Source organism: Pan troglodytes, chromosome 23 (assembly GCF_028858775.2).
Source record: "Pan troglodytes isolate AG18354 chromosome 23, NHGRI_mPanTro3-v2.0_pri, whole genome shotgun sequence".
Lineage (NCBI taxonomy): Eukaryota > Metazoa > Chordata > Mammalia > Primates > Hominidae > Pan > Pan troglodytes.
The window spans coordinates 11,225,530-11,297,618 of NC_086016.1; positions in this window are offsets into that span (position 1 = coordinate 11,225,530).

Consider the following 72,089-nt stretch of genomic DNA (forward strand, 5'->3'; position numbering starts at 1 on the left):
TTGAGCAGTTTTGAATCTCTCTTTTGGTAGAATCTCTAATTGGATATTTGGAGCGATTTGAGGCCTATTGTGGAAAAGGAAATATCTTCACATAAAAACTACACAGAAGAATTCTGAGAAACTTCTTTGTGATGCGTGCTTTCAACTCACATAGTTGAACCTATCTATTGATTGAAACTCTTTTTGTAGATTTAGCAAGTGGATATTTGGAGCTCTTTGCAACCTATGGTGGAAAAGGAAATGTCTTCAAATAAATAATGCACAGAAGCATTCAAAGAAACTTCTTTGTGGTGAGTGCATTCATCACAGAGAGTTGAATCTTTCCTTTGATTGAGCAGTTTTGAAACACTCTTTTTGCAGGATCTGCAGGCAGACATTTTAGAGCTTTGAGGCCAAATGTGGAAAAGGAAACATCTTCACATAAAAACTGCCCAGAAGCATTCTGAGAAACTTCTTTGTGAGGTATGCATTCAACTCTCAGTGTTGAACGTATCTTTTGATTCAGCAGTTTTGAATATCTGTTTTGTAGGATCCGCTACTGGATATTTGGAGCCCTTTGCAGCCAATGGTGGAAAACGACATATCATCAAATAGAAACTACATAGAAGCATTCTGAGAAACGTCTTTGTGTTGTTTGCATTCATCTCACAGTGTTGAACACTTCCTTTCATGGAGCAGTTTTGAAACAGTATTTTTCCAGAATCTGCAAGTGGATATTTGGAGAGCTATGAGACATGTTGTGGAAAAGGAAATATCTTCAAATAAAAACTACACAGAAGTATTCAGATAAACTTCTTTATGATGAGTGCATTCATCACAGACTTGAAACTTTCTTTTGATTGAGCAGTTTTGAAACTCTCCTTTTGTAGAAGATGGAAGTGGATATTTCGAGGTCTTTGAGGCTTATTTTGGAAACAGAAATATCCTCACATAAAAACTACACAGAAGCATTCTGACAAAATTCTCTGTTATGTGTTCATTCAACTCACAGTGTTGTGCGAATTTTTTGATTGAGCAGTTTTCAATCTCTCCGTTTGTAGAATCTGGAAGTGGATATTTGGAGCTCTTTGCACCCTGTGTTGGAAAAGGAAATATCTTCAAATAAAAACTACACATAAGCATTCTGAAAAACTTCTTGGTGTTAAGTGCATTCATCACACAGAGTTGAAAGTTTCTTTTGATTGAGCAGTTTTGAAACACTCTTTTCGTAGAATCTGGAAGTGGATATTTGGAGGGCTTTGAGGCCTATTTTGGAAAAGGAAATATCTTAACATAAAAACTGCACAGAATTATTCGGAGAAACTCCTTTGTTATGTGTGCATTCAACACACAGAGTTGGGCCTATCTTTTGATTGAGCAGTTTTGAATCTCTCTTTTTGCAGAATCTGCAAGTGGATATTTGTATCGCTTTGAGGCCTACTGTGGAAAAGCAAATATTTTCAAATAAAAATTACACAGAAGCATTCTGAGAAACTTTGTTGTGAGGTGTGCATTCAACTCACAGATTCAAACCCATCTTTTGATTGAGCAGTTTTGAATCTCTCTTTTTGCAGAATCTGTAAGTGGATATTTGGAGTGCTTTGCGGCCTATTGTGGAAAAGGAAATATCTTCACATTAGAACTACACAGAGGCATTCTGAGAAACTTCTTTGTGATGTCTGCATTCAACTGACAGATTTGAACCTATCTTTTGATTGAGCAGTTTTGAATCTCCCTTTTTGTAGCATCTGCAGGTGGAATTTTGGAGTCCTTTGCAGCCTACATTGGAAAAGGAAATATCTTCAAATAAAAACTACACAGAATCATTCTGGGAAACATCTTTGTGATGAGTGCATTCATCACAAAGGGTTGAATCTTTCTATTACTGAGTAATTTGGAAACACTCTTTTTGTAGAATCTGGAAGTGGAAATTTGACGGGCCTTGTGGTCTATTTTGGAAAAGAAAATATCTTCAGATAAAAACTACACAGAAGCTTTCTGGGAAACTTCGTTGTTATGTGTGCATTCAAGTCACGGATTTTAACCATTCTTTTGATAGAGCAGTTTTGAAACTCTCTTTTTGTAGAATCTGCAAGTGGATATTTGGAGGTCTTTGTGGCCTATGTTAGAAAACGAAATACCCTCACATAAAATCTATACAGAAGCTATCTGAGAAATTTGTTTGTGATGCATGCATTCTTCTCACAAAGTTGAACCTTTCTTTTGATTGAGCACTTTCAAAACACTCTTTTTGTAGAATCTGCAAGTGGATATTTGGAGAGCTTTGTGGCCTATGGTAGAAAAGGAAATATCTTCACATAATTTATAGACAGAAGCAAACTGAGAAACTTCTTTGTGATGTGTGTATTCGTCTCACAGAGTTAAAACTTTCTTTTGATTGAGCAATTTTGAAACTCTCTCTTTGTGACAGTCCACCTGCAGTCTCCACAAAAAGATTGTTTCCAAACTTGTCATTCAAAAGAATGCTTAACTCTGTGAGATGAACGCACACATCACAAAGAAGTTTCTCAGAATTCTTCTGTCTAGTTTTTAGGTGAAGATGTTTCCTTTTCCACTATGGGCTTCAAAGCGCTCCAAATGTCCACTTGCAGATTATACAAAAGGAGAGTTAAAAAACTGATTAAACAAATGAGAGGTTTAACTCTGTGAGATGAATGCACACTTCACAAAGAAGTTTCTCAGATTGCTTCTGTCTACATTCTATGTGAAGATATTTCCTTTTCTAAAATAGGCAGCAAAGCGTTCCAAATGCCCACATGCAGATTCTACAAAAATAATGTTTCCAAACTGCTGAATCAAAAGAAAGGATCAACTCGGTGAGATGAACGCATGCATCAAAGCGAAGTTTCCCAGAATTCTTCTGTCTAGTTTTTATGTGAATATAGTTCCTTTTCCACCAAAGGCTTCAAAGCACTCCAAATGTGCACTTGCAGATTCTACAAAAAGAGAGTTTCCAAACTGCTCAATCAAAAGAAAGGTTTAACTCTGTGAGACGAATGCACACATTACAAAGTAGTTTCTCAGATTGCTTCGGTCTAGATTCTTTGTGAAGATATTTTCTCTGATAACATAGGCCGCAAAGCACACAAAATGTCCATTTGCAGATTCTACAAAAAGAGTATTTCCAAACTGCTCAATCAAAAGGAAGTTTCAACTCTGTGAGATGAATGCACACATCACAAAGAAGTTTCTCAGAATTCTTCTGTCTAGTCTTTGTGTGAAGATATTTCCTTTTCCACAATGGTCCTCAAAGCCCTCCAAATGTCCACTTGCAGATTCTATGAAAGGAGAGTTTCGAAACTCCTCAATCAAAAGAAGGTTTAACTCTTTGAGGTGAATGAACACTTCACTAAGAAGTTTCTCAGATTGCTTCTGTCTAGGTTTTATGTGAAGATATTTCCTTTTCTAATGTAGGCCAGAAGGTGCTCCAAATGTCCACTTGCAGAATCTTCAAAAAGAGTGTTTACAAACTGCTAAATCAAAGGAAAGATTCAACTGTGTGAGATGAACGCCAGCATCACAAAGAAGTTTCTCAGAAATCTTTTCTCTAGTTTTTATGTGAAGATATTTCCTTTTCCACCATAGGCCTAAAAACGATCGCACACATCACAAAGAAGTTTCTCAGGATTCTTCTACCTAGTTTTTATTTGAAGATATTTCCTTTTCCACCATGGGTGTCCAAGCTCTCCAAATGTCCATTTGCAGATTCTACAAAAAGAGAATTTCAAAACTCCCAATCAAAAGAAATGTTTAAATTTTTGAGGTGAATGCACACATCAGAAAGAAGTTTCTCAGAAATCTACTGTCTAGTTTTTATGTGAAGGTATTTCCTTTTCCATCATAGGCCTCAAGGCACTCCAAACGTCCACTTGCTGATTCTTCAAAAAGAGAGTTTCAAAATTGCTCAATAAAAAGACAATTTTAACTCTGTGAGATGAATGCACACATCACAAAGTAGTTTCTCAGATTACTTCTGTCTTAATTTAATGTGAAGATATTTCTTTTTATTCAATAAACTTCAAAGCTCTCCAAAAGTCCGCTAGCAGCTTTGACAAAAAGACTGTTTCCATACTGCTCAAGAAAATAAAGGTTCAACTTTGTGGGATGAACACACACATCACAAAGAAGTTTCTCAGAATTCTTCTGCCTATTTTTTATGTGAAGATATTTCCTTTTCCACCAAAGGCCTCCAAGTACTCCAAATGGCCACTTGCAGATTCTACAAAAAGAGAGTTTCAAAACTGCTCAATCAAAAGAAAGGTTTAACTCTGTGGGACGAATGCACACATCTCAAAAAAGTTTCTGAGATTGCTTCTGTCTAGATTTTATGTGAAGATTTTTCCTTTTATACCATAGGCTGCAAAGCACTCCAAATGTCCAATTGCAGATTCTACAAAAAGAGTGTTTCCAAACTGCTCAATCAAAAGAAAGGTTGAACTTTGTGAGATGAATGGACACATCACCAACAAGTTTCTCAGAATTCTTCTGCCTATTTTTTTATTTTAAGATATTTCCTTTTCCACCATGGGCCTCAAAGCCCTCCAAATATCCACTTACAGATTCTACAAAAACAGTGTCTCCATACTGCTAAATAAAAAGAAAGTTTCAACTCCGTGAGAGGAATGCACACATCACAAAGCTGTTTCTCAGAATTCTTCTGTCTTGTTTTTATGTGAAGATATTTCCTTTTCAACCATACACCACAAAGTACTCCAAATGTCTGCTTGCAGCTTCTACAAAAAGAGAGTTTCCAAAATGCACAATAAAAAAAGGTTTAATTATGTAAGTTGAATGCACATATCTCAAAGAAGTTTATCAGATTGCTTCTGTCTAGATTTTTTGTGAAGATTTTCTTTTTTACTACCATAGGCTGCAAAGCGCTCCAAATGTCCAATAGCAGATTCTGCAAAAAGAGTGTTTCCAAACTGCTCAGTCAAAGGAAAGGTTCTACTCTGCGAGATGAATGCACACATCACCAAGAAGTTTCTCAGTATTCTTCTGCCTAGTTTTTATGTTAAGATATTTCCTTTTCCACCATGGTCCTCAAAACGCTCCAAATGTAAACTTGCAGACTCTACAAAAAGAGAGCTTTGAATCTCCTCAATCAAAGGAAAGTTTTAACTCTTTGAGGTTAATGCACACATCACAAAGGAGTTTCTCAGATTGCTTCTGTCTAGATTTTATGTGAGGATCTTACCTTTTCTGACATGGGCCACAAAGCTCTCCAAATGTCCACTTGCAGAATCTACTAAAAGATTGTTTCCAAACTGCTGAATCAAAAGAAAGGATCAACTCGGTGAGATATACCTACACATAAGAGGGAAGTTTCTCAGAATTCTCCTATCTAGTTTTTATGTGAAGATATTTTGTTTTCCACCATAGTCCTCAAAGCGCTTCAAATGTCCACTTGCATATTCTACAGAAGGAGAGCCTGAAAACTCCTCAATGGAAAGAAATATTTAACACTGTGAGATGAATGCACACATCACAAAGTAGTTTCTCAGATTGCTTCTGTCTAGATTTTATGTGAAGGTATTTCCTTTTCTAACCCAGACCAAAAGGTGAACAAAATGTCCACTTGCAGATTCTACAGAAAGAGTGTTTCCAAACTTCTCTATCAAAAGAAAGGTTCAACTCTGTGAGATAAACGCACACATCACAAAGAAGTTTCTCAGAATTCTTCTGTCTAGTATTTATCTGAAGATATTTCCTTTTCTACAATAGACCTCAAAGTGCTCCAAATGTCCACTTGCAGATCCTACAGAAAGAGAATTTCAAAACTGCTTAATCAAAAGAAAGGTTTAACTCTGTGAGATGAATACACACATCACAAAGAAGTTTCCCAGATTGCTTTTGTCAGATTTTATGTGAAGATATTTCCTTTTCTGCCATAGGCCAAAATCACTCCAAATATGCCCTTGAAGATTCTAAAAAAACATTGTTTCCATTCTGCTCAATCAAAAGAAAGGTTCAACTTTTTGAGATAAATACACACATCACAAAGAGGTTTCTCAGAATTCTTCTCTCTAGTTTTTATGTGAAGATATTTCCTTTTCCACCATAGGCCTCCAAGTACTCCAAATGTCCACTTGCAGATTCTACAAAAAGAGAGTTTCAAAACTGTTCAATCAAAAGAAAGGTTTAACTCTGTGGGATGAATGCACACATCTCAAAGAAGTTTCTCAGAATGCTTCTGTCTAGATTTTACGTGAAGATTTTTCCTTTTCTACCATAGGCCACAAAGCGCCCAAATTTTCACTTGCAGAATCTACTAAAAGAGTGTTTCCAAAATGCTGAATCAAAAGAAAGATTCAACTCGTGATATGTACCTACACATAACAGGGAATTTTCTCAGAATTCTTTTATCTAGTTTTTATGTGAAGATATTTCCTTTTCCACCATAGTCCTCAAAGCGCTTCAAATGTCCACTTGCATATTCTACAGAAAGAGAGCCTGAAAACTCCTCAACGAAAAGAAATACTTAACACTGTGAGATGAATGCACACATCACAAAGTAGATTCTCAGATTGCTTCTGTCTAGATTTTATGTGAAGGTATTTCCTTTTCTAACATAGGCCACAAGGTGATCCAAATGTCCACTTGCAGATTCTACAAAAAGAGTGTTTCCAAACTGCTCTATCAAAATAAAGGTTCAACTCTGTGAGATGAACACACACATCACAAAGAAGTTTCTCAGAATTCTTCTGACTAGTATTTATGTGAAGATATTTCCTTTTCCATCATAGACCTCAAAGCGCTCCAAATGTCCACTTGCAGATCCTACAGAAAGAGAATTTCAAAACTGCTCAATCAAAAGAAAAGCTTAACTCTGTGAGATGAATGCACACATCACAAAGAAGTTTCCCAGATTGCTTTTGTCTATATTTTATGTGAAGATATTTTCTTTTCTGCCATAGGCTGCAAAGTGCTCCAAATATGAACTTGCAGATTCTACAAAAACATTGTTTCCATACTGCTCAATCAAAAGAAAGGTTCAACTCCGTGAGATGCATGCACACATCACAAAGAGGTTTCTCAGAATTCTTCTCTCTAGTTTTTACGTGAAGATATTTCCTTTTTCACCATAGGCCTCCAAGTACTCCAAACTTCCACTTGCAGATTCTACAAAAAGAGAGTTTCAAAACTGCTCAATCAAAAGAAAGGTTTAACTCTGTGGGATGAATGCACACATCTCAAAGAAGTTTCTCACATTGCTACTGTCTAGGTTTTACGTGAAGATTTTTCCTTTTCTACCATAGGCTGCAAAGCACTCCAAACTTCCAGTTGCAGATTCTACAAAAAGAGTGCTTCCAAACTGCTCAGTTGAAGGAAAGGTTCAACTTTGTGAGATGAACGCACACATCACAAAGCAGTTTCTCAGAATTCTTCTGCCTATTTTTTATTTTAAGATATTTCCTTTTCCACCATGGCCTCAAAGCACTCCAAATGTCCACTTGCGGAGTCTACAAAAATAGTGTCCGCATACTGCTCAATCAAAAGAAAGTTTCAACTCCGTGAGAAGAATGCACACAACACAAAGCGGTTTCTCAGAATTCTTCTGTCTTGTTTTTATGTGAAGACATTTCCTTTTCCACCATACACCTCAAAGAACTCCAAATGTCTGCTTGCGGCTCCTTCAAAAAGAGAGTTTCCAAACTGCTCAATCAAAAAAAAGGTTTAACTCTGTGAGTTGAATGCACACATCTCAAAGAAGTTTCTCAGATTGTTTCTGCCTAGATTTTATGTGAAGATATATATTTTTTTACTACCATAGGCAGCAAAGCACTCCACATATCCAATTGCAGATTCTACGAAAAGAGTGTTTCCAAACTGCTCAGTCAAAGGAAAGTCCTACTCTGTGAGATGAATGCAAACATCACCAAGAAGTTTCTCAGAATTCTTCTGCCTAGTTTTTATGTTATTTCCTTTTCCACCATGGTCCTCAAATCGTTCCAAATGTCCACTTGCAGACTCTACAAAAAGAGAGCTTTGAATCTCCTCAATCAAAGGGAAGTTTTAACTCTCTGAGGTTAACGCACACATCACAAAGGAGTTTCTCAGATTGCTTCTGTCTAGATGTTATGTGAAGATCTTACCTTTTCTGACATAGGCCGCAAAGTGCTCTAAATGTCCACTTGCAGAATCTGATAAAAGAATGTTTCAAAAATGCTGAATCAAAAGAAATGTTCAACTCGGTGAGATGTACCTACAATTAACAGGGAAGTTTCTCAGAATTCTTCTATATAGTATTTATGTGAAGATATTTCCTTTTCCACCATAGTCCTCAAAGCACTTCAAATGTCCACTTGCATATTCTACAGAAAGAGAGCCTGAAAACTACTCAATGAAAAGAAATATTTAACATTGTGAGATAAGTGCACACATCACAAAGTAGTTTCTCAGATTGCTTCTGTCTAGATTTTATGTGAAGGTATTTCCTTTTCTAACATAGGCCACAAGGTGCTCCAAATGTCCACTTGCAGATTCTACAAAAAGAGTGTTTCCAAACTGCTCTATCAAAAGTAAGGTTCAACTCTGTGACATGAACGCACACATCACAAAGAAGTTTCTCAGAATTCTTCTGTCTAGTATTTATGTGATGATATTTCCTTTTCCACTATAGACCTCAAAGCACTCCAAATATTCACTTGCAGATTCTACAGAAAGAGAATTTCAAAACTGCTCAATCAAAAGAAAGGTTTAACTCTGTGTGATGAATGCACACATCTCAAAGAAGTTTCTCAGAATGCTTCTATACAGATTTTATGTGAAGATATATCCTGTTCTATATAGGCCGCAAAGTGCTCCAAACGTCCACTTGCAGAATCTAGAAAAAGAGTGTTTCCAAACTGCTGAATCAAAAGAAAGTTTCACTCTGATGGAAGTTTCTTTTACTGTGCAGAAGCTCTTTAGTTTAATTAGATCCCATTTGTCAATTTTGGCTTTCATTGCCATTGCTTTTCGTGTTTCAGACATGAAGTTCTTGCCCATGCCTATGTCCTGAATGGTAATGCCTAGGTTTTCTTCTAGGGTTTTTATGGTTTTAGGTCCAAAGTTTAAGTCTTTAACCCATCTTGAATTAATTTTTGTATAAGGTGTAAGGAAGGAATCCAGTTTCAGCTTTCTACATATGGCTAGCCTGTTTTCCCAGCACCATTTATTAAATAGGGAATTCTTTCCCCATTGCTTGTTTTACTCAGGTTTGTCAAAGATCAGATAGTTGTAGATATGCGGCATTATTTCTGAGGGCTCTGTTCTCTTCCATTCATATATATCTCTGTTTTGCTACCAAAACCATGCTCTTTGGGTTACTGTAGCCTTGTAGTACAGTTTGAAGTCAGCTGGCAAGATGCCTCCTGCTTTGCTCTTTTGGCCTAGGATTGACTTGTGATGTGGGCTCTTTTTTGGTTCCATATGAACTTTAAAGTAGTTTTTTTCCAATTCTGTGAAGAAAGTCATCGGTAGTTGATGGGGATGGCATTGAATCTATAAATTACTTTCAGCAGTATGGCCATTTTCACGATATTGATTCTTCCTACCCATGAGGATGGAATGTTCTTCCATTTGTTTGTATCCTCTTTTATTTCATTGAGCAATGGTTTGTAGTTCTCTTTGAAGAGGTCCTTCACATCCCTTGTAAGTTGGATTCCTAGGTATTTTATTCTCTTTGAAGCAATTGTGAATGGGAGTTCACTCATGATTTGGCTCTCTGTTTTTCTGTTATTGGTGTGTAAGAATGCTTGTGATTTTTGTACATTGAGTTTGTATCCTGAGACTTTGCTGAAGTTGCTTATCAACTTAAGGAGATTTTGGGCTGAGACTATGGGGTTTTCTAGATAAACAATCATGTCGTCTGCAAACAGGGACAATTTGACTTCCTCTTTTCCTAAATGAATACACTTTATTTCCTTCTCCTGCCTAATAGCCCTGGCCAGAACTTCCAACACTATGTTGAATAGGAGTGGTGAGAGAGGGCATCCCTGTCTTGTGCCAGTTTTCAAAGGGAATGCTTCCAGTGTTTGCCCATTTAGTATGATATTCGCTGTGGGTTTGTCATAGATAGCTCTTATTATTTTGAGATACGTCCCATCAATACCTAATTTATTGAGAGTTTTTAGCATGAAGGGTTGTTGAATGTTGTCAAAGGCTTTTTCTGCATCTGTTGAGATAATCATGTGGTTTTTGTCTTTGGTTTTGTTTATATATTGGATTACATTTATTGATTTGCAACCCACAAAATAGGAGAAAATTTTTGCAACCTACTCATCTGACAAAGGGCTAATATCCAGAATCTACAATGAACTCAAATTTACAAGAAGAAAACAAACAACACCATCAAAAACATGGTGAAGTACCTGAACAGACACTTCTCAAAAGAATACATTTATGCAGCCAAAAAACACATGAAAAAATGCTCACCATCACTGGCCATCAGAGAAATGCAAATCAAAACCACAATGAGATATCATCTCACACCTGTTAGAATGGCAATCATTAAAAAGTCAGGAAACAACAGGTGCTGCAGTGGATGTGGAGAAATAGGAACACTTTTACACTGTTGGTAGGACTGTAAACATGTTCATCCATTGTGGAAGTCCATGTGGCGATTCCTCAGGGACCTAGAACTAGAATTAACATTTGACCCAGACATCCCATTACTGGGTATATACCCAAAGGACTGTAAATCATGCTGCTATAAAGACACATGCACACGTATGTTTATTGCAGCACTATTCACAATAGCAAAGACTTGGAACCAACCCAGATGTCCAACAATGATAGACTGGATTAAGAAAATGTGGCACATATACACCATGGAATACTATGCAGCCATAAAAAATGATGAGTTTATGTCCTTTGTAGGGACATGATGAAATTGGAAATCATCATTCTCAGTAAACTATCGCAAGAACAAAAAAGCAAACACCGCATATTCTCACTCATAGGTGGGAATTGAACAATGAGATCACATGGACACAGGAAGGGGAAGATCACACTCTGGGGACTGTGGTGGGGTCGGGGGAGGGGGGATAAATAGCATTGGGAGATATACCTAATGCTAGATGACGAGTTAGTGGGTGCAGCGCACCAGCATGTCACATGTATGCATATGTAACTAATTTGAATATTGTGCACAGGTACCCTAAAACATAAAGTATACTAATAAAAAAAAAGAAAGGTTCAACTCTGTGAGATGAATGCACACAACAAAAAGAAGTTACTCAGATTTCTTCTGTCTAGATTTTATGTGAAGATATTTCCTTTTCTACCATAGGCCCCAAAGCTTTCAAAATGTGCACTTGCAGATTCTACAAAAAGAGTGTTTCCAAGCTGCTCAATCAAAAGAAAGCTTCAACTTTGTGAGATGAACGCCCACATCACAAAGAAGTTTCTAAGAATTCTACCATCTAGTTTTTATGTGGAGATATTTCCTTTCCCACTATAGGCCTCAAATCGCTCCAAATGTCCAATTGCAGATTCTACAAACAGAGTTTCAAAACACCTCAATCAAAAGAAATGTTTAACTCTCTGAGATAAATGCACACATCAGAAAAAGTTTCTCGGATTGCCTCTGTCTAGATTTTATGTGAAGATATTTCCTTTTCTGCCATAGGCCGCAAATCGCTCCAAGTGTCTACGTGCAGTTTCCAAACTGTTCAATCAAAAGAAAAGTTCAACTCTGTGAGATGAAAGCACATATCACAAAGAAGTTTCCCAGATTGCTTCTGTCTGGATTGTATGTGAAGGTATTTCCTTTTCTACCATAGGCCACAAAGTGTTCCAAATGTCCAACTGCAGATACTACAAAAAGAGTGTTTCCAATCTGCTCATTCAAAAGAAAGGTTTAACTCTGTGAGATAAATGCACACATCACAAAGAAGTTTCTGAGATTTTTTCTGTCTAGATTTTATGTGAAGATATTTCCTTTTCTACCATAGGCCACAAATCGGTCCAAATGTCCACTTGCAGATTGTACAAAAAGAGGATTTCCAAACTGCTCCATCTAAAGAAAGTTTCAAATCTGTGAGATAAATGCACACACCACAAAGAAGTTTCTCAGAGTTCTTCTGTTTAGTTTTTATGTGAAGATATTTCATTTTCCACCATAGTCCTCAAGGCACTAGAAATGTCCAGTTGCAGATTCTACAAAAAGAGTACTTCAAAACTAGTTCATGAAAATAAAGTTTCAACTCTGGGAGATGAAGGCACACATTACAAAGAAGTTTCCCAGTATGTTTCTATGTAGTTTTTATGTGAAGATATTTCCTTTTCCAACATAGGCCTCAAAGCGCTCCAAATGCCCACTTGCAGATTCTACAAAAAGAGGGTTTCAAAACTGCTCAACCAACACAAAGTTTTAACACTGTGAGATGAAAGCACACACCACAAAGTTTTTCAGATTGCTTGTGTCTAGATTTTATGGGAAGATATTTCCTTTTCTACCATAGCCTGCTAAGCGCTCCAAATATCCACTTCCAGATTCTACAAAGAGTGTTTCCAAACTGCATAATCAAAAGAAAGGTTCAGCTCTGTGATATAAACGTACACATCACAAAGCAGTTTCTCACCATTCTTCTGTCTAGTTTTTATGTGAAGATACTTCCTACTCCACCATAGGCCTCAAAGCGCTCCAAATGTCCACTTGCAGATCCTACAGAAAGAGAGTTTCAAAAAGGCTCAATCAAAAGAAAGGTTTAACTCTGTGAGATGAATGCACACATCAAAAAGAAGTTTCTCAAATTGCTTCGGTCTAGTTTTTATGTGAAGATATTTCCTTTTTTAACATAGGCCAAAAAGCGCTTCAAATGTCCACTTGCAGATTCTACAAAAAGAGAGTTTCAAAACTGCTCCATCAAAAGAAAGACTCAACTATGTGAGATGAATGCCCACATCACAAAGAAGTTTCTCAGATTGATTCTGTGTAGATTTTATGTTAAGATATTTCATTCTTTCTACCATAGGCCACAAATCGCTCAAAATGTTCACTTGCAGATTCTAAAAAAAAATTGTTTTGAAACTGCTCTATCAAAAGAAAAGTTCACCTCTGTGAGATGAACGCACACATCAAGAAGAAGTTCGTCAGAATTCTTCTGTCTCGTTTTCATATGAAGATATTTCCTTTTCCATCATAGGCCTCAAAGACCTCCAAATGTCCACTTGTAGATTCTACAAAAGAGAGTTTCAAAACTGCTCAATCAAAAGAAATGTTTAAATCTGTGAGATGAATGCACACATTACAAAGAAGTTTCTCAGATTGCTTCGGTCTAGATTTTATGTGAAAATATTTCCTTTTCGATCATAGGCCATAAAGCGCTCCAAATGTACACTTGCTGATTCTACATAAAGAGTGTTTCCAAACAGCTGAATAAATAGAAAGGTTCAATTCCGTGAGATGAAAGCTCACTTCACAAAGAAGTTTCTCAGAATTCTTCTGTCTAGTTTTTATGTGAAGATATTTCCTTTTCAACCATACGCCTCAAGGCGTTCGAAATGTCCACTTCCACATTCTATAAAAAGAGTATTTCAAAACTGGTCCTTTGAAAGAATGTTTCAGCTCTGGGAGATGAATGCACACATCACAAAGAAGTTTGTCAGAATGCTTCTATCAAGTTTTTATGTGAAGATATGTCCTTTTCTACCATAGGCCTAAAAGTGCTCCAAATGTCCACTTGCAGATTCTATAAAAAGAGAGTTTCAAAGCTGCTCAATTAAAAGAAAGGGTGAACTCTGTGAGATAAATGCACACATCACAAAGAAGTTTCTCCAATTGCTTCTTTCTAGATTTGATGTGTAGATATTTCCTTTTTACCATTGGCTGCAAAGCGCACCAAATGTTCATTTGCAGATTCTACAAAAAGAGTTTTTCCAAACTGCTCAATCAAAAGAAAGGTTCAACTCTGTGAGATGAACACACACATCACAAAGAAGTTTCCCAGAATTCTTCGGTCTAGTTTTTATGTGAAGATATTTCCTTTTCGACCACAGGTCTCGAAGTGTTCCAAATGTCCACTTGCAGATTCTACAAATAGAGATTTTCAAAACTGCTCAACCAAAAGAAAGGTTTAACTCTCTTAGATGATGCACACATCACTGGCAAGTTTCTCAGGTTGCTTCTGTCTAGACTTTATGTGAAGATATTTCCTTTTCTAACATAGGCCACAAAGCGTTCCAAATGTCCACTTGCAGTTTCTACAAAAAGAGTGTTTCCAAACTGCTCAGTCAACAGAAAGTTTCAATTCTGTGAGATGAACGCACACATCACAAAGAAGTTTCTCAGAATTCTTCTGTCTAGTTTTTATGTGAAGATATTTTCATTTCCACTAGAGGCCTTAAAGCCCTCCAAATATCCACTTGCAGATTCTCCAAAAAGAGATTTTCAAAACTTTTCAATCAAAAGAAAGCTTTAACACTCTGAGGTGAATGCACACATCACAGAGAAGTTTCTCTGATTTTTTATGTCCAGATTTTATGTGAAGATAGTCCCTTTGCTACCATAGGTGGCAAAGCACTCCAAATGTCCACTTGCAGATTCTACAAAAAGACAGTTTCCAAACTTCTCAATCTAAAGAATGGTTCAACTCTGTGAGACGAATGCACACATCACATAGAAGTTGCTCAGAATATTTCTCTCTAGTTTTTTTGTGAGGATATTTCATTTTCCACAATAGGTCTCAAGGTGGTGGAAATGTCAAATTGCAAATTCTACAAAAAGATTATTTCAAAAGTGGTCCATCAATAGAAATGTTCAACTCTGGGAAATGAATGCACACATCACCAAGAGGTTTCTCAGAATGTTTCTATCTAGTTTTTATGTGAATATATTTTCTTTTGCAACATTGGCCTTGAGGTGCTCCAAATGTCCACTTGCAGATTTTATAAAAAGAGAGTTTTAAAACTGCTCAATCAAAAGAAATGTTTAACTCTGTGAGATGAATGTACACAACAAAAAGACATTCCTCAGATTGCCTCTGTCTAGATTTTATGTGAAGATAATTCCTTTTCCACCACTGGCCGCAAAGCTCTCCTAATGTCCACTTGCAGATTCTACAAAAAGAGTGTTTCCAATCTGCTCAATCAAAAGAAAGGCTCAACTCTGTCAGATGAACGCTGTCATCACAAAGAATTTTCTCAGAATTCTTCTGTCTACTTTTTATGTGAAGATATTTCCTTTTCTTCCACAGGCCTAAAAGCACTCCAAATGTCCACTTGCAGATTCTCCAAAAAGAGACTGCCAAAACTGTTCAATCAAAAGGAAGGCTTAACTCTGTGAGATGAATGCACACATCACAAAAAGTTTCTCAGATTGCTTCTGTCTAGATTTTATGTGAAGTTATTTCCTTTTCTACCATAGAACCCGAAGCGCTTTTAATGTCCCCTTGCAGATTCTACAAAAAGAGTTTTTCAAAACTGCTGAATCAAAAGAAAGGTTCAACTCTGTGAGATGAATGCATGCATCACAAAGAAGTTTCTCAGAATACTTCTGTCTAGTTTTTATGTGAAGACATTTCCTTTTCTACCATAGGTCTCAAAGCGATCAAAATGTCCACTTGCAAATTCTACAAAAAGAGAGTTTCAAAACTGCTCAATCAAAAGGAAGGTTTATCTCTGTGAGATGAATGCACACTTCACAAATAAATTTCTAAGATTTCTTCTGTCTAGGTTTTATGTGATGATATTTCCTTTTCTACCATACGTTGCAAACCACTCAAAATGTCCACTTGTAGATTCTACAAAAAGAGAGTTTCCAAACTGCTCAATCAGAAGAAAGGTTAACTCTGTGAGATGAAGGCACACATCACAAAGAAGTTTCTCAGAATTTTTCTGTCCAGTTTTAATGTGAAGATATTTCCTTTTGCACCAGAAGCCTCAAGGTAATCGAAATGTGCCCTTGCAGATTCTACAAAAAGAGTAATTCAAAAGTGGTCCGTCAAAACAAAGGTTCAACACTAGGAGATGAATGCACACATCACATAGAAGCTTCTCACAATGCATCTATCTAGGTTTTATGTGAAGATATTTCCTTTTCCACCATAGGCCTCAAAGCGCTCCAAATGTCCACTTGCAGGTTCTGCAAAAAGAGAGTTTCCAAAGTGCTCAATCAAAAGAAACGGTTAACTCTGTGAGATAAATGCACACATCACAAAGAAGTTTCTCAGAATTCTTCTGTCTAGATTTTATGTGAAGATATTTCATTTTCCACCATAGGCCTCAAGGCACTTGAAATGTCCACTTTCAGATTCTACAAAAAGTGTATTTCAAAACTGCTTAATCAAAAGAATGGTTTAACACTGTCAGATGTATGCACATATCACAAATAAGTTTCTCAGAATTCTTCTGTCTAGTTTTTATGTGAAGATATTTCTTTTTCCATCATAGACCACAAAGGGCTCCAAATGTCCACTTGCAGATACTATAAAAAGAGAGTTTGAAAACTCCTCAAACAAAAGAAAAGTTTAACTCTGTGAGATCAATGCACACATCACAAAATGTTTCTCAGACGGTTTCTGTCTAGATCTTATGTGAAGTTTTTTCCTTTTCCACCATAGAACCAAAAGCACTCCAAATGTCCCCTTGCAGGTTCTACAAAAAAAAGTTTCAAAACTGCTCAATCAGAAGAAAGGTTGAACTCTGTGAGATAAACGCAAGCATCACAAAAAAAGTTTCTCAGAATGCTTCTGTTTAGTTTTGATGTGAAGATATTTCATTTTCCACCATAGGACACAAGGCGCTCGAAGTGCCCCCTGGCAGATTCTACAAAAGGAGTATTTCAGACTTGGTCCATCAAAAGAAAGGTTTCACTCTTTGAGATGAATGCACACATCACAAAGAAGTTTCTCAGAATTCTTCTGTCTAGTGTTTACGTGAAGATATTTTCTTTTCCACCATAGGCCTCAAGGTGCTCGAAATGTCCACTTGCGGATTCTGCAAAAAGAGTATTTCAAAACTGGTACATCAAAACAAAGGTTCAACTCTCGGAGATGAATGCACCCATCACAAAGAAGTTTCTCTGAATTCTTCAATCTTGTTTTTATGTGAAGATATTTCCTTTTCCACAATAGGCCTCAAAGTGCTCCAAATGTCCACTTGCAGATCCTACAAAAAGAGAGTTTTAAAACTGCTCAATGAAAAGAAAGGTTTAACACTGTGAGATGAATGCACACATCACAAAGAAGTTTCTCAGATTGCTTCTGTCTAGATTTTATGTTAAGATATTTCCTTCTGTACCATATGCCTCAAATCGCTTCAAATGTCCACATGCAGATTCTACAAAAATAGTGTTTCCAAACTGCTCAATCAAACAAAGGTTCAACTCTCTGAGATGAACGCACACATTAAAAAGAAGTTTTTTAGAATCCTTCTGTCTAGTTTTTATGTGAACATATTTCCTTTTCAACCTTAGGCCTCAATGTTCTCCCAATGTCCAATTGCAGATTCAACAAAAAGATAGTTTCAAAACTGCTCAATCAAAAGAAAGGTTTCACTCAGTGAGATGAATGCACACATCACAGAGAAGTTTATATGATTGCTTCTGTCAAGAGTTAATGTGAAGATATTTCTTTTCCACCTTAGGCCTCAAAGTGCTCCCAATGTCCAATTGCAGATTCAACAAAAAGAGAGTTTCAAAACTCTCACTCAAAAGAAAGGTATCACTCAGTGAGATGAATGCACACATCACAGAGAAGTTTCTAAGATTGCTTCTGTCAAAATTTTATGTGAAGATATTTCCTTTTCTAACATAGGCCGCAAAGTGCTCCAAATGTCCACTGGGAGATTTTACAAAAGAGTGTCTCCAAACTGATCAATCACAAGAAAGTTTGAACTCTGTGAGATGAATGCACACATCACAAAGAAGGTTCTCAGAATTCTTCTGTCTAGTTTTTATGTGAACATATTTCCTTTTCCACCTTAGACCTCAAAGCGCTCCAACGGTCCATTTGCAGATCCTACAAAAAGAGAGTTTTAAAACTGCTCAATCAAAAGAAAGGTTTAACTCTGTGAGATGAATGCACACATCACAGAGAAGATTCTCAGATTACTTCTGTCTAGATTGTATGTAAAGATATTTCCTTTTCCACCTTAGGCCTCAAAGTGCTCCCAATGTCAATTTGCAGATTCCACAAAAAGAAAATTTCAAAACTACTCCATCAAAAGAAAGGTTTCACTCTTTCAGATGAATGCACACATCACAAAGAAGTTTCTCAGATTTCTTCTGTCAAGATTTTATGTGAAGATATTTCCTTTTCTACCGTAGGCCACAAAGTGCTTCCAATGTCCACTGGGAAATTTTACAGAAGGGTGTCTCTAAACTGCTCAATCAAAAGAAAGGTTCACCTCTGTGAGATGAATGCATACTTCACAAAGAAGTTACTTAGAAATCTTCTGTCCAGTTTTTATGTGAAGATATTTCGTTTTCCACCATAGTCCTCAAAGGGCTCTTAATCTCCACTTGCAGATTCTACAGAAGAGTGTTTCAAAACTGCTGAAACAAAAGAAAGTTTTAACTTTGTGACATGAATGCACACAGCACAAAGAAGTTTCTCAGATTGCTTTTGTCTAGATTTTAAATGAAGATATATCTTTTTCTACCATAGGCCCCAAGGCGCTCCAAATGTCCACTTTCAGATTCAACAAAAATAGTATTTCAAAACTGGTACATCAAAAGGAAGTTTCGACTCTTGGAGATGAATGCACACATCACAAAGAAGTTTCTCAGATTACTTCTGTCTAGATTTTAAGTGAAAATATATCCTTTTCTACCATAGGACCCAAGGCACTCCAAATGCCCACTTGCAGATTCTACAAAAAGAGTATTTCAAAGCTGGTACATCAAAAGGAAGGTTCAACTCTTGGAGATGAATGCACACATGACAAAAGTTTCTCTGAATGCTTCAATCTTGTTTTTATGTGAAGATATTTCCTTTTCCTCCATAGGCCTCAAAGCGCTCCAAATGTCCACTTGCAGATCCTACAAAAAGAGAGTTTCCAAACTGCAAAATCAAAAGAAAGTTTCAACGCTGTGATATGAATGCACAAATCACAAAGAAGTTTCTCAAAATTCTTCTGTCTCGTTTTAATGTGAAAGTATTTCTTTTCCCTCTACAGCCCTCAAGGTGCTCGAAATGTCCACTTGCAGATTCTACAAAAAGAGTATTTCAGAACTGATCCATTAGAAGAAAGGTTCAACTCTGTGAGATGAATGCACACATCACAAAGAAGGTTCTCAGAATTCTTCTGTCTAGTTTTTATGTGAACATATTTCCTTTTCCACCTTAAGCCTCAAAGCGCTCCCAATGTCAACTTGCAGATTTCACAAAAAGAAAATTTTAAATCTACTCCATCAAAAGAAAGATTTCACTGTGTGAGGTGAATGTACACATCACAAAGAAATTTCTCAGATTGCTTCTGTCTTGATTTTCTATGAAGACATTTCTTTTTCTACCATAGGCCGCAAAGCTCACCACATGTCTACTGGCAGATTCTACATAAAGAGTGTTTCCAAACTGCTCAATCAAAAGAAAGGTTCAAATCTGTGGTATGAATACACAAATCTCAAAGGAGTTTCACAGAATTCTTCTGTCTTATTTTTATGTGAAAGCATTTCTTTCCCACTACAGGCCTCAAGGTGCTGGTAATGTCCAATTTTAGATACTACAAAAAGAGTATTTGAAAACTGGTCCATTAATAGAAAGGTTCAACTATGGGAGGTGAATACACACATCATGAAGAAGTTATTCAGAATGCTTCTGTCTAGTGTTTATTGAAGATATTTCCTTTTCCACCATCGGCCACAAAGCCCTCCAAATGTCCACTTGCAGAATGCACATAAAGAGATTTTCAAAACTGCTAAATCAAAGGAAAGGTTTAACTCTGGAATATGAATGCACACGTCACAAAGAAGTTTTTCAGATAGTTTCTGTCTAGATTTTAAGTGAAGATATTTCCTTTTGTACCATAGGTTGCAAAACGCTCCAAATGCCCACTGGCAGATCCTACAAAAAGAGTGTTTCCAAACTGCTCAATCAAAAGAAAGGTTCAACTCTGTGATATGAATACACAAATCACAAAGAAGTTTCTCAGAATTCTTCTGTCTCGTTTTTATGTGAAAGTATTTCCTTTCCCTCTATAGGCCTCAAGGTGCTTGTAATGTCCACTTGCAGATACTACAAAAAGAGTATTTGAAAACTGGTCCATTAATAGAAAGGTTCAACTGTGGGAGGTGAATACACACATCATGAAGAAGTTATTCAGAATGCTTCTGTCTAGTGTTTATTGAAGATATTTCCTTTTCCACCATCGGCCACAAAGCCCTCCAAATGTCCACTTGCAGAATGCACATAAAGAGATTTTCAAAACTGCTAAATCAAAGGAAAGGTTTAACTCTGGAATATGAATGCACACGTCACAAAGAAGTTTTTCAGATAGTTTCTGTCTAGATTTTAAGTGAAGATATTTCCTTTTGTACCATAGGTTGCAAAACGCTCCAAATGTCCACTGGCAGATCCTACAAAAAGAGTGTTTCCAAACTGCTCAATCAAAAGAAAGGTTCAACTCTGTGATATGAATACACAAATCACAAAGAAGTTTCTCAGAATTCTTCTGTCTCGTTTTTATGTGAAAGTATTTCCTTTCCCTCTATAGGCCTCAAGGTGCTTGTAATGTCCACTTGCAGATACTACAAAAAGAGTATTTCAAAACTGGTAAATTAATAGAAAGGTTCAACTATGGGAGATGAATACACACATCACGAAGAAGTTATTCGGAATACTTCCATCTATTGTTTTTTGAAGATATTTCATTTTCCACCATCGGCCTCAAAGCCCTCCAAATGTCCACTTGCAGAATACACATGAAGAGAGTTTCAAAACCGCTAAATCAAAGGAAAGGTTTAACTCTGGAATATGAATACACACGTCACAAAGAAGTTTTTCAGATAGGATCTGTCTAGATTTTATGTGTGGATATTTCCTTCTCTACCATAGGCTGCAAAACGCTCCAAATGTCCACTTGCAGATTCTACAAAAAGAGTGTTTCCATACTGCTCAATCAAACAAAGTTTCAACTCTGTGAGATGAATGCACACATAAAAAAGAAGTTTCTCAGAATTCTTCTGTGTAGTTTTTATGTGAAGTTATTTCCTTTTCCACCTTAGGCCTCAAAGTGCTCCCAATGTCCAATTGCAGATTCAACAAAAAGAGAGTTTCAAAACTGCTCAATCAAAAGAAAGGTTTCACTCAGTGAGATAAATGCACACATCACAGAGAAGTTCCAAAGATTGCTTCTGTCAAGATTTTACGTGAAGATATTTCTTTTTCTACCGTAGGCTGCAAAGTGCTCCCAAGGTCCACTGGGAGATTTTACAAAAGGGTGTCTCCAAACTGCTCAATCAAAAGAAAGGTTCAACTCTGTGAGATGAACGCATGCTTCACAAAGAAGTTACTCAGAATTCTTCTGTCTAGTTTTTATGTGAAGATATTTCGTTTTCCACCACAGACCTCAAAGGGCTATTAATCTCCCCTTGCAGGTTCTACAAAAGAGAGTTTCAAAACTGCTCAATCAAAAGAAAGGTTTAACTCTGTGACACGAATGCATACATCACAAAGAAGTTTCTCAGATTACTTCTGTCTAGATTTTAAGTGAAGATATATCCTTTTCTACCATAGGCCCCAAGGCGCTCCAAATGTCCACTTGCAGATTCTACAAAAAGAGAATTTCAAAACTGGTACATCAAAAGGAAGGTTCAACTCTTGGAGATGAATGCACACATCACAAAGAAGTTGCTCTGAATGCTTCAGTCTTGTTTTTATGTGAAGATATTTCCTTTTCCACCATAGGATTCAAAGCGCTCCAATTGTCCACTTGCAGATCCTACAAAAAGAAAGTTTTAAAACTGCTTAATCAAAAGAAATGTTTAACTCTCTGAGATAAAGGCAAATATCACAAAGAAGTTTCTCAGATTTCTTCTGTTTAGATTTTATGTGAAGATATTTCCCTTTCTACCATAGGCCTCAAATCGCTCCAAATATCCATATGCAGATCCTACAAAAAGTTTGTTTCCAAACTGCTCAATAAAAAGAAATATTCAACTTTGTGAGATGAATGCACACATCATAAAGAAGGTTCTCAGAATTCTTCCATCTAGTTTTTGTGTGAACATATTTCCTTTTCCACCTTATTCCTCAAAGCACTACCAATGTCAATTTGCAGATTCCACAAAAAGAAAATTTAAAAACTACTCCATCAAAAGAATGGTTTCACTCTTTGAGATGAATGCACGCATCACAAAGAAGTTTCTCAGATTGCTTCTGTCTAGATTTTCTGTGAAGAGATTTCATTTCCTACCACAGGCCACAAAGCGCATCAAATATCCACTGGCAGATTCTACAAAACAGAGTTTCCAAACTGCACAATCAAAAGTAAGTTTCTACTCTGTGATATGAATGCACAAATCACAAGGAAGTTTCCCAAAATTATTCTGTATCCTTTTAATGTGAAAGTATTTCTTTTCCCTCAACAGGCCTCAAGGTGCCCGAAATGTCCAATTGCAGGTTTGAAAGAGTATTTCAAAACTGGTCCATTAAAAGAAAGGTTCAACTCTGGGAGATGAATACACACATCATGAAGAAGTTATTCAGAATGCTTCTGTCTAGATTTTATTGAAGATATTTCGTTTTCCACCACCAGCCTCAAAGCCCTCCAAATGTCCATTTGCAGATTACAAAAAAATAGAGTTTCAAAACTGCTCAATCAAAAGAAAAGTTTAACTCTGGAATATGAATGCACACGTCACAATGGAGTTTTTCAGATAGTTTCTGTCTTGATTTTATGTGTAGATATTTCCTTTACTACCATAGGCTGCAAAACGCTCCAAATGTCCACTTGCAGATTCCACAGAACGAGTGTTTCCATACTGCTCAATCAAACAAAGGTTCAACTCTGTGAGATGAATGCACACATAAAAAAGAAGTTTCTCAGAATTTTTCTGTCTAGATTTTATGTGAAGATATTTCCTTTTCCACCTTAGGCCTCAAAGTGCTCCCAATGTCCAATTGCAGATTCAATAAAAAGAGAGTTTCAAAACTGCTCAATCAAAAGAAAGGTTTCACTCAGTGAGATGAATGCACACATCACAAAGACGTTTGTAAGATTGCTTCTGTCAAGATTTTATGTGAAGATATTTCCTTTTCTACCGTAGGCTGCAATGCGCTCCCAAAGTCCACTGGGAGATTTTACAAAAGGGTGTCTCTAAACAGCTCAATCAAAAGAAAGTTATACTCTGTGAGATGAACGCATGCTTCACAAAGAAGTTACTCAGTATTCTTCTGTCTAGTTTTTATGTGAAGATATTTGCTTTTCCACCATAGGCCTCAAAGGGCTGTTAATCTCCACTTGAAGATTTTACAAAATAGAATTTCAAAACTGCTCAATCAAAAGAAACTTGTAACTCTGTGGCATGAATGCACACATCACAAAGAAGTTTCTCAGATTGCTTTTTCCTAGATTTTAAATGAAGATATATCCTTTTCTACCGTAGGCCCCAAGGCACTCCAAATGTCCACTTGCAGATTCTACAAAAAGAGTGTTTCCATACTGCTCAATCAAACAAAGGTTAAACTCTGTCAGATGAATGAACACATGAAAAAGAAGTTTCTCAGAATTCTTCTGTCTAGTTTTTGTGTGGTGATATTTCCTTTTCCACCACAGGCCCCAAAGTGCTCCCAATGTCCAATTGCAGATTCAACAAAAAGAGAGTTTCAAAACTGCTCAATCAAAAGAAAGGATTCACTCAGTGAGATGAATGCACACATCACAGAGAAGTTCCAAAGATTGCTTCTGTCAAGATTTTATTTGAAGATATTTCCTTTTCTACTGTAGGCCGCAAAGGGCTCCAAATGTCCACTGGGAGATTTTACAAACGAGTGTCTCCTAACTGCTCAATCAAAAGAAAGGTTCAACTCTGTGAGATGAACGCATGCTTCACAAAGAAGTTAGTCAGAATTTTTCTGTCTAGTTTTCATGTGAAGATATTTCGTTTTCCACCATAGCCCTCAAAGGGTTCTTAATCTCCCCTTGCAGGTTCTACAAAAGAGAGATTCAAAACTGGTCAATCAAAAGAAAGGTTTAACTCTGTCAGATGAATGCCTACATCACAAAGAAGTTCCTCAGATTACTTCTGTCTAGATTTTAAGTGAAGATATATCCTTTTCTACCATAGGCCCCTAGGCGCTCCAAATGTCCACTTGCAGATTCTACAAAAAGAGAATTTCAAAACTGGTACATCAAAGGAAAGTTCAACTCTTGGAGATGAATGCACACATCACAAAGAAGTTTCTCTGAATGCTTCAATCTTATTTTTATGTGAAGATATTTCCTTTTCCACCATAGGCCTCAAAGCGCTCCAAATGTCCACATGCAGATCCTACAAAAAGAGAGTTTTAAAACTGCTCAATCAAAAGAAAGGTTTAACTCTGTGAGATAAATGCACATATCACAAAGAAGTTTCTCAGGTTGCTTCTGTCTAGATTTTATATGAAGATAGTTCCTTTTCTATCATAGGCCTCAAATCACTCCAAATATCCACATGCAGATTTTGCAAAAATATTGTTTCCAAACTGCTCAATCAAAAGAAATGTTCAAATCTGTGAGATGAATGTGCACATCACAAAGGAGGTTCTTAGAATTCTTCTGACTAGTTTTTATGTGAACATATTTCCTTTTCCACCTTAGGCCTCAAAGCGCTCCCAATGTCAATTTGTAGATTCCACAAAAAGAAAATTTCAAAACTACTCCATCGAAAGAAAGTTTTCACTCTTTGAAATGAATGCACACATCACAAAGAAGTTTCTCAGATTGCTTCTGTCTAGATTTTCTGTGAAGAGATTTGCTTTTCTACCATAGGCTGCTAAGCGCACCAAATGTCCACTGGCAGATTCTACAAAAAGAGAGTTTCCAAACTGCACAATCAAAAGAAAGTTTCAACTCTGTGATATGAACACACAAATCACAAAGAAGTTTCTCAAAATTCTTCTTTCTCGTTTTAATGTGAAAGTATTTCTTTTCCCTCAACAGGCCTCAAGGTGCTCGAAATGTCCACTTGCCGATTCTACAAAAAGAGTATTTCAAAACTGGTCCATTGAAAGAAAGATTCGACTATGGGAGATGAATTTACACATCATGAAGAAGTTATTCAGAATGCTTCTGTCTAGTTTTTATTGAAGATATTTCGTTTTCCACCATCAGCCTCAAAGCCCTCCAAATATCCACTTGCAGATTACACAAAAAGGGAGTTTCAAAACTGCTCAATCAAAAGAAAGGTTTAACTCTGGATTATGAATACACACGTCGCAAAGGAGTTTTTGAGATAGTTTATGTCTTGATTTTATGTATAGATATATCTTTTTCTACCATAGGCTGCAAAACGCTCCAAATGTCCACTTGCAGATTCCACAGAAAGAGCGTTTCCATACTGCTCAATCAAACAAAGGTTCAACTCTGTGAGATGAATGCACACATCACAAATGAAGTTTCCCAGAATTCTTCTGTCTAGTTATTATGTGAAGATATTTCGTTTTCCATCATAGGCCTCAAGGAGCTCCAAACGTCCATTTGCAGATTCCACAAAAAGATTATTTCAAAACTGGTCCATCAAAAGAAATGTTGAACTCTGGGAGATGAATGCACACATCACAAAGAAGTTCCTCAGAATGCTTCTAATTAGTTTTTATCTGAAGATATTTCTTTTCCTCCATAGGCCTCAAAATGCTCCAAATATATTCCTGCAGATTCTGCAAAAAGCGTGTTTCCAAACTCCTCAATAAAAGAAAGGTTCAACTCTGTGAGATGAACGCACACATCAAAAATAAGTTTCTCAAAAATCCTCTGTTTAGATTTTATGTGAAGATATTTCCTTTTCCCTCATGGGTCTCAATGTGCCTTAAACGTCCACTAGCAGATTCTAAAAAAAACAAAAACAAAAACTGCTCAATCAAAAAGAAAGGTTTAACTCTATGACATGAATGCACACATCACAATGAAGTTTCTCAGATTGCTTCTGTCTAGATTTTATGTGAAGATATATACTTTCTTATCATCGGTCTCAAAGCGCTCCAAATATCCACTTGCAGATTCTACAAAAGAAAGTTTCAAAACTGCTCATTCAAAGGAAATTTTAACTCTGTGAGATGAACGCAGACATCACAGAGAAGTTTCTCAGATTGCTTCTGTCTAGATTTTATGTGAAGATATTTCCTTTTCTACCATAGGCCACAAAGCGCTCCAAATGTCCACTTGCAGATTCTACAAAAACAGTTTCAAAACTGCTCAATCAAAAGAAAGGTTTAACTCTGTGAGATGAATGCACACATCAGAAAGAATTTTCTCAGATTGCTTCTGTCTAGATTTTATGTGAAGATATTTCCTTTTCTACCATAGGCTGCAAGGCGCCCGGAATGTCCACTTGCAGATTCTACAAAAATTATGTTTCCAAACTGCGCAATGAAAAGAAAGTTACAACTCTGTGAGGTGAATGGATACATCACAAAGAAGTTTCTCATATTTCTTCTGTCTACTTTTGATGTGAAGATATTTCCTTTTCCACCATAGGCCTGAAAACGCTGCACTTGTCTACGTCCAGATTCTACAAAAAGAGAGTTTCAAAACTGCTCAATTAAAAAATGTTTTTAACTCTGAGATGAATGCACACATCACGAAGAAGTTTCTCATGTTGCTTCTGTCTAGATTTTTTGTGAAGATATTTCCTTTTCTACCGTAGGCTGCAAAATGCACCAAATGTCCACTTTCAGATTCAACAAAAAGAGTGTTTCCAAACTGCTCAATCAAAAGAAATGTTCAACTCTGTGAGATGAATGCATGCATCACAAGGAAGTTTCTCAGAATTCTTCTGTCTAGTTTTTATGTGAAGGTATTTCATTTTCCACAATAGGCCTCAAGGTGCTCAAAATCTCCACTTGCAGATTTAACAAAAAGAGTATTCCAAAACTGATCCATCAAAAGAAAGCTTAAATTCTGGGAGATGAATGCACACATCATGAAGAAGTTTCTCAGATTTCTTCTGTCTGGATTTTATGTGAAGATATTTCCTTTTCTACCATAGACCACAAAGCACTCCAAATCTCCACTTGCAGGTTCTAAAAATGTAGTGTTTCCAAACTGCTCATTGAAAAGAAAGGTTCAACTCTGTAAGATGAATGCACACAGAACAAAGAAGTTTCTCAGAATTCTTCTGTCTGGTTTTTATGTGAAGATATTTTCTTTTCCACCGTAAGCCTCAAGGCACTTGAAATGTCCACATGAAGATTCTACAAAAAGAGTATTAAAAACTGGTCCTTCAAAAGAAAGGTTCAACTCTTGAGATGAATGCACACATCACAAAGAAGTTTCTCAGAATATTTCTATCTGGTTTTTATGTGAAGATATTTCCTTTTCCACCATAGGCTTCAAATCACACCAAATGTCCACTTACAGATTCTACAAAAAGAGAGTTTCAAAACTGCTCAATCAAAAGAAAGGTTTAACTCTGTGAGATAAATGAACACATCACAAGGAAGTTTCTCAGATTGCTTCTGTCTAGATTTTATGTAAAGATATTTCCTTTTCCAGCATAGGCCTCAAGGCGCACGAAATGTCCGCTTGCAGATTCTTCAAAAAGAGGATTTCAAAAGTGGTCCTTCAAAAGAAAGATTCAACTTTGAGATATGAATGTACACATCACAAAGAGGTTTCTCAGAATGCTTCTGTCCAGTTTTTATGTGAAGATATTTTCTTTTTCACCATAGGCCTAAAGACGCTCGAAATGTCCACTTGCAGATTATACAAAAAGAGTATTTCAAAACTGGTCCTTCAAAAGAAATGCTCAACTCAGGGAGATGAATGCACATATCACAAGGAAGTTTCTCAGAAAGCCTCTACCTGGATTTTATTTCAAGATATTTCCTTTTACACCATAGGCTTCAAAGCGCTCCAAACGTCCACTTGCAGATTCTACAAAAAGAGAGTTTCAAAACTGCTCCATCAAAAGAAAGGTTCAACTCTGTATGATGAACGAACGAATCAAAAAGAAGTTTATCAGAATTCTTCTGTTTAGTTTTCATGTGAAGGTATTTCCTTCTCCACTATAGGCCTCATATTACTCCAAATGTCCAGTTGCAGGATCTACAAAAAGAGTTTCAAAACTGCTTCATCAAAAGAAATGTTTAACTCTGTGAGATGAATGCACACACCACAAAGAAGTTTCTCAGATTGCTTCTGTCTAGATTTTATGTGAAGATATTTCCTTTGTTACCATAGGCTGCAAAGCACTCAAAATGTCCACTTGCAGATTCTACAAAAAGAGTGTTTCAAAACTGCTCAATCAAAAGAAAGTTCCAACTCTGTCAGGTGAATGCACACATCCCAAAGAAGTTTGTCAGAATGATTATGTCTAGTTTTAATGTGAAGATGTTTCCTTTTCCACACTAGGCCTCACAGTACTCAAATTGTCCACCTGCAGATTCTGCAAAAAGAGTTTTTAAAAACTGCTCAATCAAAAGAAAATTTCAGCGATGTGAGGTGAATGCACACATCACAAAGAAGTTTCTCAGAATGCTTCTGTCTAGTTTTTATGTGAAGATATTTCCTTTTCCACAATAGGCCTCAAATCGCTCCAAATATCCAATTAGAGATTCTACCAAAAGAGAGATTCAAAACTGCTCAATCAAAAGAAAGGTTCAACTCTGTGAGATGAATGCACACATTACAAAGAAGTTTGTCAGAATGTTTCTGTATAGTTTTTATATGAAGATACTTCCTTTTCCACCATAGGCTTCGAAGCGCTCCAAATTTCCACATGCAGATTGTACAAAGTGTTTCAAAGCTGTTCAATCAAATCAAAGGTTCAAACCTGTGAGATGAATACACACATCACAAAGAAATTTGTCAGAATGCTTCTGTCTAGTTATTGTGAACATATTTCCTTTTCCATCATAGGCCTCAATGCACCCCAAATGTCCACTTGCAGATAGTACAAAAAGGGTGTTTCAAAACTGCTGAATCAAAAGAAAGGTTCAACTCTTTGAGATGAATGCTCATATCACAAAGAAGTTCGTCAGAATTCTTCTCTCTAGTTTTCATGTGAAGATTTTTTTTAAAATATGCCTCAAATCGCTCCAAATGTCCACTTGCAAATTCTACAAAAAGAGTGTTTACAAACTGCTCAATAAAAATAAAGATTCAACTCTGTGAGAAGAACGCACACATCACAAAGAAGTTTCTCAGAATGCTCTGTCTAGGTTTTATGTAAAGATATTTACTTTTCCACCATAGGCGTCAAAGTGCTCCTATCCACTCCAATGCTTTCCATTCTGTCCCATTCCATTCCACTCCATTCCACTCCACTACACTCCACCCCACTCCATTCCATTCCCTTACATTCCATTCCATTCCACTCCATTCCATTCCATTCATTTCTTTTGACAGGATCTAACTCTGTAACCCAGGCTGCAGTGCAGTGGCAAAATCTCAGCTCACATTTCATTTCACCATACCATTTCATTCCATTGCATTCCATTCCCTTCCATTCTATTCCATTCCATTCCACTCCACTCCACTCCATTCCATTCCATCAGATTCCAGTTCTCTCCATTCCACTCCACTCCAATCGACTTCACTCGACTCCACTTCACTCCATTGTATTCCATCCCATTGCATTCAACTCCACTCCATTCCACTCCTTTCTTTTGACAGTATCTCACCCTGTCAACAAGCCTGGAGTGAAGTGGCACAATCTCAGCTCACATTACATTTCAACATTTCATTCCAATCCATTCCACTCCATTGCATTCCATTCAATTCCATTCCACTCCATTCCATTCCATTTCACTACACTCCGTGGCACTCCACTCCACTCCATTCCAATCAATTCCACTCCATTCCAGTACACTGCATTCCACTCCCCTCCCCTCCACTCCCTTCCATTCCATCCCATTGAATTCAACTCCACTCCACTCCACTACAGTACAGTAGAATACACTACACTCCCTTCCATTACATTCCATACCACACCACTCCATTCCATTCCATTCCTTTCTTTCGACAAGATCTCACTCTGTCACCCAGGCTGGAGTGCAGTGGAGCAATCTCAGCTGACATTTCACTTCAGCATTCCACTGCATTCCATTCCATTCCATAACATTCCACTGCACTCCACTCCACTCCACTTCACTCCACTCAACTCCATTCCATTCCATTCACTCCATTCCACTATAAACCCCTACAGTCCACTCCACTCCATCCCAAACCATCCCATGACATTCCACTCCAGTCCAGTCCAGTCCATTCCACTCCATTTCACTCCAATCCATCCCATCACATTCCACTCCATTCCTCTCCACTCCACTCCACTCCACTCTATTCCATTCCATTCAACTCCATTCCATTCCATTCCTTTCTTTCGACAGGATCTCACTGTGTCACCCAGGCTGGAGTGCAGCGGCAGTATCTCAGCTCACATTTCATTTCACCATTCCATTCCATTCCATTCCATTCCATTCCATTCCATTCCATTCCACTCGCGTTCATTCCATTCCATTCCATTCCATTCCATTCCATTCCGTTCCAGTCCACTCTACTCCACTCCACTCCATTCCATTGAATCCCATTGTATTCCACTCCATTCCACTCCACTCCATTCCAATCCAGTCTACTCCACTCCATTCCATTCCATTCCATCCCATTCCATTCCACAGCATTCCGCTAAACTCCACTCCAATCCACTCCACTCCATTTAATTCCAATCCATTTTATTCCATACCTTTCTTTCGACAGGATCTCACTGTCACACAGGCTGGAGTGCAGTGGCACAATCTCAGCTCACATTTCATTTCACCATTCCATTCCATTCTATTCCATTTCATTCCATTCCACTCCACTCCGCTCCACTACATTCCTTTCATTCCACTCCACTCCACTCCACTCCACTCCATTGCATCCCATGTCATTCCACACCATTCCAGTCCAGTCCACTCCACTCCACTCCATTGCATCCCATGTCCTTCCACACCATTCCAGTCCACTCCACTCCAGTCCATTCTATTAGATTATATCCCATTTCATTACACTCCATTCCACTGCTCTGCACTCCACTCCACTCCACTACACTACGTTCCATTCCATTCCATTTCTTTCCATTCCATTCCATTCCATTCCATTCCATTCCATTCCATTCCATTCCATTCCATTCCATTCGATCTCATTCCATTCCACTCCATTCCATTCCTTACCTTTCTTTTGACATTATCTTACTCTGTCACCCAGGCTGCTGTGCAGTGGCACAATCTCAGCTCACTTTTCATTTCACCATTCCATTCCATTGCATTCCATTTCATTCCATTCCATTGCGTTCCATTCCATTCCATTCCATTCAATTCCATTCCTTTCAGTTCCATTCCATTCCATTCCACTCCACTCCACTCCAACCCACTCCACTCCATCCCACTCCATTTCACTCCATTCCACTCCACTCCACTCCAATCCATTCAACTCCATCCCATTCCGTTCCCCTCCGTTCCCCTCCACTCCACTCCACTTTAGTCCACTCCACTTCACTCCATTCCACTCCACTCCATTCCATTCCATTCTATTACACACAATTCCATTCCATTCCATTCCATTCCTTTTCATTCCATTGAACTTCACTCCATTCCACTCCATTCCATTCCACTTCATTTCACTCCATTCCACTCCACTCCACTCTTCTCCAATCCACTCCATTCCATTCCACCCCAATCCATTCCATTCCACTCCATTCCATTCCGTTCCATTCAACTCCATTCCATTCCATTGCACTCCATTACATTCCATTGCACTCCACTTTATTACACTACATTCCATGCCACTCAACTCCACTCCACTCCACTCCACTCCATTCCATTCTATTACACACCATTCCATTCCATTCCATTCCATTCCATTCCATTCCTTTTCATTCCATTGAACTCCACTCCATTCCATTCCATTCCATTCCACTTCATTTCACTCTATTCCACTCCACTCCATTCCATTCCACTCCAATCCATTCCATTCCACTCCATTCCATTCCGTTCCATTCAACTCCATTCCATTCCATTGCACTCCATTACATTCCATTGCATTCCACTTTATTCCACTCCATTCCATTCCACTCGACTCCACTCCACTCCACTCCATTCCATTCCATTCCATTTCATTCTATTCGATTACACTCCACTCCATTCCACTCCACTCCATTCCACTGCACTACACTCCATTCCACTCCACTCCACTCTACTCCACTCCATTCCACTCCACTCCAATCAACTCCACTCCACTCCATTCCACTCCACTCCACTCTATTCCACTCCATTCCACTACACTCCATAACTTTCCATTCCGTTTCATTACATTCCATTCCATTCCACGGCAATCTGATCCACTCCACTCAACTCCACTCCACTACATTCCATGCCACTCCTTAACTTTCCATTCCTCTCCTTTCCATTCCATTTCATTCCACTCCACTCCATTCCTTTCCTCTATTTTCCACTCCACTCCACTCCAATCCATTCCACTCCACTCCACTCCAGTCCACTCCACTCCACTCCATTCCATTCCATTCCACTGCAGTCCTATACACTCCACTCAACTCCATTCCACCCCATTCCGTTTCATTCTGTTCTGTTCCATTCCACTCCATTCCGTTCCACTCCATTCCATTCCACTCCATTCCATTCCACTCCATTCCATTCCATTCCACTCCACTCCATTCCACTCCACTCCACTCCATTCCGTTCCACTCCACTCCATTCCGTTCCACTCCACTCCATTCCATTCCACTCCACTCCACTCCATTCCACTCCACTCCATTCCACTCCATTCCATTCGAGTCCACTCCATTCCATTCCATTCTAATCCATTCCATTCCATTCCTTTATTTCAACTGGATCTCACTCTGTCACCCTGACAGGAGTGCAATGGCACGTTCGGGGCTCACATTTCATTTCACCATTCCATTTCATTTCACTCCACTCCACTCAACTCCACTCCACTCCTTTCCATTCTGTTCCATTCCATTCCGCTACATTCCTTTGCGTTCTGTTCCATTCCATTCCATTCCACTCTACTCCATTCCACTCCATTCCAATCCACTCCACTACACTCCACTCCACTCCTCTCCAGTCCACTCCACTCCACTAAACTCCACTGCACTCCACTCCACTCCATTCCATTTCGTTTTGTTCCGTTCCGTTCGGGTTTGTTGCACTCCACTCCATTCCATTCCACTCCACTCCTCACCGCGCCACTCCATTTCACTTTATTACACTCCGTTCCACTCCACTACACCTAACTCCATTCCATTCCATTCCACTCCACTCCATTCCATTCCATTACATTCCATTCCCCTGCACTCCGTTCCACTCCACTCAACTCCACTCCACTCCATTCCACTCCTCTTGATCCGATCCATTCTATTCCTTTCCCTTCCATTCCATTCCGTTCCATTCCATTCCATTCCACTCCTATCCATTCCATTCCACTCCATTCCACTCCATTCCCCTCCACTCCATTCCACTCCCGTCCATTCCAGTCCAATCCCCTCCACTCCACTCCACTCCAGTCCATTCTACTGCTTTCCATTCCATTCCTTTCCATTCCACTGCAGTGCGATCCACTCCACTCAAATCCACTCCACTCAACTCCACTCCACTCCTCTCCCCTTCATTTCATTCCATTCCATTTCATTCCATTCCATTCCACTGCATTCCAATCCACTCCACTCAATTCCACTACTCTCCACTAAACTCTGTTCCATTCCATTCCGTTCCCTTCCGTCCCGTTCCATTCCATTCCAGTCCACTCCATTCCACTCCAATCCATTCCTCTCCATGCCATTCTAATCCATTCCATTCCATTCCATTGCACTGCATTTCATTCCAATAAACTCCATTACATTCCACTCCACTCCATTCCCCTTCATTCCATTCCATACCATTCCATTCCACACCACACCATTCCACTCCAATCCACTCCATTCCACTCCACTCCATTCCACTCCAATCCACTCCATTCCAACCCATTCCATTCCACTCAGCTTCATTCCATTCCATTTTACTCCATTCCTTTCCATTCCTTATTTTCGACTGGATCTCACTCTGTCTCCCATACTGGAGTACAGTGGCACAATCTTAGCTCACATTCCATTTCACCATTCCATTCCATTCCATTCCACTCCACTACACTACACTCCATTTTATTCCATTCCACTCCACTCCACTCACCTCTGATCCACTCCACTCCACTCCCTTCCATTCCACTCCACTCCATTCCATTCCTCTGCACTCCACTAAACTCCACTCCTCTCCAATCCACTTCATTCCATTTAATTCCATTCCACTCCACTCCATTCCCTTCCATTCTATTCCAGTTCACTGCACTCAGATCCACTCCCCTCAATTACACTCCACTCCACTCCGTTCCATTCCATTCCTTGCCGTTCCGTTTTATTCCATTCCATTCCATTCCATTCCACTCCACTCAACTACACTCCACTCCACTCCATTCCATTCCATTCCACTGCACTCTGATCCACTTCATTCCACTCCACTCCACTTCACTCCAATCCATTCCATTCCACTCCATTACATTACACTCCACTCCATTCCACTCCACTCCACTGCATTATATTCCATTCCATTCCTTTCCACTGCACTCCGATCCACTCCACTCTACTCAACTCCATTCCACTCCACTCCTTTCCATTCCACTGTGCTCCATTCCATTCCACTCCACTCCATTCCATTCTTTTCCACTGCATTCCATTCCACTCCACTCCATTCCACTCCACTCCTTTCCGTTCCACTCCACTCCATTTCATTCCACTCTTCTCCATTCCATTCCATTCCACTCCATTCCACACCACTCCCTTCCTTTCCACTCCACTCCACTTCAATCCACTCCACTCCATTCCACTCCACTCCACTCCATTCCATTCCATTCCACTTCAATCTGATCCACTCCACCCAACTTCAATCCACTCCACTCCACTCCGTTCCCTTCCATTCCATTCCATTCCGTTCCATTCAATTCCCTTCCATTCCATTCCACTGCGTTCCACTCCACTCCATTCCACTCCATTCTTCTCCATTCCTCTCCACTCCACTCCACTCTACTCCATTCCATTCCATTTAATTCCACTGCACTCCGATCCATTCCACTCAACTCCACTCCACTCCACTTCATTCCATTCCATTCTGTATCGTTCCTTTCATTCCACTCCATTTCTTTCCTCTACACTCCATTCCATTCCACTCCATTTCACTCTATTCCACTCCATTCCATTCCATTCCATTCCACTCCATTCCACTCCATTCCATTCCATTCCATTCCACTCCATTCCACTTCATTCCACTCCATTCCATTCCACTCCACTTCCTTCCACTCCACTCCACTCCATTCCACTGCATTCTATTCAACTCCACTCCATTCCATTCCACTTTACTCCATTCCATTGCATTCCTTAATTTCGATTGGATGTCACTCTGTCCCCCAGAGTGTAGTGCAGTGGCACAATCTTAGCTCACATTACATTTCACCATTCCATTGCATTCCAGTCCATTCCATTCCATTCCACTCCATTCCACTCCACTCCAATTCACTCCACTCCACTCCATTCCACTCCACTCCCTTCCGTGCCATTCCATTCCATTCCACTCCACTCCGATCCACTCCATTCACCTACACTCCACTCCACTCCATTCTTTCCCGTTCCATTCCATCCTGTTCCATTCCACTCCATTCCGTTCCACTCTACTCCATTCCATTCCACTTCATTCCACTGCACCCCACTGCACTCCACTCCACTCCACTCCATTCCATTCCATTCGTTTCCTTTATTTCATCTGAATCTCACTCTGTCAACCAGACTGGAGTGTAGTGGCACTATCTTAGCACACATTTCATTTCACCATTCTATTCCATTCCATTCCACTCCACTCCACTCCTTTCCATTCCATTCAACTCCATTCCATTCCATTCCATTCCATTCCATTCCACTGCACTCAGATCCACTCTTCTCAACTTCACTCCACTCCACTCCACTCTGTTCCATTCCATTCCATTCCTTTCCATAATATTCCACTGCACTCTGATACACTCCACTCAACCCCACTCCACTCCACTCTGTTCCTTTCCATTCCATTCCATTCTGCTCTGTTCCATTCCATTCGACTCCACTCCACTCCACTCTATTTCACTCCAATTGACTCCATTCCACTCCTCTCCTCTCCACTCCACTAATCTCCATTCAATTTCACTCCATTCCACTCCATTCCAGTCCACTCCACTTCATTCCATTCCACTCCACTCCATTCCACTCCATTCCATTCCTCTCCACTCCATTCCATCCATTCTACTCCATTTCATTGCATTCCTTTATTTCGACTGGATCTCTCTCTGTCACCCAGACTGGAGTGCAGTGGCACAATCTTAGCTCTCACTTCATTTCACCATTCCATACCACTCCATTCCATTCCCTTACATTCCACTCCAGTGCACTCTAGTGCACTCCACTCCTCTCCATTCCACTACTCTCCTTTCTATTCCACTCCAGTGCACTCTACTGCACTCCACTCCTCTCCATTCCACTACTCTCCTTTCTATTCCATTCTATTCCATTCCATTTCATTCCATTCCATTCCACAGCAATCTGATCCATTCCATTCAACACCACTCCACTCCACTCTGCTCCACTCCATTCCATTCCATTCCATTCCATTCCATTCCATTCCATTCTATTCCATTCCATTCCATTCCACTCCACTCCACTCCTTTTCACTCCATTCCACTCCATTCCACTCGACTCCACTCCACTCCATTTCACTCCGTTCCACTCCATTCCGTTCCACTCCATTCCATTCCATTTCACTCCATTCCACTCCATTCCACTCGACTCCACTCCACTCCATTCCATTCCATTCCACTGCAGTCTGATCCACTCCACACAACTCCACTCCACTCCCCTCCGCTCCATTGCATTCCTTTCCGTTCTGTGCTGTTCCATTCCATTCTACTTTATTCCATTCCACTCCACTCCAATCCATTCCACACCACTCCACTCCACTCATCTCAAATCCACTCCACTCCCCTCCACTCCATTTCACTGCACTCCTTAACATACCATTCCGCTTCATTCCATTCAATTCCACGGCTATCCGATCCACTCCCCTCCACTCAACTCCACTCCACTCCATTCCTTTCCATTCCATTCCATTCCGTTCCATTCAATTCCATTCCACTCCACTCCATTTCATTCCACTATATTCCACTCCACTCCACTCCAATCACTTCCACTCCACTCCACTCCTCTCTACTCCACTCCTCTCTACTCCACTCCACTCCACTCCATTCCATTCCATTCCATTCCATTCCTTTTTGTTCCATTCCATTCCTTTCCAATCCACAGCAGTCCAATCCACTCCACTCCATTAAATTCCTCTCCACTCCACTCCATTCCATTCCATTGCACTGCACTCTGATCCACTCCCCTCCACTCCACTCCACTCCACTTCACTCCATTCCTTTCTACTCCATTGCCTTCCACCTCACTCCAGTCCACTCCACTCCACTCCTCTCCACTCCACTCCATGCCCTTCCATTCCATTCCAATCCATTCTATTCCAATCCACTCCACTCCATTCCACTCTACTCCATTCCATCCCACTCCACTCCTTTCCACTCTGTTCCACTCCGTTCCATTCTACTCCACTCAATTCCATTCCATTCCTTTCCATTCCATTCCATTCTATTCCATTCCATTCCATTCCAGTGCACTCTGATCCTCTCCACTCAACTCCACTCCATTGTACTTCCTTCCATTCTGTTCTGTTGCATTTCATTCCTTTCCCTTCCATTCCATTCTGTTCCATTCCATTCCATTCCACTCCACTCCATGCCATTCCACTCCATTCTTCTCCACTCCACTCCACTCCAATCCACTCCATTCCACTCCATTTCATTCCATTCCATTCCACTGTTTTCCAATCCACTCTACTCATTTCCACTGCACTCCACTCCATTCCACTCCGTTCCATTCCATTCCATTCGGTTCCGTTCCATTCTGTTCCATTCCACTCCATTTAATTCCACTCCACTGGATTCTACTCCACTCCATTTCACTCCATTCCACTCTTCTCCACTCCACTCCATTCCATTCCACTCCACTCCATTCCATTCAATTCCATTCCATACCATTCCACTCCTTTCAACTCCACTCCACTCCACTTCACTCCACTCCAATCCATTCCACTCCACTCCATTCCATTCCACTCCATTCCATTCCACTCCTTTCCACTCCAATCCATTCCATTCCACTCCACTCTTTTCCATTCCACTCCATTCCATTCCACTCCACTCTGCTCCATTCCATTCCATTCCTCTCAAATCCACTCTATTCCATTCCACTCCACTCCACTCCATTCCAGTCCAATCCACATCACTCCACTCCACTCCATTCCATTCCATTCCACTTCACTCCATTCCATTCCCTTCCATTTCTTGCCATTCCATTCCATTCCATTCCACTCCATTCCACTCCACTCCACTCCATTCCATTCCATTCCATTCCATTCCACTCCATTCCATTCCATTCCATTCCACTCCACTCCATTCCATTCCATTCCATTCCATTCCATTCCATTCCACTCCATTCCATTCCATTCCACTGCACTCCGATCTTCACATGAAAACTAGACAAAAACTTTCTGAGAAACCTTTTTGTGATGTGTGCATTTATCTCACGGAGTTGAACCATTCTATTGATTGAGCAGTTTGGTCACAGTCTTTTTGTAGAATCAGGAAAAGGATATTTGTGAGCGTTTTGAAGCCTATGGTGAAAAAGGAAATACCTTCACAGAAAAACTAGAAATAAGGTTTCTGAGAAACTGTTTTTTGATGTGTGAATTCATCTCACGGAATTGAACCTTTCTATTGATTGAGTGTATTGGAAACCGTCTTTTTGTAGAATCTACAAAGGATTATTTGTGAACACTTGTGGGCCAATGATGGAAAAGGAAATATCCTCACATGAAAACTAGACGGAAGCTTTCTGGGACACTTCTGTGTTATGTGTGCACTCATCTGAATCAGTTGAACCATTCTTTTGATTGAGCAGTTTGGAAACAGTCTTTTTGTAGAATCAGCAAAGGATATTTGTGAGCGCTTTGAGGCCTATGGGGAAAAAGTAAATACCTTCACATAAAAACTAGACAGAAAGTTTCTGAGAAACTGCTTTGTAATGTGTGCATTCATCTCACAGAGGTAAACATTTCTTTTCCTTGAGCAGATGGGAAACTCTTTTCTTGTAGAATCTGCAAAGGGATATTTGTGAGTGCTTAGAGTCCTATGGTGAAAAAGGAAATATCTTCATATAAAATGTAGACAGAAACTTTCTGAGAAACTTATTTGTGATGTGTGCATTCATCTCATAGAGTTGAAATATTCTTATTTTTTTGGAGCTCTCGGTTTAATTATTTATTTATTTACTTTTATTATTATTATACTTTATATTTTAGGGAACATGTGTACAACGTGTAGGTTTGTTGCATATGTACACATGTGCCATGTTTGTGTGCTGCACCCATGAACTCATCATTTAGCATTATATCTCCTAAGGCTATCCCTCCCGCTCCCTACACCAGACTACACTCCCTGGTGTGTGGTGTGTGATGGTTCCCTTTCTGTGTTCATGTGTTCTCTTTGATCAATTCCCAACTATGAGTGAGAACATGTGGTGTTTTCTTTTTTGTCCTTGCGATAGTTCACTGAGAATGATGGTTTCCAGCTTCATCCATGTCCCTACAAAGGACATGAACTCATCATTTTTTATGGCCGCATAGTGTTCCATGATGTATGTGTGCCACATTTTCTTCATTCAGTCTATCATTGTTGGACATTTACATTGGTTCCAAGTCTTTGCTATTGTGAATAGTGCCACTATAAACATATGTGTGCATGTGTCTTTATAGCAGCATGATTTATAATCCTTTGGGTATATACCCAGTAATGGGGTGGCTAGGTCAAATGGTATGTCTAGTTCTAGATCCCTGAGGAATCGCCATACCGACTTCCACAATGGTTGAACTAGTTTACAGTCCCACCAACAGTGCAAAAGTGTTCCTATTTCTCACATCCTCTCCAGCATCTGTTGTTTCCTGATTTTTTAATGATTTCCATTCTAACTGTTGTGAGATGGTATCTCATTGTGGTTTTGACTTTCATTTCTCTGATGGCCAGTGAAGATGAGCATTTTTTCATTTGTTCATTGGCTGCATAAATGTCTTCTTTTGAGAACTGTCTGTTCATATACTTCATCCACTTTTTGATGGGGTTGTTTGTTTTTTTCCTGTAAATTAGTCTGAGTTCATTGTAGATTCCTGATATTAGCCCTTTGTCAGATAAGTAGGTTGCAAAAATATTCTCCCATTCTGTAGGATTCCTGTTCACTCTGATGGTGGTTTCTTTTGCTGTGCAGAAGCTCCTTAGTTTAATTAGATCCCATTTGTTAATTGTGGCTTTTGTTGCCATTGCTTTAGGTGTTTTAGACATGAAGTCCTTGCCCATGCTTATATCCTGAATGGTATTGCCTAGGTTTTCTTCTAGAGATTTTATGTGAAACATTCTTTTGATTAATCAGTTTGGATACTCTGTTCTTGTAGAATCTGCAAGGAGATATTTGTGAGCACTTTGAGGCCTTTGGTGAAAAAGGAAATACCTTCACATAATAAATAGACAGAAGTTCTCTGTGAAACCTCTCTGGCATGTGTGCATTCATCTCACATGGTTGAAACAGTCTTTTGACTGAACAGTTTGAAGGCTGTCAATTTGTAGAATCCACAAAGGGATATTTGTGAGCCCTTTGAGGCCTATGGTGAAAAAGGAAATATCTTCACATAAAAACTAGACAGAAGATTTCTGAGAAACCTCTTTGTGATGTGCACATTCATCTCACAGAGTTGAACCATTCTTTTGATTGAGCAGTTTGTAAACAGACTCTTTGTAGAATCTGCAAAGGGATATTTGTCAGCTCTATGAAGCCTCTCGTGAAAAATGAATTATCTTCAATAAAAACTATAAAGAATGTTTCTGAGAAGCTGTTTTGCAAGGTGTGCACTCATCTCAGAGAGGTAAAAGTTTCTATTCTTTGATGAGCCTGGAAACTCTGTTCTTGTAAAATCTGCAAAGGGATATTTGTGAGTGGCTTGAGGCCTAAGGTGAAAAAGGAAATATCTTCACATAAAAACTACACAGAAGATTTCAGAGAAACTTCTTTGTGATATGTGCATTTATCTCACAGAGTTGAACCATTCTTTTGATAGAGAAGTTTCAAAACAGTCTTTTCAGAGAATTTGCAAAGGGATATTTTGAGCACTTTGGTAGGTATGATGAAAAGGGAAATATCTTCACATAAAAAGTGGACAGAAGCTTTTGGAGAAACTTCTTTGCAATGTGTGCATTCATCTCACAGAGTTGAACCTTTCTTTTTATTTAGCAGTTTGAAAAGAAATCTTTTCTAGGATCTGCAGAGGGATATTTGTGAGCCCTTTATGGCCTAAGGTGAAATAGGAAATATCTTCACATAAAAACTAGACAGAGGCATTCTGAGAAACTTCTTCATGAAATGTGCTTTCATCACACAGAGTTGAACCTCTCTTTTGATTGAGGAGTTTGGAAACAGCTTTTTTGTAGAATATGCAAATGGATATTTGGAGCACTTTGAGGCCTATGGTGAAAAAAGAAATATCTTCACTTGAAAACTAGGCAGAAGCATTCAGAGAAACTTCTTTGTGATGTATGCATTCATCTCACAGAGTTTAACTTTTCTTCTGATTGAGCTGTTTCAAAACAGTCCTTTTGTAGAATCTGCAAAGGGATATTTGTGAGCCCATTGAGGCCTATGGTGAAATAGGAAATATCTTCACATACAAACTAGACAGAAGCTTTCTGAGAAACTTCTTTGTGATGTGTGCTTTCATCTCACAGAGTAGAACCTTTCTTTTGATTGAGCAGTTTGGAAACACACTTTTTGTAGAATCTGAAAATGGATATTTGGAGCAGTTTGAGTACTATGGTGAAAAAGGAAATATCTTCACATAAAAACTAGAAAGCAACATTCTATGAATCTACTTTGTGATGTGTGCTTTCATCTCACAGAGTTGAACCTTTCTATTCATTGAGGAGTTTGGAAACCATCTTTTTGTAGAATCTGCAAATGGATATTTGGAGCGGTTTGAGGCCTTCGTGAGAAAGGAAACATCTTCACATAAAAACTAGACATAATCATTCTGAGAAACTTCTTGGTGACATGTGCATTTATCACACAGAGTTGAATCTTTCTTTTTATTGAACAGTTTGGAAACTGTCTTTTTGTAGTATCTGTAGGATGTTTACGAGCAATTTGAGGCCTATGGTGAACAAGGAAATATCTTCACATAAAAACTAGACAGAAGCTTTCTGAGAAACTACTTTGTGATGTGTGAATTCATCTCACAGTGTTGAACCTTTCTTTGGATTGAGCAGTTTGGAAACAGTCCTTTTGTAGAATCTGCAAAGGTATATTTCTGAGCCCATTGAGGTCTATGGTGAAATATGATATATCTTCCCATAAAAACTAGACGGAAGGCTTCTAAGAAACTTCTTTGTGATGTGTGCTTCCATCTCACAGAGTTGAACTTTTCTTTTGATTGAGCAGTTTGGAAACACTATTTTTGTAGAATCTGCAAATGGATATTTGGAGCACTTTGAGGCCTGTGGTAAAAAAGGAAATATCATCACATAAAAATTCGACGGAAGAATTCTGAGAAACTTCTTTTTGAGGCTTGCATTCTTCTCACACAGCTGAACATTTCTTTGATTGAATATTTGGAAACAGTCTTTTTGTAAAATCTACAAAGGGAAAATTGTGAACCCTTTGAGGCCTACGGTGAACTAGGAAATATCTTCACATAAAAACTACACAGAAACTTTCTGAGAAACTTTTTTGTGATGTGTGCATTCATCTCACAGAGTTGAAGCTTTCCTTTGCTAGAGCAGTTTGGAAACATTCCTATTGTAGAATTGCCAAAGAGGTATTTCTTAGCCGATTGAGGCCTTTGGTGATATAGAAAATATCTTCACATAAAAGCTAGTCAGAAGCTTTCTGAGAAACTTATTTTTAATGAGTGCTTTCATCTCAAAGAGTTAAGCATTTCTTTTGACTGAGCAGTTTGGAAACATTCTTTTTGCATAATCTGCAAATGGATAATTGGAGCGTTTTGAGGCCTATGGTGGAAAAGCAAATATCTTCACATAAAAACTAAACAGAAGCTTTCTGAGAAACTACTTTGTAATGCGTGCATTGATCTCATAGCATTGAAACCTTCTTTTGATTGAGCAGTTTGTAAACAGTCTTTTTGTAGAATCTGCAAATGGATATTTGGAGTGTTCTGAGGCCTATGGTGAAAAAGGAAATATCTTCACAAAAAAACTAGAAAGAAACATTCTAAGAAACTTCCTTGTGATATGTGCTTTCATCTCACAGAGTTGAACCTTTCTTTTCATTGAGCAGTTTCGAAACAGACTTTTTATAGAATCTGGAAATGCATATTTGGAGAGCTTTGAGGCCTATGGTGAAAAAGGAAGTATCTTCAGATAAACACTAAACAAAAGCTTTCTGAGAAACTTCTTTGTGATGCCTGCATTCATGTCACAGAGCTGAAACTTTCTTTTGATTTAGCAGTTTGTAAACAGTCTTTTGGTAGAATCTGCAAATGGATACTTGGAGTGCTTTGAGGCCTATGGTGAAAAAGAAAATATCTTCACGAAAAAACTAGAAAGATACATTCTGAGAAACTTCTTTGTGATGTGTGCTTTCACCTCACAGAGTTGAAACTCCCTTTTCATTGAGCAATTTGGAAACAGTCTTTTTGTGGAATCTGCAAATGGATATTTGGAGCGATTTGAGGCCTATCATGAAAAAGGAAATATCTCACATAAACCCTAGACAGAAGTATTCTGAGAAACTTCTTTGTGATGTGTCCATTCATCTCATAGAGTTGAACCTTTCTTTGGATTGAGCAGTTTGGAAACAGTCTTTTTGTAGAATCTGCGAAAAATATTTTTGGGCCCTTTATGGCTCATGGTGAAACAGGAAATATCCTCACAGAAAAACTAGACAGAATCTTTCTGAGGAACTTCTTTGTGATGTGTGCTTTCAACACACGGAGTTGTAGCTTTCTTTTTATTGAGCACTTTGGAAACAGCCTTTTTGTGGAATCAGCAAATGGATGTTTGGAGCGCTTTGAGGCCTATGGTGAAAAAGTAAATACCTTCACATAAAAAATAGACAGAAGCATTGTGAGGAACATCTCTGTGATGTGTGCATTCATCTCATACAGTTGAATCCTTCTTTGATTGAGGAGTTTGGAAACAGTCTTTCTGTGGAATCAGCAAATGGATGTTTTGAGCGCTTTGAGGCCCATGGTGAAAAAGGAAATACCTTCACATAGAAAATAGAAGGATTGTGAGAAACATCTATGTGATGTGTATATTCATCTTATAGAGTTGAACCTTTCTTTGATTGAGCAGTTTGGAAACAGTCCTTTTGTAGAATCTGTAAAGGGATATTTCTGAGCCCATTGAAGCCTAGGGTGAAAAAGAAATATCTTCACATAAAAACTAGACAGAAGCTTTCTGATAAACTTTTTTGTGGTGTGTTCACTCATCTCACAGAGTTGAAAGTTTCTTTGGATTGAGCAGTTTGGAAACAGTCTTTTTGTAGAATTTGCAAAAAATATTTTTGAGCCCTATATGGCCCATGGTGAAATAGGAAATATCTTCACATAAAACTAGACAGAAGCTTTCTGAGAAACTTCTTTGTAATGTTTGCTTCCATGTCACAGGATTGAACCTTTCTTTTTGATAGAGCAGATTGGAAACACTCTTTTTTGTAGAATCTACAAATGGGTATTTGGAGTGCTTTGGGGCCTATGGTGAAAAAAGAAATATCTTCACATAAAAACTAGACAGATGCATTCTGCAAAACTTCTTTGTGATGTGTGCATTCATCTCACAGGGTTGAATCTTTCTTTGGATTCAGCAGTTTTCTAAACAGTCCTTTGGTAGAATCTGCAAAGGGATATTTCTGAGCCCACTGAGTCCTATGGTGAAAAAGGAAATATCTTCAAATAAAAGCAAAACTGAAGCTTTCTGAGAACCTTCTTTGTGATGTGTGCATTCGTCTCTCAGCGTTGAAACTTTCTTCTGATTGAGCAGGTTGGAAACAGTCTTTTTGTAAGATCTGCAAAGGGATATTTCTGAGCCATTTGTGGCTGACAGTGAAAAAGAAATATCTTCACATAAAAACTAGACAGAAGCATTCTGAGAAATCTCTTTCTGATGTGTGCGTTCATCTCACAGAGTTGAATCTTTCTTTTGTTTGAACAGTTTGGAAACAGTCTTTTTTTTGAATATGCAAACGGATATTTGTGAGCCCTTTACAGCCTAAGGTGAAATAGGAAATATCTTCACATAAAAACTAGACAGAATCTTTCTGAGAACATGCTTTGTGATGTGTGCTTTAATCTCACAGAGGTGAAATTTTCTTTTGATTGAGCAGTTTGGAAACAGCCTTTTTGTAGAATCCACGAATGGATATTTGCAGCGCTTTTAGGCCTATGGAGGAAAAGGAAATATCTTCACAAAAACGCTAAAAAGAAGCTTTCTGAGAAACTTATTTGTGATGCATGGATTCATATCACAGAGCTGATCCTTTCTTTTGATTGAGCAGATTGGAAACAATCCTTTTGTACAATCTGCAAAGGGATATTTTTGAGCCATTTTATGCCTATGGTGAAAAAGAATTATCTTCACATGAAAAGTAGACAGAATCATTCTGAGAAACTCCTTTGTGATGTGTGCATTCATCTCACAGAGTTGAACCTTTCTTTTCTTGGAGCAGTTTGGAAACAGTCTTTTTGTAGTATCTGCAGAGGGATATTTGTGAGCAGTTTAAGGCCTATGGTGAAAAAGGAAATATCTTCACATTAAACCAGACAGAAGCATTCTGAGAAACTTATTTTTTATGTGTGCATTCATCTCACAGAGATGAATCTTTCTTTTCATTGAGCAGTTTGGAAAGAGTCTTTTTATACAAAGTGCAAAGGGATATTTCTGAGCACTTTGAGGCCTATGGTGAAAAAGTAATATCTTCACATATAAACTATACAGAAGCATTCTGAGAAACTTCTTTTTTTATGTGTGCATTCACCTCACAGAGTTGAAACTTTCCTTTCATTGAGCAGTTCAGAAACACTCTTTTTGTAGAATCTGCAAAGGGATATTTGTGATTCCTTTGAGGCCTGTGGTGAAATAGGAAATATACTCACATAAAAACTAGACAGAAGCTTTCTGAGAAGCTTCTTTGTGATGTGTGCTTTCACCTCACAGAGTTGAACCTTTCTTTTGATTGAACAGTTTGGAAACAGTCTTTTTGTGGAATTTGCAAATGGATGTTTTGCATGTTTTGAGGCCTATGGTGAAAAAGTAAATATCTTCATATTAAAACTAGACAGAAGCATTCTGAGAAACTTCTTTGTGACGTGTACATTCATCTCACGTTGTTGAGCCTATCTTTTGATTGAGCAGATTGGAAACAGTCCTTTTGTTGTATCTGCAGAGGGATATTTGTGAGCGGTTTGAGGCCTATGGTGAAAAAGGGAATACCTTCACATAAAAACTAGAAAGAAGCATTCTGGGAAACTTCTTTGTGACGTGTACATTCATCTCATGTTGTTGAGCCTATCTTTTGATTGAGCAGATTGGAAACAGTCCTTTTGTTGTATCTGCAGAGGGATATTTGTGAGCGGTTTGAGGCCTATGGTGAAAAAGGGAATACCTTCACATAAAAACTAGACAGAAGCATTCTGGGAAACTTCTCTGTGATGTGTGCATTCAACTCACAGAGGTGAAACTTTCTTTAGATTGAGCAGTTTGGAAACCGTCCTTTTTTAGAATCTGCAAAGGGATATTTCTGAGCCCATTGAGGCCTAGGGTGAAAAGGAAATATCTTCACATAAAAAATGGACAGATGCATTCTGAGAAACTTCTTTGTGATGTCTCCATTCATCTCACAGAGTTGAACCTTTCTTTGGATTGAGCAGTTTGGACACAGTCTTTTTGTAGAATCTGTAAAAAATATTCGTGATCCCTTTACAGCCTATGCTGAAAAAGAAAATAACTTCACATAAAAACTAGACAGGAGCTTTCTGAGAAACTACTTTGTGATGTGTGCTTTCATCTCCCAGAGTTGAATCTATCTTTTGAATGAGCAGTTTGGAAATGCTCTTTTTGTAGGGTCTGTATATGGATAATTGGAGCATTTTGAGGCCTATGGTGAGAAAGGAAATATCTTCACATTAAAACCAGACAGAAGCATTCTGAGAAACTTCTTTGTGATGTGTGTATTCATCTCACAGAGCTGAACATTTCTTTGGATGCAGCAGTTTGGAAACAGTCTTTTTGTAGTATCTGCAGAGGGATATTCATGAGCAGTTTAAGGCCTATGGTTAAAAAGGATATATCTTCACAGAAAACCTCGGCAGATCCATTGTGAGAAACTTCTTTGAGATGTGTGCATTCATCTCACAGAGTTGAACCTTTCTTTGGATTGAGCAGTTTTCTAAACAGACCTTTTGCAGAATCTACAAAGGGATACTTCTGAGCCCATTGAGGCCTATGGTGAAAAAGGAAATGTCTTCACATGAAATCTTAACAGAAGCTTTCTGAGAAACTTCTTTGTGATGTGTGCATTCATCTCACAGTGTTGAAACTTTGTTTTGATTCAGCAGTTTGGAAACAGTCTTTTTGTACAATCTGCAAAGGGATATTTCTGAGCCACTTGAGGCCCATCGAGGGAGAAATATCTTCATATAAAAACTAGACAAAAGCATTCTGAGAAACTTTTTTGTAATGTGTGCATTCATCACACATAGTTGAAATTTTCTTCTGATTGAGCAGTTTGGAGACAGTCTTTTTGTATAATATGCAAAAGGATATTTGTGAGCCCTTTCAGGCCTATGGTGAAATAGGGAATATCTTCACAAAAAAACTAGACAGAAGCTTTCTGAGAAACTTCTTTGTGATGCGTGCTTTCATCTAACAGAGTTGAACTTTTCTTTTGATTGAGCAGTTTGGAAACAGTCTTTTTGTGGAATCTGAAGATGGATATTTGTAGCATTTCAGGCCTATGGTGAACAAGAAATTTCTTCACATAAAAACTAGACAGAAGCATTCTGAGAAACTTCTTTGTGATGTGTGCATTCATGTCACAGAGTTGAAACTTTCCTTGGATTGAGCAGTTTGGAAAGAGTCCTTTTGTAGAATCTGCAAAGGGAGGTTTGTGAGCACATAGGAGGCCTATGGTATAATAGGAAATGTCTTCATATAAAAACTAGACAGAAGCTTCCTGTAAAACTTCTTTGTGTTGTATGCTTTCACCTCACAGAGTTGAACCCCTCTTTTGATTGAGCAGTTTGGAAACACTCTTTTTGTAGAACTTGCAAACGGATATTTGGAGTGCTTTGAGGCCTATTGTGAAAAAGAAAATATCTGCATATAAAAACTAGACAGAAACCTTCTGAGAAACTTCTTTGTGATGTGTACTTTCATCTCACAGATTTGAAACTTGCTTTTCATTGAGCAGTTTGGCAACAAGTCATTTTGTAGAATCTGCAAAGGGATATTTGTGAGTGGTTTGAGGCCTATGGTGAAAAAGTAAATATCTTCACCTAAAACCTAGACAGAAGCATCTTGAGAAAACTCTTTGTGATGTTTGCATTCATCTCACTGAGTTGTACCTTTCTGTTCATTGAGCAGTGTGGAAACATACTTTTTGTGCAATCTGTAAAGGAATATTGGTTTGCGGTTTGAGACCTATGGTGAAAAAGTAATATCTTCACATAAAAACTAGACAGAAGCATTCTGAGAAACTAATTTTTTATGTGTGCATTGTTCTCACAGAGTTGAACCTTTCTTTTGATGAAGCAGTTCAGAAACAGTTTTTTGTAAAATCTGAATAGGGATATTTGTGATCCCTTTGAGGCCAAAGGTGAAATAGGAAATATCTTCACATAAAAACGAGATATAAACTTTCTGAGAAACTTCTTTGTGACGTGGGCTTTCATCTCACAGATTTGAACCTTTATTTTGATTGAGCAGTTTGGAAAGAGTCTTTTTGTAGAATCTGTGAATGTATATTTGGAGTGTTTTAAGGCCTAGAGTGAAAAAGGAAATATCTTCACATAAAAACAACACAGTAGCTTTTTGAGAAAACTCTTTGTGACATTTCCATTCATCTCTAAGAGTTGACCATTTCTTTTCATTGAGCAGTTTGGAAACAGTCTTTTTGTACAAAATGCAAAGGGATATTTCTGAGCAGTTTGAGGCCAATGGTGAAAAATAAATATCTTCACATGAAAACTAGACAGAAGCATTTTGAGAAACTTCTTTGTGATGTGTGCATTCTTCTCACAGAGTTGAAACTTTCTTTTGATTTAGCAATTGGGAGAAAATCTCTTAGTAGTATAAGTGGAGTTATATTTGTGAGCAGTTTAAGGCCTATGGTGCAAAAGGAAATACCTTCACATAAAATGTAGACAGAAGCTTTCTGAGAAACTTTGTGATGTGTGTTTTTGCCTCACAGAGTTGAGCCTTTCTTTTGATTGACCAGTTTGGAAATATTCTTTTTGTAGAATCTGCAAATGGATATTTGGAACAATTTGAGACCTATGGTGAAAAAGGAAATATCTTCACATAAAAACTAGACAGAAGAATTCTGAGAAACTTCTTTGTGATGAGTGCATTCATCTCACAGAGTTGAAACTTTCTATATGGGCCAGTTTGGAAACAGTCTTTTTGTATCTGCAGAGGGATATTTTTGAGTGGTTTAAAGACTATGGTGAAAAAGGAAATATCTTCACATAATAACCAGACAGAAGCATTCCGAGAAACTTCTTTGTGATGTGTGCATTCATCTCACAATGTTGAATGTTTCTTTTGATTGAGCAGTTTGGAAACAGAACTTTTGCAGAATCTGCAATGGGATATTTGTGAGCCCACTGATTCCTATGGCAAAATAGGAATTATCTTGAGATAAAAACTAGACAGAAGATTTCTGAGAAACTTCTTTGTGATGTGTGCTTTCATCTCACAGAGTTGAACATTTCTTTTGATTGAGCAGTTTGGAAACAGTCTTTTTGTATAATCTGCAAATGGATATTTGGAGTGCTTTTTTGCCTAGTGTGAAAATGGAAATATCTTCACATAAAAACTAGACAGAAGAATTCTGAGAAAATTCTTCATGATGTATGCATTCACCTCAGAGAGGTGAACTTTTCTTTTGATGGAGCAGTTTGGAAACAGTCTTTTTATAGTATCTGCAGAAGGATATTTGTGAGCGGTTTAAGGCCTATGGTGAAAAAGGAAATATCTTCACATAAAAACTAGAAAGAAGCTTTCTGAGAAACTTCTTTGTGATGTGCGCATTCATCTAACAGTGTTGAAACTTTATTTTGTTTGAGCAGTTTAGAAACAGTCTTTTTCTGCAATCTGCAAAGGTATATTTCTGAGCCATTTGAGGTCTATGGTGAAAAAGAAATATCTTCACATTTAAAATAGACAGAAGCAGTCTGAGGAACTTCTTTGTGATGTCTCCATTCATCTGACAGAGTTGAAGGTTTCTTTTAATTCAGAACTTTGGAAACCATATTTTTGTAGAATCTGCAAAGGGATATTTTTGAGACATTTGAAGCCTATAGTGAAATAGTAAATATCTTCACATAAAAACTAGACAGGAGAATTCTGAGAAACTTCATTCTGATGTGTGCATTCACCTCACAGAATTTAACCTTTCTTTTGATTGAGCAGTATGGAAATGGTCGTCTTTTAGAATCTGGAAAGGGATATTTCTTAGCCCATTGAGGCCTATAGTGAAACTGGAAATATCTTCACATGAAAACTAGACCAAAGCTTTCTGAGAAACTTCTTTGAGATGTGTGCTTTCATCTCACAGAGCTAAAACTTTCTTTTGATTGAGCAGTTTGGAAACACTCTTTTTGTGAAATCTGTAAATGGATATTAGGAGCACTTTGAGGCCAATGGTGACAAAGGAAATATCTTCACGTAAAAACTAAACAGAAGTTTTCTGAGAAACTACTTTTTGATGTGTCTATTAATCTAACAGAGTTGAAACTTTCTTTTTATTTAGCAGTTTGGATACAGTATTTTTGTAGAATCTGCAAAAAATATTTGTGAGCCCTTTATTGCCTATGGTGAAATAGGAATTTTCTTCACATATAAACTAGACAGAAGCATTCTGAGAAACTTCTTTGTGATGTGTGCATTCATCTCACATAGTTGAAACTGTCTTTGGATTGAGCAGTTTGGAAACAGTCCTCTTGTAGAATCTGCAAAGGGATATTTCTGAGCCCATTGAGTACTATGGTGCAATGTGAAATATCTTCACATAAAAACTAGACAGAAGCTTTCTAAGAATCTTCTTTGTGATGTGTGCTTTCATCTCACAGAATTGAAACTTTCTTTTGATTGAGGAGTTTTGAAACACTCTTTTTCTAAAATCTGCAAATGGATATTTGGAGAGCTTTTGAGGCCCATGGTGAAAAACGAAATATCTTCACATAAAAACTAAACAGAAGTTTTCTGAGAAACTTCCTTGTGATGTGTGCATTCATCTCACAGAGTTGAACCTTTCTTTTGATTGAGCAGGTTGGAAAGAGGCTTATTGTACAATCTGCAAAGGGATAATTCTGATCCGTTTGAGGCCTATGGTGAAAGAGAAATATCTTCACATAAAAACTAGACAGAATCATTCCAAGAAATTTCTTTGTGATGTGCCCATTCATCTCACAGAATTGAACCTTTCTTTTGATTCAGCAGTTTGGAAACAGTCTTTTTTTAAAACCTTCAAAGGGATATTTGTGAGCCCTTTATGGCCTCAGGTGAAATAGGAAGTATCTTCACATACATACTAGAGAGAAGCTGTCTGAGTAACATTTTTGTGATGTGTGCTTTCATCTCAGAGAGGTAAAAATTTGTTTTGATTGATCAGTTTGGAAACAGTCTTTTTGTAGAATCTGCAAATGGATGTTTGGATTGCTTTGAGGCCTATGTTGAGAAAGGTAATATCTTCACATAAAAACAAGACAGAAGATTTCTGAGAAACTCCTCTTTTATGTGTGCATTCATCTCACCGGTTTGAAACTTTCTTTTGATTGAGCAGTTTGGAAACAGTCTTTTTGTACAATCTACAAAGGGATATTTCTGAACGGTTTGATGCCTATGGTGAAAAAGAAATATCTTCACATAAAAACTAGACAGAAGTATTATGATAGACTAATTTATTATGTGTGCATTCATCTCACAGAGTTGAACCTTTCTTTTTATTTAGCAGTTCGAAAACTGTCTTTTTGTAGAGTCTGCAAAGGGATATTTGTGAGATATTTGAGGCCTATGGTGATATAGGAAATATCTTCACACACAAAAAAAAAATAGACAGAAGCATTATGAGAAACTTCTTCATGATATGTGCTTTCTTCTCACAGATTTGAATCTTTCTTTTAATTGAACAGTTTGGAAACTCTTTTTTTGTAGAGTTTGCAAAAGGATATTTGGATTGCTTTGAGGCCTTTGGTGAAAAAGGAAATATTTTCACTTAAAAACTAAACAGAAGCTTTCTGAAAAACTTCTCTGTGATGTGAGTATTCATGTCACAGTGTTGAAACTTTGTTTTCATTGAGCAGTTTGGAAACCATCTTTTTGTACAATCTGCAAAAGGATATTTCTGAGCAGTTTGAGGCCTATGGTGAAAAACAAATATCTTAACACAAAAACTAGACAGAGGCATTCTGAGAAACTTCTTATTCATGTGTGCATTCATCTCCCAGAGTTGAACCTTTCTTTTCATTGAGAAATTCAGAAACAGTCTTTTTGTAGAATTTGGAAGAGGATATATGTGAGCCCACTGAGGCCCATGGTGAAATGGGAAATATCTTCACAGTAAAACTAGACAGATGCATTCTGAGAAACTTCTTTGTGATGTTTGCATTCATCTCACAGAGTTGAAACTTTGTTTTGATTGAGCAGTTTGGAAAAACTCTTTTTGAAGTATCTGCAAAAGGATATTTGGAGCACTTTGTGGCTTGTGGTGAAAAACTAAATATCTTCACATAAAATCTAGTGAGAAACTTTCTGAAGAATTTCTTTGTGATGTATGCTTTCATCTCACAGAGTTGAAAATTTCTTTTGATTGAGCAGTTTGGAAACAGTATTTTGTAGAATCTGAAAATTGATAATTGGATTGCTTTGAGGCCTATCATTAGAAGGGAAATATCTTCACATAAAAACTAGACAGAAGATTTCTGAGAAACTTCTTTGTGATGTGTGCTTTCATCTCACAGAGTTGAACCTTTCTTTTGATTGAGCAGTTAGGAAACAGTCTTTATCTACAATCTGCAAAGGGATATTTCTAAGGGGTTTGAGGCCTATGGTGAAAAAGAAATATCTTCACATAAAAACTAGACAGAAGCATTCTGAGAAACTTCTTTCTGATGTGTGCTTTCATCTAACAGGTTTGAAACTTTCTTTTGATTGAGCAGTTTGGAAACAGTCTTTTTGTACAGTCTACAAAGGGATATTTCTGAACGGTTTGGTGCCTATAGTGAAAAAGGAATATCTTCACATAAAAACTAGACAGAAGAATTGTGAGAAACTTCTTTTTTATGTGTGCATTCGTCTCACAGAGTTGAACCTTTCTTTGCATGGAGCAGTTTGAAAACAGTCTTTTTGTAGAGTCTGCAAATGGATATTTGTGAGCTCTTTGAGGCCTATGGTGAAATATGAAATATCTTCACATAAAAACCAGACAGAAGCATTATGAGGAACTTCTTTGTGATGTGTGGTTTCGTCTCACAGAGATGAACGTTTCCTTTGATTGAACAGTTTTCAAGCAGCCTTTTTGTAGTATCTGCAGAGGGATATTTGGGAGCCGTTTAAGGCCTATGGTGAAAAAGGAAATATCTTCACATCAAAACTAGACAGAAGCATTCTGAGAAACTTCTTTATGATGTGCGCATTCATCTCACAGAGTTGAACTTTTTTTGTGATTGAGCCGTTTGGAAACAGTCTTTTTGTGTAATCTGCAAATGGATATTTGGAGCACTTTGAGGCCTATTGTGAAGAAGGAATTATCTTCACATAAAAACTAGACAGAAACTTTCTGAGAAACTTCTTTGTGATGTTTGCATTCATCTCACAGAGTTGAACCTTTCTTTGCATTTGACAGTTTGGAATCAGTCTTTTAGTACAATATGCAAAGGGATATTTCTGAACCATTTGAGGCCTATGGTGAAAAATAATTATGTCAGATAAAAACTAGACAGAAGCATTCTGAGAAACTTCTTTTTCATGTGTGCATTTATCTCACAGAGTTGAACCTGTCTTTTCATTGAGCAATTTGGAAACAGTCTTTACGTACAATCTCCAAAGGATATTTCTTAGCCATTTGAGGCCTATGGTGAAAAAGACATATCTTCACATAAAAACTAGGCAGAAGCCTTCTGAGAAACTTCTTTGTGATGTGTCCATTCGTCTCACATAGTTGAACCTTTGTTTTTGATTGAGCTGTTTGGAAACTGTCTTTTTGTAGAGTCTGCAAAGGGATATTTGTGAGACCTTTATGGCCTATGGTGAAACGGGAAATATCTTCACATAAAACTAGACAAACATTCTGAGAAACTTATTTGTGATGTGTGCTTTCGTCTCACAGAGTTGAAACTTTCTTTTGATTGAGCAGTTTGGAAAGAGGCCTTTTGTAGTATCTGAAAAGAGATATTTTTGAGCCCATTGAGGCCTATGGTGAAAGAGGAAATGTCTTCACATATAAGCTAGGCAAAAACTTTCTGAGAAAATTCTTTGTGATATGTGCTTTCATCTCACAGAGTAGAATCTTTCTTTTCATTGAGCAGTTTGGAAACAGTCTTTTTGTAACATCTGCATAGGGATATTTCTGAGTGGTTTGAGGCCTATGGTGACAAAGAAATATCTCCACATTAAAACTAGACAGAAGCATTCTGAGAAACTTCTTTTTTAGGTGTAAATTCATCTCACAGAGTTGAAACTTACTTTTCATTGAGCAGTTCTGTAACAGTCTTTTTGTAGAATCTGCAAAAGGATATTTGTGAGCCCTTTGAGGAATATGGTGTAACAGGAAATACCTTCCCTTAAAAACTAGACAGAAGCATTCTGAGTAACTTCTTTGTGATTTGTGCTTTCACCTCACAGAGTTGAACCTTTCCTTTGATTGAGCAGTTTGGAGAAACTCTTTTTGTACAATCTGCAAAAGATATTTGATGCACATTGTGGACTATGGTGAAAAAGGAAATATCTTCACATAAAAACTAGAAAGAAACTTTCTGAGAAACTTCTTTGTGATGTGCACTTTCTTTTTATTTTATTTTATTATTGTTATGCTTTAAGTTTTAGGGTACATGTGCACAATGTGCATGTTAGTTACATATGTATACATGTGCCACACTGGTGTCCTGCACCCATTAACTCATCATTTAGCATTAGGTATATCTCCTAATGCTATCCCTCCCCCCTCCCCCCACCCCACAACAGTCCCCAGAGTGTGATGTCCCCTTCCTGTGTCCATGTGTTCTCATTGTTCAAATCTCACCTATGAGTGATAACATGTGGTGTTTGGTTTTTTGTCCTTGTGATAGTTTACTGAGAATGATGATTTCCAATTTCATCCACGTCCCTACAAAGGAAATGAACTCATCATTTTTTATGGCTCCATAGTATTCCCTGTGTATATGTGCCACGTTTTCTTAATCCAGTCTATCATTGTTGGACATTTGGGTTGGTTCCAAGTCTTTGCTATTGTGAATAGTGCCGCAATAAACATACGTGTGCATGTGTCTTTATAGCAGCATGAAACCAATGAGAACAAAGACACAACATACCAGAATCTCTGGGACACATTCAAAGCAGTGTTTAGAGGGAAATTTATAGCACTAAATGCCAACAAGAGAAAGCAGGAAAGATCCAAAATTGACACCCTAACATCACAATTAAAAGAACTAGAAAAGCAAGAGCAAACACATTCAAAAGCTAGCAGAAGGCAAGTAATAACTAAAATCAGAGCAGAACTGAAAGAAATAGAGACACAAAAAACCCTTCAAAAAATTAATGAAACCAGGAGCTGGTTTTTTGAAAGGATCAACAAAATTGATAGACCACTAGCAAGACTAGTGAAGAAGAAAAAAGAGAAGAACAAAATAGATGCAATAAAAAATGGTAAGGGGGATATGACCACCATCCCCCCAGAAATTCAAACTACCATCAGAGAATACTACAAGCCCCTCTATGCAAATAAACTAGAAAATCTAGAAGAAATGGATACATTCTTCGACATATACACCCTCTCAAGACTAAACCAGGAAGAAGTTGGATTTCTGAATAGACCAATAACAGGCTCTGAAATTGTGGCCATAATCAATAGCTTACCAACCAAAAAGAGTCCAGGATCAGATGGATTCACAGCCGAATTCTACCAGAGGTACAAGGAGGAACTGGTACCATTCCTTCTGAAACTATTCCAATCAATAGAAAAAGAGGGAATCCTCCCTAATTCATTTTATGAAGCCAGCACCATCCTGATACCAAAGCCAGGCAGAGACACAACCAAAAAAGAGAATTTTAGACCAATATCCTTGATGAATATTGATGCAAAAATCCTCAATAAAATACTGGCAAACCGAATCCAGCAGCACATCAAAAAGCTTATCCATGATGATCAAGTGGGCTTCATCCCTGGGATGCAAGGCTGGTTCAATATATGCAAATCAATAAATGTAATCCAGCATATAAACAGAACCAAAGACAAAAACCACATGATTATCTCAATAGATGCAGAAAAGGCCTTTACAAAATTCAACAACCCCTCATGCTAAAAACTTTCAATAAATTAGGTATCGATGGGACGTATCTCAAAATAATAAAAGCTATCTGTGAAACTTCTTTGTGATGTGTGCATTCATCTCACAGAGTTGAACCTTTCTTTTGATTGGGCAGTTTGGAAACAGTCTTTTTGTAGAAACTGCAAAGTGATATGTTTCAGTGGTTTGAATCCAATGGTGAGAAAGGAAATATCGAAAAATAAAATGTAGACAGCAGCTTTCTGAAGAACTTCTTTGTGATGTGTGCATTCATCTCACAGGGATGAAACTTCTTTTGATTGACCAGTTTGGAAACAGTCTTTTCATAGAAAATGCAAAGTGATATTTGTGAATGCTTTGAGGCTTATGGTGAAAAAGGAAATATCTTCACATAAAAACTAGACTCATGTTTTCTGGGACACTTCTTTGTGATGGGTGTATGCATCTCAAAGACTTGAATCTTTCTTTTGATTGAGCAGTTTGGAAACAGTCTTTTTGGAGAATCTGCAAAGGAATGTTTTTGAGTGGTTTGAGGCATGTGATGAAAAAGGAAATATCTTCATATAAAAACTAGACAGAAACATTCTGAGAAACCACTTTGTGATGCATGCATTCATCTCACAGAGTTGAATTTTCTTTCATTGAGCATTTTGGAAACAGTCTTTTTGTAGAATATGCAAAGTGATATTTGTGAGCTTTCTGAGGCCTATTGTGAAAAAGGAAATATCCACAAATAAAATCTAGACAGAAGCCTTCTGAGAAACTTCGTTGTGATGTGTGCATTCATCACACAGAGTTGAACCTTTCTTTTGATTGAGCAGTTTGGAAACACTCTTTTCATAGAATCTGCAAAGGAAACTTTGGGAATGCTTTGAGGCTTATGGTGAAAAAGAAGTATCTTCACATAAAAACTAGACAGAAACGTTCTGAGAAACTTCTTTTTGATGTGCACATTCATCTCACACAGCTGAACTTTCATTTGATTGAGCAGTTTGGAAATAGTCCTTTTGTAGAATCTGCAAAGGGTTATTTATGAGCAGTTTGAGGCCTATGGTGAAAAAGGGAGTATCGACAAATAAAAACTAGACAGAAACTTTCTGAGAAACTTCTCTGTGATGTGTGCATTCATCTCACAGAGTAGAAGCTTTCTTTGATTGAGCCGTTTGGAAACAGTCTTTTTGTAGAATCTGCAAAAGGTTATATATAGGCGGTTTCAGGTCTATGGTGAAAATGGAAATATCTTCACATAAAACCTAGACAGAAGCTTTCTGAGAAAATTATTTGAGTTGTGTACATTCATCTCACAGATTTGAAGTGTTCTTTTCCTTGGCCAGTTTGGATAGAGTCTTTTTGTAGAATCTGCTTTGCGATATTTGTGAGCCCTTTGAAGCCTATGGTGAAAAAAGTAATATCTTCACACAAAAACTAGACAGAAGCTTTCTGAGAAACTTCGTTGTGATGTGTGCATTCATCCCAAAAGTTGAACCTGTCTTTGGATTGAGCAGTTTGGAAACAGTCCTTTGTAGAATGTACAAAGGGATATTTGGGATCCCTTTTTGGTCTATGGTGAAAAAGGAAATGTCTTCAGATAAAAACTAGACAGAAGCATTCTGAGAAACTTATTTTTGATGTGTGCATTCTTCTCACAGAGTTAAACCTTTCTTTAGATAGAGCAGGTTGGAAAATGTCTTTTTGTAGAATCTGCAAAGTGATAATTTGAATGCTTTGAGACTTATGGTGAAAAAGGAAATATCTTCACATGAAAACTGGACGGAAGCTTTCTGAGAAACTTATTTGTGATGTGTGCATTCATCTCAAAGAGTTGAAGCTTTGTTTCAGTTGAGCTGTTTGGTAACAGTCTTTTTGTAAAATCTGTAAAGGGACATTTGTGAGCACTTTGAGGCCTATATTGAAAAAGGAAACATCTTCAAATAAAAACTAGACAGAAGCTTTCTGAGAAACTTCTTTGTGATGTGTGCATTCACCTCACAGAGTTGAAGCTTTCTTTTGATTGAATAGTTCAGAAACAGTCTTTTTGTAGAATCTGCAAAGAGTTATTCATGAGCAGTTTGAGGCCTATGGTGAGAAAGGGAGTATCAACAAATAAACCTAGACAGAAACTTTCTGAGAAACTTCTCTGTGATGTGTGCATTCATCTCACAGAGTGGAAGCTTTCTTTGATTGAGCAGTTTGGAAACAGTCTTTTGGTAGAATCTGCAAAGGGATATATGTAGGCGGTTTGAGGTCTATGGTGAAAACGGAAATATCTTCACATAAAAAGTAACTACTCAATGGGAAGAAATTTTTACTTCTCTGTGATAAATGCACATGTCACAAAAGAGTTACTCAGAAAACTTCTTTCTACTTTTAATGTGAATATATTTCCTTTTTCACCATATGCCTCAATGCACTCGCAGATAGCCCTTTGCAGATTCTACAAAAAGACTGTTTCCAAACTGCTCGATAAACAGAATGGTTCAACCCTGTGAGACGAATGTGCACATCACAAAGAAGTTTCTCAGAAAACCTCCTTCTCAGTTTTATTGAAGATATTTCCTTTTTGAACATAGGCCGCAATGCACTCCCAAATATACCTTTGCAGAATCTACAAAAAGACTGTTTCCAAACTACTCAATCAAAAGAAAGTTTCAACTCTGTTAGATGAATGCACACATCAGAAAGTAGTTTCTCAGCAAGCTTCTCACTAGTTTTTATGTGAAGATAGTTCCTTTTTCGACATGGGTCTCAAAGCTCTCAAAAATATCCCTTTGCAGACTCTAGAATAACAGAGTTTACAAACTGCTCAATGAAAAGAAAGGTTTACCTCTGTGAGATGAGTACACATATCTTAAAGCAGCTTCTCAGAATGTTTCTTTCTAGTTTTTATGTGAAGATATTTCCTTTTCCACCATAGGCCTCAACTTACTCCTAAATATCCCTTTGCAGATTGTACAAAAAGACTGTTTCCAGACTGCTCAATCAAAACAAATGTTAAACCCTATGAGATAAATGCACACATCACAAAAAGTTTCTCAGAAAACTTTTGTCTAGTTTTTATGTGAAGATATTTCCTTATTCACCATAGGCCTCAAAGCGCTGCAAATATCCCTCTGCAGATTCTACAAAAAGACTGTTTGCAAACTGCTCAATCCAAAGAATGTTTCAACTCTGTGTGATGAATGCACACATCCAAAGAAGTTTCTCAGAAACTTTCTTTATGGTTTTTCCCTGAAGATATTTCATTTTTCAACATAGGCCTCAAAGCCCTCACAAATATCCCTTTGCAGATTCTACAAAAAGACTGTTTCCAAACTGCTCAATAAAAAGAATTATTGAACACTGTCAGATGAATGCACACAGCTCAAAGAAGTTTCTCAGAATCCTTCAGTCTAGTTTTTATGTGAATATATTTCCTTTTTCACGATAGGCCTCAAAGTGCTCCAAATATCCGTTTGCAGAGTCTACAAAAAGACTGTTTCCAAACGGCTCAATCAAAACAAAGCTTCAACTCTGTGTGATGAATGCACACATCATGAAGAAGTTTCTCAGAATGCCTCTGTCTAGTTTTTCACCATAGGCCTCAAAGTGCTCACAAATATCCCTTTACAGATTCTACAAAAATACTTCTTCCAAATTGCTCAATCAAAAGAAAGGTTCAACTCTGTGAGATGTATGCACACCACAAAGAGGTTCCTCAGAAAGCTTCTCTCTAGTTTTTATGTCAAGGTATTTCCTTTTTCACCATAGGCCTCAAAGCATTCACAAATATCCCTTTGCAGATTCTACAAAAAGACTCTTTACACATGGCTCAATCAAAAGAATGTTTCAACTCTGTGAGGTGAATGCTCACATCACCAGGATGTTTCTCAGAAAGCTTCTGTGTAGTTTTTATGTGAAGATATTTCCTTTTTCACCATACACCTCAAAGGGCTCACAAATATTCCTTTGCAGATCTTACAAGAAAAGAGTTTCCAATCTTCTCAATGAAAAGAAACAGACACATCTGGGAGATGAATGCATATATCACAAAGCAGTTTCTGAGAAACATTCTGTCTAGTTTTTATGTGAAGGTATCTCCTTTTCCACCACAGGATGCAAAGCACTCAAAATTGTCCTTTTGCAGATTCTACAAAAAGATTGTTTCCACACTGCTCATCAAAAGAAAGGTTCAACTCTGTAAGATGAATGCACACGTCAAAAAGTAGTTTCTCAGAAAGCTTCTATTAAGTTTTTAAGTGAATGTTTCCTTTTTCCCCAGGAGCCTCAAAGTGCTCAGAAGTATCCACTTGAAGAACATTTAAAAAGACTGTTTCCAAACTGCTCAATCAAAAGAAAGGTTGAACTGTGTGAGATGAATGCACACATCACAAAGAAGTTTCTCAGAAACCTTCTTTATAGTTTTTCTGTGAAGATATTTCCTTTTTCACCATAGGCCTCAAAGCCCTCACAAATATCTCTTGGCAGATTCTACAAAAAGATTGTTCCAAACCGCTCAATAAAAAGAATTATTGAACTTTGTGAGATGAGTGCATACATCTCAAAGAAGTTTCTCAGAAACTTTCAGTCTGGTTTTTATGTGAATATATTTCATTTTTCACCATAGGCCTCAAAGTGCTCCAAATATCCACTTGCAGAGTCTACAAAAAGACTGTTTCCAAATGGCTCAATGAAAAGAAAGTTTCTCCTCTGTAAGATGAATGCACACATCACTAAGAAGTTTCACAGGAGGCTTCTGTCTAATTTTTATATGAAGACATTTCCTTTTTCACCAAAGGCCTCCATCTGCTCAAAAATATCCCTTAGCAGATTCTACAAGAACAGAATTTCCAGACTGATCGAACAAAACAAACGTTTTTCTCTGTGAGATGAATGCACACATCACAAAACTTTTTCTCAGAAACGTTCTTTATACTTTTTATGTGATGATATTTCTTTTTTCTCCCTAGGACTCAAAGCACTCAAAAATATCCTTTTGCAGATTCTACAAAAAGATTGTTTCCAAAGTGCTCAATCAAAAGAACAGTTCAACTCCATGAGATGAATGCATACATTACAAAGAAGTTTCTCAGAAACCTTCTTTATAGTTTTTATGTGAAGATATTTCCTTTTTCAACACAGGCCTCAAATTGCTCAGCAATATCCCTTTGTAGATTCTGCAAAAAGACTGCTTCCCAACTGCTCAATCAAATAAATGGTTGAACTCTGTGAGATGGATGCACACATCTCAAAGAGGTTTCTCAGAAATCTTCTGTCCATTTTTTATGTGAAGATATTTCCTTTTTCACCATAGCACTCCAAGTCATGACAAACATCCCTTGCAGATTCTACAAAAATACTGTTTCCAGACTGCTCAATCAAAAGAATGGTTCAATTCTGTGAGATGATTGCACACATTACAAAGAAGCCACTAAGAAAGCTTCCGTCTAGTTTTTATGTGAAGATATTTCCTTTTTCATCATAGGCCTCAAAGCACTCACAAATATCCCTTTGCAGATTCTACAAGAACAGAGTTTCCAGACTGATCATAGAAAATAAACGTTTACCTCTCTGAGATCAATGCACACACCACAAAGCTGTTTCTAAGAAACCTTCTTTATGCCTTTTATATAAATATATTTCCTTTTTCACCATTGGCCTCAAAGTTCTCATAAATTTTCCTTTGCAGATTCCACAAACGATGGTTTCCATACTGATCAATCAAAAGTAAGTTTCAACTTTGTGAGATGAATGTTCACATCACAAAGAGGTTTCTCAGAAAACCTCTCTCTAATTTTTATGTGAAGATATTTCCTTTTTCACCATAGGCCTCAAAGTACTCACAAATATCCCTTTGCAGAATCTACAAGAATAGTTTCCAGACAGATCAGAGAAAAGAAACGTTTACTTCTGTGAGATGAATGCATACATCATAAAGCTGTTTCTGAGAAACCTTGTTTATACTTTTTATGTGAATATATTTCCTTTTTCACCATAGGCCTCAAAGCACTCATAAATATCCCTTTGCAGATTCTACAAAAAGAGTGTTTCCAAACTGTTCAATCAAAAGAATGGTTGAACTCTATGAGTTGAATGCACACATCACAAAGAAGTTTCTTGGAAAGCTTCTGTCTAGTTTTTATGTGAAGATATTTTCTATTTCATCATAGGCCTCATACCACTCAAAAATATGAATTTACAGATTCTACAAAAATACTGTTTCCAAACTGCTCAATCCAAAGAAAGTTTCAAATCTGTGAGATGAATGCACACATCACAAGGAGGTTTCTCAGAAAGCTTCTCTCTAGTTTTCATGTGAAAATATTTCGTTTTCACCATACGCTTCAAAGCATCACAAATATCCCTTTGCAGATTCTAACAAAATACTGTTTACAAACTGCCCAACCAAAAGAATGCTTCAACTCTGTGAGACAAATTCTCGCATCTCCAAGATGTTTCACAGAAAGCTTCCGTGTAGTTTTTATGTGAAGATAATTCCTTTTTCACCATAGGCCTCAAAGTGCTGACAAATATCCCTTTGCAGATTTTACAAGAACAGAATTTCCAATCTGTTCAATGAAAAGAAATTGTTACCTCTGTGAGATGAAATCACACAACACGAGGCAGTTTCTCAGAAATATTCTGTCTAGTTTTTATGTAAAAATAATTCCTTTTCCAACATAGGACACAAAACACAAACTAATAACCCTTTGGAAATTCTACCAAATACTGCTTCCAAAATGATCATCAAAAGAAAGGTTCACCTCTGTGGGATGAATGCACATATCAAAAAGATGATTCTCAGAAAGCTTCTATCTTGTTTTTATGTGAAAGTGTTTCCTTTTTCACCATGGGCCTCAAAGTGCTCAAAAATATCCCTTTGCAGATGCTAAAAAAAGACTATTTCCAAACCGCTGAGTCAAAGGAGTGGTTCAACTCTGTGAGATGAATGCACACATCATAAAGAAGTTTCTCACAAATCTTCTTTATAGTTTTTATGTGAAGATATTTCCTTTTAACCACAGACCTCAAAGTGCTCACAAATACCCCTTTGCAGATTTTACAAAAAGACGGTTTCCCAACTGCTCAATCAAAAGAATTTTTGAACTCTGTGAGATGAATACATACATCACAAAGCAGTTTCTCAGAAATCTTTAGTCTAGTTTTTATGTGAAGATACTTTCTCTTTCACCATAGGCCTCAAAGTGCTCAGAAATTTCCCTTTACAGATTCCACAAAAAGACGTTTCCAAACTGCTTAATCAAAAGAAAGTTTCAATTCTGTGAGATGAATGCATACATCACCAAGAAGTTTCTCAGTAGGCGATAGTTTATCTTTCACCATAGGCCTCAAAGTGATCAGAAATATCCCTTTACAGATTCCACAAAAGACGTTTCTAAACTGCTTAATCAAAAGAAAGTTACAATTCTGTGAGATGAATACACACATCACCAAGAAGTTTCACAGTAGGCCTCTGTCTAGTTTTTATGTGAAGACAATATCTTTTTCACCATAGGGCTCTAGGCACTCAAAAATGTCCCTTAGCAGATCCTACAATAACAGAGATACCCAACTGATCAAAGAAAAGAATTGTTTACCTCTGTGAGATGAATGCAGACATCAAAAAACAGTTTCTCAGAAACCTTCTTTATAGTTTTCTGTGAAGATACTTCTTTTCCTGCATAGGCCTCAAAGTGCTCACAAATATCCGTTTGCAGATTCTTCAAAAAGACTGTTTCCAAACGGCTGAATTAAAAGAGATGTACAAATCTGTGAGATGAATGCACATATCACAAAGAAGTATCTCAGAAACTTTCTTTATACTTTGAATGTGAAGATATTTCCTTTGTCACAATAGGCCTCAAAGTGCTCAAAAATACCCACTTTGAGATTGTACAAGAACAGAGTTTCCAGACGGATCGCAGAAAAGAAACACTTACCTCTGTGAGATGAATGCACACATCACAATGTTGTTTTTAGAAAACCTGCTTTATAGTTCTTATGTGAAGATATGACCTTTTCCACCATAGGATTCACAGCACTCTAAATATCCAATGGCAGACTCTACAAAAAGAGTTTCCAAACTGCTCAACAAAAAGAAAGTCCAACTCTGTGAGATGAATACACACAACACAAAGAAGTTTCTCAGAATGCTTCTGTCTAGTTTTCATGTGAAGATATTTCCTTTTCCACCACAGGCGTCAAAGCACTCTAAATATCCACTTGCAGATTCTACAAAAAGAGTGTTTCAAAACTGCTCAACCAAAAGAAAGGTTCAACTCTGTGAGCTGAAAGCACACATCACAAAGAAGTTTCTCAAAATGATTCCCTGTAGTTTTTATGTGAAGATATTTCCTTTTCCACAAGAGGCCGCAAAGCGATCCAAATATCCAATTGCCGATCCTACAAAAAGTGTGTTTCAGAACTGCTCAATCAAAATAAAGGTTCAACTCTGTGAGTTGAATACACACATCACAAAGAAGTTTCTCAGAATGCTTCTGGCTAGTTTTTATGGGAAGATATATTCTTTTCCACCATATGCCTCAAAGTGATCTAAATATCCACTTACAGATTCTACAAAAAGAGTGTTTCAAAACTGCTCAATCAAAAGAATGGTTTAACTCTGTGAGATGAATGCACACATCACAAAGAAGTTTCTCCGAATGCTTCTGTCTAGTTTTTATGTGCAGATATTTCCTTTTCCACTATAGGCCTCAAAGCTGTCCAAATACAAATTTGAAGATGGTACAAAAAGAATGTATCCAAACTGCTCAATAAAAAGACATGTTCAACTCAGTGAGTTGAATGAACACATCACAAAGAAGTATCTTAGAATGCTTCTGTCTAGTTTTTATGTGAAGATATTTCCTTTTCTACCACAGGCCTCAAAGCGCTCTAAATATCCAACTGCTGATTCTACAAAAAGAGTGTTTCAAAACTGCTCAATCAAAAGAAATGTTCAACTCTGTGAGTTGAATGTGCACATCACAAAGAAGTATCTTAGAATGATTCTGTCTAGTTCTTATGTGACGATATTTCCTTTTGTATCATGGCCTCAAAGTGCTCCACATATCCACTTGCAGATTCTGCAAAAAGAGTGTTTCAAAACTGCTCAATCAAAAGAAAGATTCAACTCTGTGAGATGAATGCACACATCATGAAGAAGTTTCTCAGAATACTTCTGTCTAGTTTATGTGAAGACATTACCTTTTCCAACAGAGGCCACAAACCACTCAAAATATCCACTTGCAGATTCTAAAAAAAGATTGTTTCAAAACTGCTCAATCAAAAGAAAGGTTCAACTCTGTGAGTTGAACGCACACAGCACAAAGAACTTTGTCAGAGTGATTCTCTGTAGTTTTTATGTGAAGATATTTGCTTTTCCACAATAGGCCTCAAAGCGCTCCAAATATCCACTTGCAGATTCTACACAAAGAGTGTTTCAAAACTGCTCAGTCAAAAGAATGGATCAAGACAGTGATATGCATGCACACACCACAAAGAAGTTTCTCAGAATGCTATTGTCTAGTTTTTATGTGAAGATATTGCCTTTTCCACTTAAGGCCACATAGCGCTCCAAATATCCACTTGCAGATTCTACAAGAAGAGTCTTTCAAAACTGCTCAATCAAAAGGATTCCACTCTTTGAGTTGAATGCACACATCACAAAGAAGTTTCTCAGAATGCTTCTGTGTACTATTTATGTGAAGATATTTCCTTTTCCACCATAGGCCTCAAAGTGCTCCAAAGATCCATGGGCAGATTTTACAAAAAGAGTGTTTCAAAACTGCTGAATCAAAAGAAAGGTTGAACTCTGCGGGTTGAATGCACACATCACAAAGAAGTTTCTCAGAATGCTTCTGTCTAATTTTTATGTGAAAATAATTCATTTTCCACCATAGGCCTCAATGTGCTCCAAATATCCACTTGCAGTCTACAAAAAGAGTGTTTCCAAACTGCTCAGCCAAAAGAACAGTTCAACTCTGTGAGATGAAACCACATATCACAAAGAAGTTTCTCAGAAATTTCTGTCTGGTTTTTATGTGAGAATATTTCTTGTTTCATCCGTAGGCATCAATGGGCTGAGAAATATCCCATCACAAATTCTACAAAAGGACTGTTTCCAAACTGCTCAATTGAAAGAAATGTTCAACTCTTTGTGATGAATGCACACATCACAAAGAAGTTTCTCAGAATGTTTCTGTCTAGTTCTTATATGAAGATATTTCGTTTTCCACTATAGGCCATAAAGCGCTCCAAATATCCACTTGTGGATTCTACAAAAATACTGTTTCCAAACTACTCAATCAAAACAAATGTTCAACTTTTTGAGTTGAATGCACCCATCACAAAGAAGTTTCTCAGAATGCTTCTGTTTAGTTTTTATGTGAAGATATTTCCTTTTTCACCATAGGCCTCAAAGAGCTCCAAATATCCATTTGCAGATTCTTCAAAAAGACTGTTTCCAAACTGCTCAATGAAAGGAAAGTTACAACTCTGTGAGATGAAAGAACACATCATAAAGAAGTTTCTCAGAAAGCTTCTGTCTTGTTTTTATGTGAAGATATTTTCTGTTTCACCATAGTCCAGAAAGGGCTCAAAAATAGCCCTTTGCAGATTCTACACAAAGACTGTTTCCAAGCTGCTGAACCAAAAGAAAGGTTCAACTCTGTGAGATGAAAACACATATCTCAAAGAAATTTCTCAGAAACCTTCTGTCTGGTTTTTATGAGAAGATGTTTCCTATTTCACCATAGGCCTCAATGGGCTGAGAAATATCCCTTTGCAGATTCTACAAAAGGATGGTTTCCAAACTGCTCAATCCAAAGAAAGTTTCACCTCTTTGAGTTGAATGCACACATCACAAAGAAGTTTCTCAGAATGCTTCTGCCTAGTTTTTATGTGAAGATATTTCCTTTTTCACCATAGGCCTTAAACTGCTCTCAGATATCCCTCTGCAGATACTACAAAAAGACTGTCTCCAAACTGCTCCGTCAAAAGTAAGGTTCAACTCTGTGAGATGAAAGGATACATCTCAAAGAAGTTTCTCAGAATACTTCTGTCTAGTTTTTATGTGAAGATATTTCTTTTTCGATATAGGCCTCCAACTTCTCAGAAATATCCCTTTCCAGATTGCACAAAAAGACTGTTTCCAAACTGCTCAATGAAAAGAAACTTTCAACTCTGTGAGATGTATGTACACATCAAAAACAAGCTTCTCAGAAAGCTTCTGTTTATTTTTCATGTGAAGATATTTCCTTTTTCACCATAGGCCTCAAAGCGCTCCAAATATCCATTTGCAGATTCTGCAAAAAGACTGTTTCCAAACTGTTCAATCAAAAGAAAGTTTCAAATCTGTGACATGAAAGCACACATCACTAAGAAGTTTATCATAAAGCTTCAGTCTAGTTTTTATGTGAAGATATGTCCTTTTTCACCGTAAGTATCAATGGGAACAGAAATATCCCTTTGCAGATCCTACAAAAAGACTGTTTCCAAACTGCCCAACCAAAAGAATGGTTCAACTCTGTGAGATGAAAGCACATATCACAAAGAAGTTTCTCAGAAATCCTCTGTCTAGTTTTTATGTGAATATATTTCCTTTTTCACCATAGGCCTTAAACTGCTCTCACATATCCCTCTGCAGATACTACAAAAAGACTGTTTCCAAACTGCTCCATCAAAGGAAAGGTTCAACTCTGTGAGATGAATGTATACATCACAAAGAAGTTTCTCAGAATACTTCTGTCTGGTTTTATCTGAACATATTTCTTTTTCACCACAGTCCTCAAACTTTGCAGAAGTATCCCTTTGCAGATTGTACAAACAGACTGTTTCCAAATTGCTCAATCAAAAGAAAGGTTCAACTCTGTGAGATGTACATACTCATCAAAAATAAGTTTCTCAGGAAGCTTCTGTTTAGTTTTAATGTGAAGATATTTCCTTTTTCACCATAGGCCTCAAAGCGCTCCAAGTATCCATTTGCAGATTGTACAAAAAGAATGTTTCCGAACCGCTCAATCAAAAGAAAGGTTCAAATCTGTGAGATGAAAGCACACATCACTAAGAAGTTTTTCAGAAAGCTTCTGTCTAGTTTTTATGTGAAGATATTTCCTTTTTCAACAAAGGCCTCAATGGGCTCAGAAATATCCCTTTGCAGATCCTACAAAAGGACTGTTTCCAAACTGCTCAATCAAAACAAAGTTTCAACTCTGTCAGATGAATGCACACATCATAAAGAAGTTTCTCAGAATGCTTCTGACTAGTTTTTATGTGAAGATATTTCCTTTCTCACCACACTCCCCAAAATGCTCACAAATATCTCTCTGCAGGTACTATAAAAGACTGTTTCCAAACTGCTCAATCAAAAAAAATTCAACTTTTTGAGCTGAATGTACACATCACAAATACTTTCTCAGAAAGCTTCTTTCTAGTTTTTTGTGGAGATATTTCCTTTTTCACCATAGGTCTTAAAACACTCACAAATATCACTCCGCATATACTACAAAAAGACTATTTCCAAACTGCTCAATCAAAAGAAAAGTCAACTCTGTGAGATGAAAGCACACATAAAAAGGAACTTTCTACAAAAGCTTCTGTATAGTTTTTATGTGAAGATATTACTTCTTAAGCAGAGGCCTCAAATGATTAATAAATATCCCTTTGCAGATTGTCGATAAAGACTGTTTCCAAACTGCTCAATAAAAAGAAAGGTTGAACTCTGTGAGACGAATGCATCATCACAAAGAAGTTTCATAGAAAGCTTCTGTTTAATTTTTATTTGAAGATATTTCTGTTTTCACCATATATCTCAAAGCGCTCAAATAACCATTTGCAGATTCTGCAAAAAGAGTGTTTCAATACTTCTCAATCAAAAGAAAGTTTCAACTCTGTGAGATGAAAGCACACATCACAAAGAAGTTTCTCAGAAAGTTTCTGTCTAGTTTTTATGTGAAGATATTTCCTATTTCCCCAGAGGCCTCAATGGGCTCACAAATATCCCTTTGTAGATTTTACAAAATGACTCTTTCCAAACTGCTCAATCAAAAGAAACTTTCATCCCTGTGAGATGAATGCACATATCGGGAAGAAGTTTTGCATAAAGTTTCTGTCTAATTTCTATATGAAGATATTTTGTTTTCCACTATAGGAATCAAAGTGCTCCAAATAGCCACTTGCAGATTGTAAAAAAAGACTGTTTCAAAACTGCTCAATCAAAAGAAAGGTTGAAGCCCATGAGATGAATGCACACATCACAAAGAAGTTTCCCAGAATGCGTCTGTCTGATTTTTATGTGAAGATATTTCCTTTTTCACCATAGGCCTCAATACACTCCAAATATCCATTTGCAGATACTACAAATGATGGTTTACAAACTACCCAATCTAAAGAAAGTTCAACTCTGTGTGATGAATGCACATATCACAAGAAAGTTTCTCAGAAAGTTTGGGTCTGGTTTTTATGTGAAGATATTACCTATTTCCCCAGAGGCCTCAATGGGCCCACAAATATTCCCTTTCAGATTCTACAAAATGAATGTACCGAAGCTGCACAATCAAAACAAAGGTTCACCAGTGTGAGATGAAATCATACATCACCAGGAAGTTTCTCAGAATTCTTCATTCTAGATTTTATGTGAAGATATTTCCTTTTCCACTATAGGCCTCAAAGCACTCCAAATATCCATTTGCAGATACTATAAAGAGAGTGTTTCAAAACTGCTCAATCAAAAGAAAGGTTCAACTCTGTGAGAAGAATGCACACAACACAAAGAAGTTTCCCAGAAAGCTTCAGTCTAGTTTTAACGTGAAGATATTTCGTTTTCCAACATAGGCCTCAAAGCACTCAAATTACCATTTGCAGACACTACAAGAAGACTGTTTCCAAACTGCTCCATAAAAAGAAAGGTTTAACTCTGTGAGATAAATGCACACATCACAAAGAAGTTTCTCAAAATGCTTCTGCCTAGTTTTTATGGGAAGATATTCCCTTTTTTACCATAGGTCTCAAATTGCTGCTAATATCCAGTTGCAGATACTACAAAAAGACTGTTGCCAAACTGCTCAGTCAAAAGAAAGATTCAACTCTGTGAAATGAATGCACACATCACAAAGAAGTTTCTCACAATGCTTCTGTCTCATTTTTATTTGAAGATATTTCCTTTTCCACCATAGACCACAAATCGCTCCAAATATCCACTTGCAGATTCTACAAAAAGAGTGTTTTCAAACTGCTCAATCAAAAGAAAGGCTCATCTCTGTGAGTTGAAAACACACAGCACAAACAAGTTTCCCAGAAAGTTTCTGTCTAGTTTTTATGTGAAGATATTTCCTATCACCCCACAGGCCTCAATGGGCTCACAAATATCCCTCTGTGGATTCTACAAAACGATGGTTTCCAAATTGCTCAATGAAAAGAAAGGTTCAACTCGGTGTAATGAATGCACACATCACAATGAAGTTTCTCAGAATTCTTCTGTCTAGTTTTTATATGAAGATATTTCCTTTTCCACCATAGGCCTCAATGCACTCCAAGTATCCACTTGCAGATTCTGCAAAAAGTATGTTTCAAAACTGTTCAATGAAAAGAAAGGTACAACACCATGAGATGAATGCACACATAACAAAGTAGTTTCTAGGAATGCTTCTGTCTGGTTTTTATGTTAAGATATTTCCTTTTTCACCATAGGACTCAAAGCCCTTCAAATATCCATTTGCAGATGCTACAAAAAGACTGTTTCCAAACTTCTTAATGAAAAGAAAAGTTCAACTCTGTGAGATGAAAGAACAAATCACAAAGTAGTTTCTCATAAAGTTTCTGTCTAGTTTTTATATGAAAATATTTCCTATTGCCCCATGGGCCTCAGTTGGCTCACAAATACCCCTCTGCACATTCTACAAAATGACTGCTTCCAAACTGCTGAATCAATAGAAACGTTCAACTCTGTTAGATGAATGCCCACAACACAAAGAAGTTTCTCAGAATGATTCTATCTAGTTTTTATGTGAAGATATTTCCTTTTCCACAATAGGCCTTTAAGCACTCCAAACATCCACTTGC